We start from the raw sequence: 72,089 nt of genomic DNA, 5'->3' as shown, positions 1-72,089 counted from the left end.
ATCATACGAAATAACTCCTCTCACATCGCTATGACCTTCTCCCTATTAGGGAGGGTGGTAGAAGAGGAAAGTGAGGTATCCAAAACCTGCATAGCACAAGATAATCTCACCACTGTATCTCTAAATAACTGTTGTCTATCATGGGTGGAGGAGGTTGGTCTATGTGCTGTACCAGACTCAGCACTCTGACCCCCACCATGAACACTGGCATCCCCTGAGGATGCAAGAGCACGATCCCCAGAATCGGATGGCATAATGTATATATGAAAATAAATATGAGAATATGAATGTGAAGCTGCAATCTGAGTGATAAATATCTAGAGATCTGCACATGCATATATATACAAATATAAACATACAAGTCTATTTAAATTAAAATAATTAAAAGATAAATCTAATTTGAAACACATGTACATATAAATACACAACATTAAATGTATGCTGCTAAATGAACAATCATGTAACATACATATGTATTTTAAAACAAATTATCTTAAAGACCATATCTAATGTACATTGTAACGTGCTCATGCAAATGTGAAAAATAAATATTTGTACATGGACATGTTTATGCAATAAAAATAAAATAAAATTTCTTGATTAAATGATAGCTAAGTGTACACATGTACATACATGCAATAAAAAAATATAATTCTTGACTAAAATCTAAATTTTGATGTAAATGCTTTGATGATTATGCGGAGTGTAGATGAGAGTTAGGACATAGGGATAGAATTTTTTTTTACTAGATAAGTAAATGAGTTTAGTTAGCAAATGTTAGTTTAAAATTTAGAACTCATGACTTAATTTAGCAGTTTGAATTAGAGTTAAGAATGTTAATAAAGTAAATGGGATATAGTTTTATTAAGGTTGATAGTAAGGTCAGTCCATTATGTGCTAGTAAACATATGAATACCTATTACAACCTATAACAGACGTAATGACCTAGTAGAAGTCCCTAGGTGCCCTTAACATATATATGGATAAAAATACCTAGAAATGTATCATGAGGTCATTATGTGTCATTTGGTAATGTAAGAATCATCATTACCTAATAAGACCTATTATATCCTAATAATACATATTAAGACTTATTAGAACCTATAAAAAATAGTATGACCTATTACGACTCCTATGACCCCTTAAGACACACATGTATGGATAACGTATTGAAAAACACAGTTGGCATAAGTGATCAAGTAATGTGTTGTTTGGTAATGTAAGACTCATTATTACCTCACAATACCTATTATGTGCTAGTAACATATGAATACCTATTACAACCTATAACAGACGTAATGACCTAGTAAGAGTCCCTAGGTCCCCTTAACATATATATGGATAAAAATACCTAGAAATGTATCATGAGGTTGTTATGTGTCATTTGGTAATGTAAGAATCATTATTACCTAACAATAACTAGTTGTTAAAATGAACATCATCAATATCTAAGTGTGGTTCATTCGGTTAGTAGAGGGCCTATGTTATGGTTATAATGTGGTATGGGTTATGATTGTAGTTAATATAAGGTTATGTTAGAAGGTGTATTTAATGTCAAAATTAATTTCACCATAAGATATTATTGTTTCACCTCTAGATCCATCAGGTTATGTTAGAAACTGAATAATGTCCCCTAAAGGTTTGCTACATTTTTTACTAATATTTTTCTACATGTTTACCTCATAACCTAATATTTTTCTATATTTTAACCCAATGTTTTTCCTAATGTTTTTCTAAATTTAAACCTAATGTTTTTCTATATTTTAACCTAATGTTTTTCCTAATGTTTTTCTATATTTTAACCTAATATTTTTCTACACTTTTAACTAATTTTTTTCTATATTTTAACCTAATTTTTTTCCTAATATTTTTCTATATTTTAACTTAATATTTTTCTACACTTTTAATTAATGTTTTTCTAGGTTTTTATCTCATGTTTAACTACATTTTTGCTAACAAATTAATTTAAATACCATTCTAAAATAATTAAAATAATTTAAACAATTTTAAGCATTTCACTCACAAAATACGTCAAAAACAACTATTTTAAGTACGATTAACATCTATTAATCAAAAAATATGTTTAAAAACTATTAAGAAATGGGGAGGAAAAAACCACTAACCAGTTACGGCCAAAACCCTTAACCCGCTCTCCAAACATCCAGGAACCGCAACAGTAACAATGATAGCCACTAGAGGTTTGCGACAGTTTTTATACCGGCTCGGGGTTTCGGCTGGAACCCTTTCAGCCGAACGGGTTTCAGCCAAAATGGTACGTGCCACGTAGGTGCGCAAAACCACCACGTGTGTACAGTCAGAGCTGTTACGGCCGAAACCATTACGGCCAAAAGTGTTTTGGTTGAAACAGTACAAGATATTACAAATGGTGACAGAGCTTTGTGCTTTTACCCACACACACACACACACACACACACATATATATTTATTTATGTATTTATTTATTTTCCTTTTCTAACATTGAGAATGAATACAAAGTCAACACATGTTTTTATAGAAGTTGTCAATAGTAAAAAAGAAATCAATCTACTTTGATTATAGATAACTTCCCACAAAGAAATTAGATTACACCATCGTCAATATGATTTTCATTTAACTTTCCAAATCTAGGAGCCACTCTTGCCCAATGGAATATGATCTATTAGGAATTCCAACCATGTGTTCATTACTCTTTGTTCTATCAAAATTTGCTTCCCACTAGTTAGAAAATGTAGTGAGTAAAGCTTGAATAAAACTCTTTTTCCTTTATTTCATTGTTATATATATTATTAGTCCTTGCCATTAAGGCAAGACACTAAAGTTTTTGGTAGCATTTTTTGCACTAGTTGATTCCTTGGAAAATGTGCATTCTTCCTTTAACCTATGGTCTTTAGAAAATTTTCTATTAAAATGATTTTTTGATTTACAATTTCTTTTTTACAATTGGTTATGGACTTTACTCCCGGTAGTCCTTTTAATTTCTCTGCTAAAAAATTAGGAAATTTTTTGGAAGGTGCTGGAAACATGTGATATTGTATGAAGGTTGCATGAAGTTTAATAGTTGGCAAGTGTTAGAGATGAAAAATGTTAATAATATGTCTTGGTCTCTATTATTATTGATATGCTCCCACCATATCACTGTCTTGTTCTACCCTCCCACCATTTTACTATCCTATCTAGTTTTCTACACAAAATTGCTTAGCCCCATTGTCATACTCAGCTATTCTCATGCCTTATCATTTCTCAATCATTTAATGTGTCACTAATTGAAAAATGGTAGAGAGAAAGGGTTTCAGGAAATCCAAACGACAAATTAGAAGAAATCTTCTATGACTATTATTATATCAGCTCTACATGTCTATCAAAGGTAGATAAGAGTGTGAGGTACTCTTGTTTGTTCTTTGGAAAATTAAATTTCTATTTTAAATGCTAATTTTCTTGGTTTCTTGATTGCTAAATTTCTTTATGGAATTGTTGTGTGAATTTCTTTCTATGGGTTTTTTTTTCCCTCTTTTCTTCTTTGCTACTTATTTCTCGAGGACAACTTTTTTTTGTATCATATTCACTCCCACATTGTGCCTACTCTATTGATATCATTTTGTAACATCTTGGTGAAATTTTAGATTCATAGTGGACAAGGTACAAAATTGAGATTTGATAAAGCATTTTAAGATGCATTTTAGGTATATTATTGTACATCATTTTTGTCAAATAGTAAATAGATCCAAGCTTTTACTATGGAGTTTTTGGTTTCATTTCCTGTGAACTCTAATCTTTTTTTCTAAATATTTTCCTTTAAACTATATGTCATTATTCTTCATTAGCATGGTTGATAATTTTGTTACAAATAATAGTCTCAAAGTCATTGAAAATTTGGAGTAGAGAATGCAAGATGATACTAGGATTTATCTTTATCAACTTAGTACACACTTTCTCAACATACTTACACACAACTTTCTCTGTCACTATCTTTGAATAGAAATATCAATTCTATGCAGCCAAGGGAAAAGAGGAGATATATTTATCAAGGTTGGGCCTATAGTTTACAACTCTTTCCATGAGGTCCTAATATGTATAAATAAAAAGTAAGTATTTACCTTGGTTTAAATGTAGTACTCAAGGCTCTAGTAGTCCTTAGAAACTATGCCTTGTAGATTCCTATTTAAATGGCACACCCAATTATATTCTTTTTCATTGTAACACTTCTACCTTGTACAGTTTTTTTTGCTCAATTTTGTAAAACTTTATTATATTAAGAAAGCTATGATTTGTTCCCTTTAAATTAGATTATAAAATTGCCACATCCCCTGAATTAGAAAAACCTCCCAATTATCAAAGTTTTGGTGGTTTTCTCCCTTCAAGCATTCGTCCACTCACTAATTTTTGAGGATCCTAATATAATTTGATTTTGGCACTTTTCTTGGTGGATTTTGTTTGTATATGTCTTTTAGATTTACTGAAAATGTACTCAATTAGCCTTGGGAATTAGCATGTCTGCAACCTTCTCTTTTAGACTTAAATTAACTTGAATAGTCAAATCTTGCAAGCCCCAAATGAAAAGTCATGTTAATCTCCACAAAAAATGCAATCAAATGCCATAGGAATCAAGGTTGTGAAACAATGTCTTGAATTGTTCCTATCCTACTCAAGATCATCTTCATAAGCTAGGAAGCAATGAAACCTCTAGCTCTCATACACACTCCATCTTTTTCAATTTTAATTTTTAATTTTTTAAATTTCCTTCTAGCATTCTTGTGGTGACTATATCCCTATTTATAAGGATAATTAGATGTATGTGGCAGCTGTTTAGCAAGATTAACAAACTCATATGTGGATGGTGAACTAAGGAAGGACTATTGTTCCCAAAAGAAATGGTGTGTGAGTGTTATAAGGATTGTCACTCTCACTAGTTGGAATACGTCTTTATTGTTTCGGACTTGCTTAGGTGCATGGACTTACTAAACTGCATCCATCTTTGGGAAGCTTTCACGATCTACTCTATGTATTTTTTTAGCCTATAGTACATGGCAATGGCATCTTCCACTTACCATATTACTTACAAGTGACAATTGGATATTCTCCAACTCCTCAAGCCATCTACCAACACATTCTTCTCCTACCCTGCCATAGGCAAGGACTTGAGATGCACAAAGCCCTTGTTAGTTTTCATTTTTTATTTAATAATTACATAATTAATCAAAATTGGTAAGATTTATATTTATTATATATTATTATATTATATTTTCTAATTTAAATTTTTTAATTTTTTAATTTTAATACATTATAATATTAATGTATGATTATTTTTAATATAAATAATGTATTATAAATAAATATTTTAGTAGAATTTCAATTAATACTACTAAGTTAGAAATTAAAATTAAATTTTTTTCTTATCTATATTTAAATATATTTAATTATTTATTTCATTGCAACTATAATACTTAATACTTTTTTCATTACCATTAGGTATATAATATAGACTATCAAAATATAAAAAATATAGAAAATTATACTAATTATTTGTAATAGTGATGGTCATAATTCGTTATCTCACACTTATAAAATTTTTTACAAATGAAGATAATTTGTCATATGAACATATATTTAATAATAGGTTCAAAAATATTTACTTATTTTATACTATCTAATATTTATTATTTTCAATAATAATGATCATTATCCTCCATTACACATAAAAAAGGTGTTAAGAAAAAAGTTAATAAATTTTCACCTTATCTAGTTTGCATTGTAGCTAGTTTTTGTTACCTTTTTAAAGTATGATTATCCTTCTCAATGTTAATTTTATTCATTATCTCATACTTAAATATATTCAATTATTTATTTAATAATCATTTCTACCAATGAAGAAAAAATATAAAAGACATAATTTAGTTATAAAAATACTTTAAAATTTTGCATTTTTAAAAAATTATAATAGACCTAATTTAATTATAAAAATATATTTTTTATTTTTTAATTGTATAAAAATTTAACCCTTTAATTTATCTTGTAAAGAAAATAATTTATATATTTTTACCTTCATTGATTTGTAATGCACTTCTATTCTAATAATAATATAAATTAATATCTAAAATCTTAAAACTAAAAGTCAAAATTTTAGGAAAAAAAATTGTAATTTTGTACCTTCTCTAAATTTGTTATACATTTTTATTCTAATAATATAAAAATTAATATCTAAAATCATAAAGATTAAAATTTAAACTAAAATCAACCATTTACAATATTTTTAGTTTGTCAATCTTTACAACAATAAATTACTAATATTGAAAATAATTATACATTATTAAAAAAAGTAAAAAAATTATAATGTAACAATAAAATAATAAATATGCATCTCATAAACCCATTGATATTTTTGGCTTGTTAGTATTTTTGATAGCGTGTCTTGTCAAGCACGCTTGAAGCACTGAGTAGAAAGTACAGTATGAGGGAAAGAAATGCACCTGTTGTAACCCTTTTTTTAATTTATTAATTAATTTAAAACTTAGAGAATCATTTTTCTGTGATTTTTTAATTAATTAATAAATTTAAAAATAGTCACATTCGATGCATTTATTCTACTAGATAGATGTTGCCTATTATGACATACATGTCATAACGTTCTAATTTAGGATTTAACCAATGTTAATCGTACTATAACTATACAATGAAATGTGAAGGTTGGATGTATTATTCTATATGGTGGCAAGGCACAATATGTTGTGTGCATATGAAAGGTACAAATTGCATGTGGTGTGAGATGGCTACCAACAAAATTTGCCTAGATATTCCAATTCATGGAGAGAACATGTGCAGTGTGTTAACCCTCACAACAAATGTGATAATGAAATGAACTTTTCAATAGAACATACACAAATTATAGAATTAGGTAGTAATTACACATAAATTAGAGCAATCTACCACCTTTGGATGTCACCTACAAATTACAAGTAATAAAAGCTTCATATCCTAGTAATGTATACCAAAAGGCTATTGTCGAAGAAACCCCATCACAATCCTTAATAGACTTTATTATGTAGTAATGATTTTGTATGCAATTATTCATTTTTTGGCATGTTGAAAGCAACCATTTAGTATTAACCCTACTATTCTAAAGGGTATGATTCTCTCCCACCCAACCGTCTATTTATTTTTTATATGCTATCACACCAAGGAAAAAAATTGTATTCTAAAACTTGATTATTATTTGAAATGCATTCTTTTTTAAAAATCCAATTACCCTCTAAAATTTTCTACCTTGCTTTATTCCACCTCAATCAATGCAATGTCTTATTTTATGTTCTATCATATCATCATATATATGCATACACATTTATATTATATTGCACCTTTATTATTATTATTGATGAATATATTACACTTTTATTCTTAATATAAATACTTTGATCTTAAAAAATTTAAATGATTTTGCATATAATTAATAATATTTGAAGATAATAGTATTAAGATATAATAACCCTTGAAATGCTTACAAATTATGATTAAATTTTAAAATCAAAACAAAAAATACTCATTGATTATTCAAAGGTGATATACAATCATATATAATTTTACTATTAATTTACTAATAGATTTACTATCCCGTAAAAAAAAATTCTCCATTTAATATATTTAGGAAATAAAAAATTTAATATCCACCAATTAATATTTTTATTATTAAATATAACAAATAAGATTTATCCAATAATTTGATTTGCTAAAAATAATTTGCTTTTTAACTAGGGGAAGTAAGCACCCTTGAAAAGGTAGCTCAAAGCTTTTAGCTTATCTTGGTACATGTTTCTACAGTTGGTATTTTCACACCAAACAATATTTTAGAATTGGCAACACTTATAGAAGGACTTCGATAGTAAGAAGGAAAGATAACCACAAAAGCAGAGAATGTTAATGCATATATTGAATCAGTATTTCCGTCAAATCACCTAACTATTACTTCGTCTATTGCCTACTACTAAACTATTCAAATTAGATCCCACTACTAAATGTTCTACATAGTTATGATGACCATTTTTCTATCCATATTTGGTATGATGCTTTTGCAAGTGAGATATAGGGTATGTGCAGGTTCATGGTCAACCAAACTATGCTCTTAAGTGGCAATAAAAAATCAGAAAATTAGGGTTATGTCAACTTGGCGTGCAATTTTATACTTGTTATTAAATTTATATCAAAAAGTTGAGAGAAAAGAATCTCTAGCAAATTGATTCAAGTTTTTAAATAGGAATTATCTCAAAATAAATAAAAATTAAATGCAATATTAAAAAAATTTCAGAATAAAAAGAAGAAGTAGATGTATGTCTGACCACCTTAATCAAAATCAAATGATAATAATTTTTAATAATATTCTAGATATAAGTAGTGGACTCATGTCTAGATGTGACACATATTTTTGGGTATTTTTATTCTAAATAAATAATAAATAATTAATTTTTGACTTTAGTATTTTTGGAATAAAAAACTCTTGTGTTTGACCACCTTAACTAATTTGAAACTTTACAAAATTCAATTTTTCATTTATTTTTTTCGTATAGTAGAAGAAACATTTAATATGATGCATCTTTTGGATTTAAATAATCTTGCACCATTTGAAAGTTATAGTTGTTTTTCAAGTAGTGTGTCAGTTAGCACTTTATACGTAACTCCATTAGAAAATAAGTAATAATTACTTACTAAACTCATAATTTGACAAACCTTACATTTATGAAAAGATAAGAACATTCTTAAGAAACCCTTTTCATTTCATCAAATTTTGGTGGAAAAAGAGTCATGAACTACATGTTTGAAGTAAAAATCACATAAAAACAGGCCAAGAGCACATTTTTAAGATGTTTTTGAAGTTGACCATATAGGTTTGGTATCAAAAGATGTAGTAGACCTTATAAATATATTAATTGTTTTCATTTAGTATCAGGGTGGGTGGGAAAAAAGTTGGAATAGATTTTGAAATGGTTTTAGATATTTCAAAACTATAGATTTTTTAGATTACCACTTTTTGGCACACCATGACCCTGTACATACCCTATACATTGAAACCCAGGGTGTATATATGGTCTATGGATTTTGTGAAATGGTGAACTCTGCATCCACCACACTTTTCACCCACCTTATGGAACTATTTTTATTGTATGGTAGCTATACAGGCTATTGGGGGAAAATATTGGAAAAGATGTGGTTTTGGACAGTGTAGACATTACAAAACCTTCTTTGATTTCTATAGCATATGAAGTAGTGGTCTTAGAAGATGCAACTTTGGGGAATTATAAAGTGAAAAATGCTATTATAACTGAAGTGATTCCTCCATTGGAAATTAAATATTAAGTTGTATCTCATATCATTATCTATATTGATAAAGCAAACATCTCTAATTCAATGTAGGAAGGAGAGAAGTAGAGAGATTTTTCAACAATGACCACTCACATATGCCATTATAGACTCCTTCCAAATGTACTATCTATGGGAATACCTCCTCTTATGATATTTTGATTTTTTGATTTTTTTTCCAGCTCAATATCATTTTCTAATAGGACACTTGACAAATAAAAACAAACTAGTGGATAATTCCTTTTTCAGGTGTCTGACACCACTAGAATGCCATAACATTCTGATGGAAATCCTAATAGAAATAAACCTAACAACTTAATCATGAAAAGCATGGATATATCCATATAAAGATGATGAAAATATATAGTGCAAAAAGTAAAATATTTGAATGATATCTCCAACTACAAAATATGATGGCACTGAACTACTAAAATGGCATACACATAATAATTCTTCTACTTCTAAACCTATGCACATGAACTTCCTTAACCTTTAGCCTCCGAAAACAAGACAACAAATCAAATCCATCCATAATCATTGCAATGCAAGGCCATAACCTTATAAAGGCCTCCAAGAAAGATCTAGAGAATTACATGTACAAGTTGATAATATTATTTAATTATTTACTAATTTAGACCCCATATTTATTAATTAGTACATCTAAATTAGAGACATCACAAATTCTCACTACCCAAAGATTGCTCGCCCTTAAGAAATCTACAATTGAAAAAAATTCCATTAGCTCTAGGATCTCAAACTAACTATATAGGACAAATGAGTGAATTGGCATCAATATTTTGCTACAACATATTGTCATCAAAACTTCCATTGTGCCACTCTCATATAATCATTTTCAAGTTCACAATCAATTGGATCACAACAATTAAAACCATAAAATACATCAATGTCATATAGGTCATCAATCTCTTCTAAAACCTAGAATCATAGGCATGCCCTATTTTTCTCACCAAGAAGTCTCTCCCACAAAATGATTCTAGTTATTATTGTTGGAGGATAGACTCTAAAATTATTCAATGGTAGCAATTATTCCTACACATAAGTGTTGGTGACACCTACACTTTTAGGTTTGTAATTCACTTGATGAATCTCAAAATTATTATGCATATGCTCCAAAATATTTATATTCTTTCTCTCCTTCCACACATAGAAATTATTATGAGGGTTTACTTCAACATTACCTTGGTTTTCATCATACTTAAGATCAACAATTTTTTCTTATTCCCTAAACTCAATGATTTCTACATCAACAACCTTGTGGCTGTCTTGAGATTTTATTTTTTTTAATCTAAAGGGGCAATTAGAATTTTTTTCTTGTCTATATCCTCTAATGTATATATGAATTCATTCAAAATTCACTTATCAGTCTCCTACTTATGCCTATTGTTGAAGAGTTTATTGCATCAAAATGATTGATACTTCATTTTTAACTCAATATAATCCTTTAAAGATATGTCCTTCATTTTTTCAATCACCCAATCTTGCTACTTGAGTGAATTAGATAAGGTGGGTGTTTACAATTCCTAACATTGGGCCCTAGCAATGAAAGTCCTCTTCAATCACCTTTCCTACGAAGAGGTTGAGTATTTCCTTTTCCTATTCATGCAACATTTCTTGACTTCTACTTATCTCTCTCCATGCATCAAACCAACCATCACTCGATGCCGTGACTCAATCTCAATCCCTAGTAGGCTAACAAGATCACCAACTCTAATACTACTATTATGTTCTTGATCAAACTATATGAAAATTAGTGAAGTAATAATTTTCTAACTTTCTGTTGAAGGAATGTTTTTATGTGATAGATAGTTGGTCATATGATCCAAGGAAGAGGGAGGCAATGTGGGAGTATGGTATAGATTAGTTGTATAGGGAAATTGATGTTTTGGCTATATAGTATGAGAGGTGCTTTCTATGAGCATTTACTGGTTATGCTAGTATGGTGGAGTGTTGGAGGTTACATATAGTGGACTGTTGGAGGTTCTATGACCATATATAGGATGAGTTGGGGTAGTCATACGATGATGATGATATCCTACTATAATCATATGGTAAAATGTAAAGGCTAGAGATACTATTCCATATGGTAGAAAGGAACAATCTCTTATATGCATACAAAAGGTATTGGTTGGATGTAGTACAAGATGGATATGAAAAGAAGTTTCCCAAATACTCCACTATGTGGAGAGAAGATGTGTAGTGCACTAAACCATCACAAGAAATGTGATAATGAAATGAAGTTACCAATAGAAAATACACAAAGAATAGAAGTAGGTGCTAATCATACATACACCATCAATAGAATAATAATCTTTTTGATCTACTTCCTTTGGATGTTACACACATACAAAAACAAGGAAGAGAAGCTTTATATCTCAGTAATGAACACCAAATGGTTGTTTTCAAAGCCAATGTCATAAAATAGAAATCATGAAAATCATATATCAATCTCCAAATGAAGATGATGAATGAATCTAGTGCACAATGTGAAATATTTGAATGATATGTCCAATTGCAAAATAGGATGGCATTGAACAATCAAAACTATATAGGCATAATAGTGAGGGTTTTCCATGTTTGAAACTGTGCACACAAATTTACTCAATTTTTAACCTCAAGAAACACAATTACAAATCAAATTTCTCCATGATCATTATAATGCCCAACCACCACCTTGTAAATTCCTCGAAGAAGGACCTAGAGAATTAAAAGTCAAAAAAAAAATAAAAAATTATTTTATTAATTTTAAAACCATATAAAATAATTAATTAGTGGTCCTTTATTATTTAATTTAATACTAGGAACTAATTAATTAATTAATTTTACATTAAAATTGGTGACATCACATTTGATCTTTCAAATATTTCTTACTCATCTTCCAAGCAATGGATAGAAATATGCCTATGGTAAAAACATTCATGTGTTCACATATGCTACTAGATAAATATATAACCCACTTTTTACACTTTGATGGTGGTAGATAGTTTATATAGATAGATTACATTAAACACAATAAACTCTAGAACCTACATATCACTATCTTTAAAATGATGTAAATCATAAAGTGCATCTAAATGCATCAAACACTGTCTCACAACACATTATTTTAATGAGCACTCATCAAGACACTATGTCTTTACTAAACAAACAAATATAGAACATATTATATTTCACAGTTCAAAAATGAATATTTTTTCAAACTTATTATTTTATGTAAGCCTTATAATTCCCATTGATGCTATAATAAATTTAGATAAATGCACAATTCAAAAATTGCACTACACTTATCAACTTGTCTTGTTTGGAGATATAAGAAAATGCTTCAAATTGGTTAAAATAGGAAAAATTGGAGCTCTTGATAGTAGCTTAGTAAAATCCTATTTATAAATAAATTTATTATTTTTCAATGTCAGGAGTATTTTACCTTCATACTATTCAAAAATTAGAACCAGAAATTCAAAAATATAGAAAATAACATCACTGGTAATATTAATTGCAATTTTATAGAATCATATGATTTCATCAAAGATCCTATATTCAACAAACTAGATGCGACTAACAAGTAACTAAAACTTATTGACACCTAACTTGAAAACACATCTAGAATCTTATTTGATTCCTTCTTTAATTGATGGCGCATAAAATTCTAACAACTCCTCTTAATGCTAAAACATTAAACTGACATACAATAAGAGATACATTGTACATATTATTTTATTAGAAAAATGGGGTTTATGCTCCCATTTGTTGGTATAGTCATGCAGTTATCATCTAATCTTCCAACACCATTAAGCACCATTTGCGCATGAAACATCTCATAACCCCCCTAAACATATGATGCTAAGATTGTCCATTTTTAAATCTTCCTAAACTATTGGACACCAATTTCACACATGGTTGTCTTATACCCTAATGAGGTTGCTGCCATCCATTAGCACCTTAGACTATTGAGCATCCATCTAGCCTCTACTACATAATATTTTATCTCAAAGAATTGGGTATTCAAAATTGAATAATTGTTTAATCTTCAATGGAATAATAACCACCATCAAGATCTAGTGGCTCTTGTAGATGTCTCATCTCCTTGGTAACTTCTTCTCTAACTTATTCGAGCAACACGAAAAGTCATTTTCAATAGACACAACTTAACAAGAAGATGACTCTAATACTATATTAGAAAATAGAACAACATATTCAAAAATAGAGAAATTAGACTTATAACATACTATTTATCATTAATAATACTAATTACAATTTTATAAAGTTATATGACTTCATCAAGATTTTATATTGACAACAAACTAAATATAGCTTACAAGTAAGTAAAATTTATTGACAGCTAACTCAAATGCACCTACCATCTTATTTTATTCCTTTTCTAACTCTCTAACTAATAAAACATTAAATTCAAAGACAACCCAATTCAAACTAATTCAAATGTATTTGACATAGAAGACAAATATTCAATGATATTCTAAGGATTTAACCCAATCTCATACAAGAAAAAACATGGTATACATTTCTCGGATAAGCTCTAATGAAAGTAGGCGCGACAAAATGAGGAAGAATCAAGAGGACTTGGGGTTTCAATTGATAAACAAATAGAGCACTTGCGCTATTGTCATCCAAAGTAGCGGCACAGCAGCAACTGAACCACACTCCACAGGATCTTGTACTTTCTTCCCGAGTACCTATGCAACCCTCTTCGCACATCATTTATTACTTTGCACCGTGGATAAGGGATCATTCCTATACCCAGAGAGTTGAAGAGGTCTGCCACTTGTTGATTACTTCCGAGGAAGTTGTGAATTACTCCTGCATTTCTTAGCACAGAAACGTCCTCCTCGCTCTTCATAAATAACACATATTGTGTCATTGGTCTCGGATAGTACCTCCCTGCTGTGGTCAGTTCCATTGCAATTATATTGTTAACCCCCAAAAGAAACTGGGAGGTGATGAATGGACCAGACGTGTTTACGATATGCCTGTCTTCACAGTGTACGCCAAAAAACGAGATAACAAAAAAATCGGGGCAAAGAGCCAACGTGAATGGCAAGGAAACACGATTTTCTGGTCAACACGGTGAAAAAAACCAGGTAGCTTCCCACCACTTCTCTTGCAATTTCACTTTTATGCACTCTCTAATCTTACGTCCAACAACGATCTCTTTCATGTATTTAATGGATTGTAACGTTCATTCTAGGTGGGAGACTATGATCGGGACTGCTATTTGGTGGGAGGGGGGCTTAAGAAAAATGTATACAACTTAATCCTGATTGACCTCATGAGTGTAAGATTTTCAACAAATCTGAAATTTAAAGAACAATCTTGTTGAAAGATAAAAGGAAAAATTACAGAAATGGAAGAAAAACAGAGCTGGTTAATAATGAAATTTTATTATTCATTCATTGTATATCAATTACAAAACGCGAGCATTTATGCAAAACCAATCACCCCATAGAATAAGAAATCACAGTGAAATACGCAGCAATAACTAACACATGCAAGTTTTATCTCCAACATAATGCAGCATGGAAATAGTCCAGTTTCACCATCCAAACTAAAAGTTTAGATTTAGAGGAGTATGAGTTGTTAGTTTGAATTAATCACCAACAGAAATGAGCTGTTAGTTTGAATTAATTACAAACACCCCCCCTTAATTCTAAACCTAAGGAGAAAAGAAAAATCTAAAAAGAGGAAAGAGGGAAAACCTAGTAGGAATAAACTCCTCCCTCAAAATAGATGCTAATAAAGCAATAAAACTACCACATGACAATTTCTTTGACCCCAAGAAGATCACAAGAAAGTGAAATAGAAGAGAAGATAGATCCCTCCATGGTGTGTAGTGAATGGTAGATGTTCAACACTGTGTGTAGAAGGTGGTCCATGATCTTCGAACAACATTCTTCCCTTTAGGAAGAAACATAACTGAAGATGTATGACTGAAGTCTCCCCAATCCTGAAAGAAATATGAAGGAAAAAAATCTCAAGATGTATGATGCCTCTGACAACTACTCCATGGTCTTTGTATAGATCTTGAAATGGCTATAATATTTTAGAAACTGTTGTAGAACATAATCAAAAGACACATTTTTCACTTCAAAAGGCAAATAGATCTCCTCAAATTGTTGTGCAAATGTATCCAAACTTATATCAATTTGTGAAGAATGACTATGTAGAGAAGGAACAAGAGGGCCAGAAGGCTCCCTTACAACAACTAATGAAGAGTCACCTTCATCAAAGAGAAAATTAATAAAAGAAATGCTGTCATCTAGATCCAAAATGAGGGATTTTACAAACAAAAATGATATTTTTGGTAGAAATCTATCCCAACGAACTAAATCTGAAAGACACAAATGATCTTGTTGCAAAGAAATATTAGAAGCTTTCGATGAAGGAACTCTAATCTCTGAAGAAACAACAGAAGCACCAAGGTCATCAATAAATTGATCATCCACAAAGGATGTGTTCACACAAGATGAGGCAATTGAAATCTTAGTATCACCCATAAAAGTCTGGTTATCCAAGGAATCATTACTTTTAGATGAAGAATCAACGTCTTCATAAAACTGTCGGATAATGGTCCAAGCAATGAAAAGGCACTCTGCGTGCTCTATATGATATAAAATATCTTTAGAAATAGTAAGACATATTAGTCCATAGACAATATCATTACTATTAAACCATGCGATTTTCTATTCATATTCGCATGGCTTAGAAATGTGTCTAAGGAGATAGGGCATTAGATCTAGCTCAATGCAATAATCCATTATCTCTTTTTTCCAAGATAGATACTTTTTTGAAGTTAGCGTGACAACAGATGGTTGAAAATATATACTAGACATCACTGATCTCCCTCAAAATGGAACTTTATCTCAGTTTGTGATTACAAATAGAAATACATTAACAACCCCCAATGTAATGAAATTTTTTTATTTTAAACAAGCTCTAATCTGCAATACCTATAAGTAATACTTCTTCTTCCAGCTCCCTATGCTCTGATACCATGTAGATTTTCAACAAATCTGAAATTTAAAGAACGATCTTGCTGAAAGATGAAAGCAAAAATTACAGAAATAGAAGAAAAAATAGAGCTGGTTAATAATAAAATTCTATTATTCATTCATTGTGTATCAATTACAAAACGTGAGCATTTATGCAAAACCAATCACCCCATAGAATAGAAAATCACAGTCAAATAACTAACAATAACTGACACATATAAGTTTTATCTCCAACTAACATAATGCAGCATAGAAATAGTTCAGTTTCAACGTCCAAACTAGAGGTTCAGATTTAGAGAAGTATGAACTGTTAGTTTGAATTAATCACCAACAGTAATGAGCTGTTTGTTTGAATTAATTACCAACAATGAGAAAACGGGAAAAATGGAAACGGAAATAGGACTTGTAATAAGCAATGGCAAAGGTCAGCGCGTTGCTCATTAAGCCCAGCCAAAGTGGGTGTGGCTCTATATTTGATTGGGATCTGAGAATGACACTGTAGGCATTGGAAGCACTTTTTGGAACTTAAGGAAATTGATGGAAGTTTTTACAGGTAGCAGAAAACACCTTCACGGCGTGAGTCTTTCCCACTTCCTCTTTCTCTTGCGATGCACACTTTTTGCTCATTCTCAACCAGGTACTCTATTTTTTATGGCATTTAATATTTCAATATTTTTTCAACTGATAATGTTAACTGATGCTACTTTGGTTTTTTCGGGTTGGGGTTTAACGATTTGTACGAGTTTGGCGCACTGTGCGGTGGCAGGATTTTTGGGTATTCTTTGTGGTCAACAAGGAAACGACACTAGTTGTGCAAACAACATTACATGCGTTCCTGACGACGATTTCATACAAACCTCAAAGCGGTCGATAAATACAACAATAGCTTCCGACTGTTTCCCAAGCCTCTTAATAAGTCTTGTTATGTATTGCCCATCACCCCGAAAGTACCCCCCATTCTGAGACTACGGTTTCTTCAGCCTAATTCCACTGGATCTCGAGGCTTCAATTACTCTGCGGAGACCGTAGATATGCCCTACATGGAAAAAGTGGTATTCGACGATAATTACACAGTCAGCAGTGAGAACATTCTGGTGAGCGGAGATAGTTGGGTGCATATCTGCTTGTTCCGAACCTCAGAATGCGATGATCCAATCATCTGCAGCATCGCCTTGAGACGTCTGAAGCGAGTCATGCACGATTGGGCGAAACCGGGAATCATGTTGCATAAAGAAGAGAGATGTGACGTGGGGGGCGAAGGATGGATCATGTTGCTAATCTCCACAAAACATTCACAAATTTTTTGAAAAGTCTAAATGTTCTTTTTTCAAATTCTTGAAAACACATTGATTTTTTCTTAATTGTTTTTCATTATAAAAAAATATATTTTATAGTTCATAAAGAACAAATTCTTATATTTAATTTTTTTCAAAAAAAATTTAGTCAACAATAGATTTTTGTAGACAGTGTCATGATGATGTGTATCAGTGTTTAGATGTGTATGGACAAAATGATGTGGGTTGTGATTGAAATACCAGTATGGGTATTTGATAGAGCAAAATAGAGCATAGCAGATATTTGAGTTGTACATCTTAAGGAATCATTTTGCTAAAGTTTAACCACAGTTCAATGGTTAACTTAGTAATAGCTAGATTTTTACATGTAGCTTATGTAATGACAATTTAGGGAAGAAAAGTCAAATTGTGTGATATTATTAGATTGCAGTTGTTAGATAGAATTGCAAAAGGGAAGAAGACAAAGAGTGTAGTCTTCAGATTTGAGTCCTCATTGACTCATTTGTTCTTTTATGCAACAAGGGAGTTCCCAAGAGTGACAAATTGGGATACAATGAGTGCACAATGAAATTAGTGACTCAATGCTACAGATCAAAGCTTGAGAATGTCAAAGATGATGACATTGATAGAATGATGAAGTGTTTCTAGACTGTAATGAAATTGAGGTATAAAATACTTCCATCCATGGTAGAGAAGTACAAGGATGATATATGCTTCATGGTAGAGATAGACAACACATGCATGGAAGCTGTAGAGCCTTGAGTTAAGTTCATAGAGTATGTGGGATACAAGATGAGCGCAGAGCTTATACAAGGGTATATACATATCATACTTCTACTTGAGAGAGACATAGAATACCCTAGATGGGGAACCTATGATGAGAAGATGAGGATAGATCATTCTTAACTACATAGCAAATAAAGAAAGAAAAATGTGGAGAAAGTAATTGATTCCATCCTTAAGGAATCAAGCATGACTCGAGAGGAATTCAATAAGGTAAAGGGAATTTCTCTCAAGATGAAGACAAGTGGGTAGTCTAAATTGTTAGCAAAAACTCCTTTGTTGTTGTAAGACCTATAGTACGATTAATAGTTGCACAACCATGTGCCCAGGCCCCTATTACGCCATATACAATAGTTACACAAGTGCAACTAACAAAGAAAAGATGTGAACAACCTAGGAGGTAGCCAAAGGTGGAAACACTTGTTGTGTAGAGGAAATCAATGAGATTGGTGAAGGTTAAGCAAGAACCAACACCATCCACCAAGAAAAGGGTCAAGCAAACCACTAGAAGACTAGGAAAGAGAAGGAAGACACTAAAGTCATTGATTATGAAGAATATGAGGATGAAGCTAAAGATAGGCTAGTGGAGCAAGCAACACATAAAAGAAAAACTCCAACATGAAAGAAATCACGGTAGCCAAAGGTAGAAAACCTTAACATGCAAATTATTAATGATGACAATTTTGTACAGTTGAACAAGTATTATAGTTTACACAATAATATGGATAGAAGGTAGTTAGACAATGCTATAGTAAGGAATATGATATTGTGGAATAAGAGGTTTGATAGTATATAGAATAATATTCTAGAATATCTACTTAATAGATTGTTAAATAGAAAGAAGAGAGTGTTGGAAGAGGACATCAACTTGAGAATAACAATGATCAACAAGTTGTGTGAAACCTACTCCAAATAGGACTCTGACAATTTTGAAGGGTATTAAGTCCTTGTTGAGGAACAAAAGAAGAGAAATTCTTTTGATGGGAGGAAATTATGAGGATGTTAGGAAGGAAATAGAGAAGGCAATTATAGAATACATAACTATGGTGCTAGAGGTGAGTGCACAGTCCATACCTATGAGCCCAGTTTATGTTGAGGCAGACACATCTTCTAGTGATGAGGAAGTAGAAGAGACATAACATGCACCCTCATTATTGCACATTGTTATGGGTACTGAATCCATGCAAGTGGATCATACACATATCACTATGGATGCAAAGGAGAATACATTTGTAGCATTTGGCCAATCCATTGTTAGCAATATCACAACATATACCAGCTTTGATGATGAGGATGAGGAAAAGAAGAAAGAGGTGAAGGAAAAGGGATAAGAACAAGAAAAGAGGAAGGAGGAAAAGAAAAAGGCAGAAGAGGAAGAAAACAAAAAAAAACAAGAGGAATAGATAAGGAAGAAGGAAAAAGAAGAAGAGAGAAAGAAGGAAGAGGAAAAGAAGATGAAAGTCAAAGTAGAAACTGAGAAGTTGGAAGAATTAAAGAAGAAAGTTGAGGAAGAAAAGAAGATTGTGTTAGAAAATTTTTTAGAACTTCCCTTATGATTTCTGACAAGGGCTCAACTACCCCCTGTGTACTATAAGTTAAGTTGTTGTATTGGGCATTGATAGATTGATCTTTTGGTGTAATGACAACCCCACTCTAATAAGTGGAATCAAAGATTGGTCACAAGTTTGAATCCCCAGACCCTCGAGCAATGCTTAAGGGGAGATTGTTAGAAATTTGTCAGAACTCCCCTCAAGATTTGTGACAAAGGCTTAATTGTCTCCTTTGGTGCAACAAAAACCCCATCCTAACAAATTGCAATTACTTCCACTCCAATTGTATGTCCTATGATAGTACTGACATTAGCTACAATAGTAGTGGCATTTGATGATGATGATGATTAGAAGGGATTGATAAGCTCATTGAGAAAACTATTTGAAAAGAACAAATCAGTAACTCTTTGGGGAAAACATTGATTGAAGTCTTAGATCAAATGCAGAAGATAATTACCAAAACCATAGCCATTCTAGACTTGTAGTCCAAGGCCAAGGAAATTGTGAAAACCTTTGATGATGAATTCACAACTTTAGCTAAGGTAGCATTAGCACAAGCTTAAGCCAGGCATGATGCAATATTATTTGACATAGTCTACATAAATGTAAGAAATGATTTGAAGGTATTGGATGTAAGCATCAAGGAACTCATGAAACATAGTGATCAAGGTAAAGAATTGTATGGACTATGTGCATTTCCATGCAAGTAACTGACAAGCTTTGAGACTCAGATAAAGGGTAAGATGAGTGAACTTTAAACACTCACTACAAAAGTATAACTCCTAGAGACTAGTATTTAAGAATGTAGAATAGAAGTAGAGAAGATCAACAATATGATTAGCAACATGGAATCAAATAAGGAGAAGGTAGTAAAATGCTTCTCTTGTCTTAGAGAAGCCTTGTCTCCGAAGATCAACATTTTGTAGAGACAATTTGAAAAAATGTCATTTAGAAAAGACTTCCTATGACAAGTTTGCCTATACTAATTTGAGCGCAATTGAAGTGGCTTCCTATGCACTGTGCACACTACTCAGTATCTCTGATACAACGAAGAAGATCTAGAAGATTGAAGTGGATAGGCTAAAGCCGTTTTATACAGATTGATTTTCCTAATTAACAAGTTGATCAGTAGTAGGCCACCCAGTTTTTGGATATAGTTTTTAACACCTTTTCCATTGATGTCAAAGGGAGTAATATGTAAAGGAAAATTGTATGTATGTATTATGTATAAATAAGGGGAGTACACTTATGTATCAATGTAAAGGAGTGGTAAGGAATGTAATGATCCATCAAAACATAAATGAAATTGTTATATTTTGAAGTCAATTTTGTGCAGTTTCTTTTATTTGTTTTTGCTATGGATAACATCATTTTGGGACTTGGAAATTTTTCTCAAATGTATCCATTAATGCAAAAGGGGGAGATTATTGAAAATATGGTTAGATAGATATCTTAAGAGTTGTAATTTAGGGCAACATGTATTCAACATTTCATTTATGCATTTAGAGTTAGAAAATTGTTTAAGAGTTTGATAGTTTGCAATAGCATAATAGTTTGCAATAGCATAGGGACAAATGAGATGTGTATAGATGACTCATTGAGAGTTATCTTATGTGCAGTTGAGGAAAGTTCTATGAAAGTGTCATGATGACATATACTAGTTAGTTATGATTGAAATAACAATACAAGTATTTGATAGAGCAAAATATAGCATAGAAGAGAATAGAGTTGTATGACTTAAGGAATTATTTTGGTAACAAAATAATTACTAAGTCTTGACGAGACAACTTTGTGGATGGTATTCCATAAGTTATTTTATATTATGTCAAGTCTGTGACTACATGAAGGCTTACTCAACAAAGATTTACTAGTTATAAGTAAAGATCTTATCTTGCAAAGATAAGTGTGTGACATTTATGTGATCTATGTGATAATTTTTGATAGATGTGAAGTCAATTAGATAATATGCAAACTATATTTGATGTATGATAAGAGTAAGTGTAAATTACAATAGCTAGAAAGTATTGTATGCATATCTATTCTTGTGATGGACTCTATTGTATAAATGCATGTTAGGGCAGTGTTGTCTTCTTGCATACATTGTATTTGATCTATTGAATCCTAATAGGGATGAAGCAACTCCTAATAGGGTTGAGGTTTCTAGCAAGGTCTAGTCCTCTAATAAGGACTCGATACACCATATGTACTTCATAGGCTCCTAATAGGGTTAATATCATGAACAAGAATTTTTTTTTATTAGATTATCTTGTGGGTATCATTTGAACCATGGTTTCCCCTTGGCTAGGGTTTTCCTAGTTAACAAATAATGGTGTTATGAGTATTTTATGTGGATGGTTATATTTACTATTCAATATTGTTGGTTTACTTTCACATGCAAGTTATAAAGTAATTAACAATATTCAATTGTGGGAAAAAGTTTGTAGAATACTGATTCATCCCCCCACCCCCTCTTAGTATTATCTATATCTAATACCCTCTTCATTAGGAATATGTTAAATACAAGCTTACTCATCTAGCATTGATACGAATTTAGGTCCTCTAGAATTTGGTTTACTATTTTCTTTTAACTATTGGTTTACTAGAATTTGGTTTACTAGGTCCTTATCTATTAACTATTATCTAATGTAAAAATTTAATAACTCCTCTCCTAATTATTAACCTTAAGGCTAATAGTGGAATTATCATGAGTAGGGTATAAATCAGTCTCCAAGAGGCTCCCTCATGAAAAAAGCTAATTTTTGGAATCTTCTCCTCACTATGATTGAAATACTCTGTCACTCCCCTCATAGACTCCCTACCCCCTTGGGTTTATACATTATTGTTGTTTTATCTATTACATGTGTATCAATAAACATTCATAGCAATTTATGCATTATTCTAGTTTCACTCATATCATATCATCTATATGTGTGTGTGTATATGTATTTATATATGTATGTATGTATGTACACATACACATATATAAATACATATACATATACATCATAAACAATTATATCAAATATGCATGTCCCATTCTCCATCATAGAATAGTAGGGGGATTCTAAAAAGCTAGGGATTAATAGAATAAGGGTAGTTTCATACAAGGATGAAATCTCTTGGCAAGATAGCACCATTTATGGGCAAGTCCTGTAGGGTGGAGCTGCCATTATGAAAGAAGAGTGATAAATGCCCCTTCCCCTTTAATAGAAGGAAGATCCTATAGTGGCCAAGGTAGGGAAAATGAATAGGAATCAGGCAATTGGCCTAAAAACCATAGAATAATCTATTTAGAGGTTCCTAGCGCTATCTAGGACCATTAAAATAGGGGAAGCCCCAAACGGTAGGGGATCAATTAGGTGTTTCATGTACCATAGTGCCCTAACTAGGGAGGATGAATGGGGAAGGCCAGAGATATGGTTCCTTGAGATGTAGATTTTATCTTTATAGATTCTAGATAGGGATGGGGACATCTTACTAATCAATTCACAAGAATTCATATGTATCTAGTTGCCCCTCCAATTATAATTTCTAGACTATAGAATTGGATTTACCACTGCAAAATCCTTCTAGGTTCCTTCCTGCTACCTTTTATTCTATTGAGTGTAAGGAAATTTAGGAACATTCAATGTCAAATGATAATGGGTAATAAATGAGCTTAGCTAATCACAACAGTGGACTTAGTTCACCCTAAAATTCTATTGGCCCCAAGGATGGAATAACATGAAATAGGACCAGGCCTAAGTGTGGTTGAGGATAAGTTGGATAAAGCTAGAGATAAGCAATAGCCCTACTAATCTATGGCCTCATAAGGTAAGACCTTGTCAATCACATGGGGCCCTTGACCTAACTGGGCATAGATTTTCTACGAACATCCTCAAGTAGTAAATGACCCCTTAATCAAGAAACATGCTATAAATCTAGGTTGGGTGGCTCCTGGTATATTATATTAGAAAAAGTCGGTGCCCCTACATTGGGAGGAGAAGAGGTATAGTGGGCCAGTTGTCTCCAGCTATCTGAACCAACTTGGCCCCTTATTATTCATAGGTAGCACTAGAAGCCCTACATCTACATGCACCACTAAGCATTGATCTAGCACCTCTTAATAAATATATTCCTAATAACCAAGCACTAATCTACAAGGTGGCCCCACAGTGGCTGACAAGGTTCATAATCCTTCTTAACTTGAGATAGAGGCCTCATATTGACACCCCATTAGTGTTCATTTGTTCATTAATGTGTACTCTAGGATAAAAGGGGATAAGACATATTCATCTGTATCAATATAAACATAACACTATCTTTGATTCTGCATCTAGAGGATGAGTTTGACTAGATTATACAGTCCTCTACCTATAATTTTATGGGCAGATTATTGCCCCCTAAATAGATTATTTTGTGATTTCATTTTGGTGATGTTTGGATGCATATGAAATTTTTTTTGGGCAAAGTTTTACATACACCCTTGCTTATGTTGTTGGTGATTCTCAAAGGAGCTATATTTGATGTATTTGATGCTAGCTCTAAATATCCACTACTAGTTCAGTTTAAGACTAAGAGACAAATCAATACCAAATAGTCATAATAGAGGCCCCTTCCCTTAAAAATATATGGGCTATGGAAATTCAGTAGATGAGATATATTAGTTTCCCTACAACATATTTGTCATGGGGTTGCTAAAATCTAACTAGTTCCCTTTAGAATAGTAGGGCTCACCCTACCTAAAATACTAGGGCATTCTACATGCATGGGAAAGAAATAAGCCTAAATATATATAGGGCCCTCGCTTTGCATTGGTAAGTAGTGAGAACCAAAAGAAGTTCTTGTTGGTTTTTATCATGCTCTAAAGAAAAGGAATGGGTAGCTTTCCTTCCTTCGATTGACTTCTACACTCATGCACTACCACTCACACATTACTAATTAATCCTACAGAACCTTTCAATAAAGAAACATATAGTTCCATGATCAATCACCCAACCATTTTCTAGGGGAAAGATTGAGTTCCTTGGCCCAGTATGGGGAAGCATTAGAATAGTAGGGCAATTCAAGTAACTGTTCACTCATTTGGATGGCAACCATAGAGCTACTCAAGTGATTCTCCCTAATCTTGGTCATTCTTGACTAACTATGAGATTTTTTGGTTTCCATCATCAATTAGACTTGATCAAATTGATTTAGCACTAACTATCCCTCACTCACTTTCTTTACCACCTAGCCCTTTTGGGGGAGAAATTTCATAGCATGGATATGGATTGGGAAAGGAGGTACTAGTGTGCATAATGAATGGGCCCTTATAGATAGTAGGGCATGTGGGAGGAAAATTCTAGTGAGGGTAGAAACATTGGTGGCATGATTTATTTTTGGATTCTCATGATCAAAATAAAATAAATAAAGAAATATCCACCAGATGTTGCTTGATCTAGGTTGCATTTAGTAAGAGATATGGGTGTTCAGTACTAGAGCAATTTTATGCTACTTTTGGATTTGATTGGTGTGACTGGGTTACCCCTACTATTCTATGGCATGAGGAGATAACTATAATGACTTGGGGATGATTTCCAATAAACCACCCGACATAAGCAGAGTGGTATCCATCATTTGCATGCACATGAAGATGTAGACCTAGTTGGATCGATTGGCATGTCCCTTGCTAACCTCCATAATTCCCTATAGGGGTTGTTGATTATGTTATTGATAAAGCTATTGATATAGCAACCAACTATATATTAGGGCATATTAGGAATGGCCACTACTCCTACTATTGGGGAGATAGAAATAGGGCCTATCTATTGCTTCTTGTAAACATAATTTAATACATGCCTACTTCTTGTAATGGGGTTTTATATCCTATAGTCTAAGTCTTCAACTTTATCTTTGCAAGTGATAGTACTAATTACACAAATAGTTTAAAAGAAGGCATCCCATAGGAAGCAAGTGGTCTTTTACATCACCCATACTCATGAGGGACATTCTAAAAAAATTGACATCCTGGTAATGGTACCACATTTTAGACAAGGATTCAATGGCTATGGTAAAGGCTACTAGAGTCTAGATATGGGTATAAAATTATGAGTACTATTGCTTTGTTGATATGAACTGGATGCTACGGGGTCTTGATCTAGAAGGTTTGGATTCAAGAAGAAAACCATGCACAAAATGTGCAAACTACTATTAGAACAAGGAAAGTTGAAAGCCACCAACCCATGAAAGAAGTCCCATTTCTAATGGTGGGAGTTAAGCAATGGAGGAAGGTGCAGATGAATCAATCCATTCATTTCTTGATCTCAACCTCTAGCCATGGTTGAGAGTCTGAATGACCCATATTTGGATTAGAAAGGCATGTGCTTTACCCTTCTTGGAAGGCCCTACCTCAATTGGAGCATTTGTAAAAGCTTTCTAGGTAGTGTCTATATTTTCTTTCAAAAAAATAAAGAACTCAAGTGGCTCACTAGAACACCCCAACAATAGTTGTAAATATGTAGATAATAGTGACCATGCATTTTGTTCAAATGGTTTGGTGCATAGATAGTTTACCAAAAACAAAGCATCCATAGTTTATAATTGTAGGTTCTATAGAATCACCCTCCATGGGGGGTTCCAAGATAGGTGGCCCCTTTAGCCCCCTTATAAAGGGTAGGCTGATGTAGGAGCATCTTGGGTTTTCTCGATGACTTCTTTGAAGTTCATGGGAGGAGGTTTGGTAGTTTCTTTGGAGGGTTCTTGGACTAGTACTCAGTAAAAGAAGGAGTGGTGCTCAGTCACTTTTGGGTTTAGTTTTGGCTGAGTAGCTTAGTCATTGAAGAGAGTTTGACATACACTATGGAGTTTAGCATGGTCTTGGAGATTGGCACGATCTATGGCACTCAATATGGTCTTGGAGATTGGCATGGTCTTAGAGTTTAGCATGCTCTAGCATCTTGGCATTTCTTGTGGTTTTGCTAATGATTGACTTGGTTTCTCTAGCACTTAGCTTTCTCTTGGTACCTATTGGTGCCATGTTGTGTAGGAGCCAAACTTGGCATTTAATTTGTAAAGTGTTATTTAATTTTTATTGTAGATGACTTATAGATTAACACATATTTAATGTAAGGAATTTATTTTAGTTTCTAATTGCTAGGCAAACATGTGGCTTAGTTGGGTATAAGTAAGGGGTCTTGTAGAATCTTTAAGTATTCATTCATTCATTCATAGTGAGTTTGGAGAGTATTTGAAGAGGGATTTTTTTCCCGAGTCTATGGATAGAGTGTTGAATGTGAGGTAATTTACAGAAAAATTATGGTGGAGTTGTGAGTTTGTGAGAAGATCTAGTAGCCAAGATGTGGGAAACTAGGAGATTGATTGGTAGGCTTGTGAGCACAAGTATAGATCATCATTATAAATTTCTACCAGATTTTGGATTTGGACTAGGTAAGATTTGAGTTCGATCTTCAAGGATATTTTAGAATTTATTTTAAATTTCTATTGTATTTGGCCCTAACTTGGAAGACCTTAGAGTTAAGCATAATGTATGCATACAATTATTTTATGAGTAAGTAAGTTGTATTTTGGTATCATATCTTGTAGTATTGTGACTTTGTTGTTTTATTTTTGCTAGGTGGTTATTCGTTGGGGGCTAAGATATATCCTTTGGGATTCTCCTACCTTGGGCATTAGGTGGTATTAGAGAAGAAGGTTGTTCCTGAGTGTGTGAACTGATCACCAAAGTTATGGTTGTTCTTGAGTGTAGGAAATGGTCACCAAAGTTATTATAGTTTGCACTAGGCATGGTCTGTGGAACTCCATATGGTCTTGGAGCTCTGAATGGTCATAGAGCTTGTTAATACCACTTGACAAAGTGCAAGGTAGTTGAATCCCCAAAGGAGATGTTCTAGTCCCCAACAAATAACCACATAGAAGGGGATAAAACTATAAGGCCACAATACAACAAGATTTGATACCAAACAACAACTTCTTTACGCATAACATAACCATTTAGATGTGATATGCTTGGTTATAAGGCCTTTTGGGTTAGGGTCAAATACAATAGCAATTACAAAATAGTTTTGTAAGATCCCTCAAGATCCAACTCAAATCCTAGCTAATTATGGGTGAACCCACAATAATGGGTTAAACCTTTTTTTCCCTAAACTGACACTAAATTGGGAATTTTCAAGAAAACTTTCACTTTTGAATGCAAATTGCCATTTAATGATTAGGAATTTGTAGATGAATTAAATTAGAGTCTTTTAGGAATTTTTTTGTAGAATCCATATATATTTTTAATATTTTTAATTCATTTGATTGAATTATTTTTCCTCTCATGAAAATTGATATCTTGTCAAAAACCTAATTTTTAAAAAGTAACATTATTTTTGACACACATTACAATTTTTTCTACAATAGATATCAATATGATTCTTTCAAATTTAGGTTGTTAACATCCATACCAAAACCATGGAGGTGATCTGATGTTTTATCCTCAGTATTTCATATTTTATCAGATTTTAAATTTAAAAATAAATTTGGACTTACATGGATTTTGACACATGTAACTATTCACATATTTACTCTATTTCATTTTTTTTTAATTGAAAGAGGACTCAAATACGAAAATCATAGTTATTTTTCAATTTTTTTAATCTCTTAGTTACTATTTTCCAATGAGCATCCAATATATGGGTTTATTTTTTATAACAAACCCATGTTTAAATCATGTACAAAAACATATATCTAAAAAGTTCAAAATGTAGCAAATTCATTGTCATTAGAAAGTTCATTCAAAGTACTTCTATCATGTAAAAGGACATGACTTTAGTACTTCTATCATGGTCCACCTAAACCTGGTAATGGAGCTTGGAAGCCATGAAATCAAAATAAACTTTCTGTAATGCCTATTCCTAGTTTAGTTTATCTTTCTTGTGGGCTTCCAAGAGTAAGCCTAATTCTAGAGGGAGTGGATGTAATGCGTACCTCTACTTGACTTTTCTAATTTTTACTTATTGGATTCTTTTAGGCCTATTCTATTATTATGTTGTATGTTTAGCAGTGCTAGATTACCAAAATTGATTAGTTGTATTTGATATTTAGTTTAGTATATATCCACACTCTAGTAGAAACCTTCAAGGAAGACCTAAACTTATGCTCGCAAGCCCACCTTTCAATCTCCTAGTTTCCCAAGCCTCAATTACTAGCTCTTTTAACAAACTTGCAAGTCCACCATAATCGTGCTATAAATTGCTTCACATTTGACACTCTATCCATAGACTCATGAAAAATGCTTGCTCTTTAGCTATTCATATGACTCACTCCTCTAAATTAATGAATGCCAAAAGAATTCACAAGGCCCCTTCATTATACCCAAGTAAGCCACAAGTCAACCTAGCAACTAAAATCTAAAATAAATCCCTTACATTAAATATATGTTAATCCACAAGTAGGCTATAAAAAAAATTAAATTCCAAGGTTGGTTCACAAACAAATTGGCACCAGTAGGAACTAAGACAAAGCTAAGTGCTAGAGAAACCAAGCTGAGCATTAGAAAAATGACAAGAAGTGCCAAGCTACTAGGGAATGTCGAGCTCCCTGACCATGTCAAGCTCCAAGACTATGTCGAGCTCCAAGACCATTTTGAGCTCTACAGACCATGTCTAGTTCCAAATGTATGTTGAGCTCCATAGTGTATGTCGAGCTTCCTTCAAAGACCAAGCTACTTGCCAACAGTAGACCCTAAAGTGACTGAGCACCACTCATTATTCAATTGAATACTAGTCCAAGCACCCTCCAAAGAAACTACCCAGCCTCCTCCCATGAAGTCATAACAAGTTGATGAGAAAATCCAAGATGCTTCTGTATCAGACTTCCTAAGTAAATAGAAATGTGTGTCCCACACTTTGATGCCCAAAGAGAGATCAACAACCATATTCAACTTTACCAAAGGCTTCCACTCCAATAGGGAGACGAAAACCAATCTATACATCATCCACATCTACATCATTATGTCAAACACCAAAATATCAACCATCCAGTCAACATTCTCACTCCCAAGAATAAAATTACCATAATGCTTCATCAAAAAATCCTCATCCACAATAGCAACTACTAAATGTACACTAGGAATAAGAAACTCCACATTAACAGCAACATGTAGATATCCTTTAACAAATGTAAAACTCACAACACCAGCAATCTCATTTCTCATAACAATATTCTCTACAAAACACAATTCACCACCAACAACAACCAAGTCATCCATGACCAAGTACTCTTCTGTCTCCATGTTAGTCTCAACCGGCTGATCATGAAAACCAATCTCCATCCTAGCATCAAAAGGTTTAGTAATATCCTCAGAAATAGCATTAAGTTCCCCCACAAGTTCTCTATCAAACTCCACAAACTGATCAACAAAGCCATCCTCTTCTACCTTGACCTTGTTATGCCATCTCCTCTCTTGAACAAGTCTCTTAACTAACTAGACAACTCTCTTCCAGATCGGTAGACTCTAACTCCACAAACATCTACAGAATACCTTCCTCACCTCATTCTTAATTCAATCAGCCAAGCTAGCTTCAAACTAAATAGACATCTCAGAAAACCTCCTCTTCACCACATCATGAATATTCACAATCATTTCAAGGTCCAATCATCTTAGATCCATCTCCAAACATTTCACAAACCCTCCACAAAAAATCTTTCACATGCTCCTTGTGATAACCCAGATTGTTTGTAAGTTAGATCACAAACTACTACCTCACAAAAATAGTTAGGAACCAAACAAAAAGTCTAGCAACATAGATCTATAATACACAAACTCTCTATGATCATGTCTTAGTAAGATCAATCTTCAATCATTACATCCATCAATCCATCTCCAAGTCCTCTACAATTAAAAGTAAGAACCATGATCTTCCACCTCACAACCAATACATCTAGAAATCCATAAATAAAAATCCACCATGAAATCAAGATCTTCTTAGATCAACTTCTCCAACCCAAGGTCTTGGTGCAAATTTCCATAACTTCAGCAATCAGTTAACACACTCAAGAACAACCTTCTTCTTTGATAACACCTAATGTATTGCAAGGTAGGAGAATCCCCAAAGGATATATCCTAGCCCCAAGGTATTTTAAAGTTCCTAATTGGCTAATTTTAGAATTCTTTGGGTAGTAATTTGACTAATAATTTCAGATTTGATACAACCAAAATCACTAGAGTTTTATAAAATTTAGTTCTAGAATATTTAAAGTCACTCAATAATTTATTTTATTGAAAAATTTAAACTCAAATATTTTCCATGATATTCATTACATGATTAGATTTGAGTCACCTAAATCTAATATATTATTTGAGAAATTAAATTGAACTCACCAATAATTATCACAATTATTAGTTATTTTAGGGATACATCACCAATATTTAGTTTTCACTATTGATTTAAAGTATATGTAACAATCCTCATAATATTATATGAGGTAAAAAAATGTTCAATTTTGATTTGTAATAATCCATGGTGATTAATGAGCTTCCTATTATTATTGAGATTCATCAATATTTTATAGAATAAAATTATGACTCAAAAATAATTCCCAATATTAATCATATTTAGAATAAAAAATTAAGAGATTTGCTAGTAGAAATATTTAAAAAATAATAATAATGAAAGATTTGCCAATATTTAATATCATTTTTTTGAGGCAGCTTTCTTAAAGTTTATGCTTCCTAGCCGCCAATGAATAACCACCTAGTGAAAACAAAACAATAGTCATAATATTGCAAGACTTGATACCAAACAACAAATTATTTACTCATAAAATAACTATTTGCATGCAATATGCCCAATTGTAACATGTTTTGATTTAGGCGTAAATACAACATCAATTACAAAAATAGTTTTTCAAGATCCCTCAAGGTCCAACTCAAATCCTAGTTAGTCTAGATACATAGTCTGGTGGAAACCTCCAAGAAAGATCTAAACTTCTGCTCACAAGCCCACCACGCAATCTCCTAGTTTTTCAAGCCTCAACTATTAGATTTTCTCAAAAACTCACAATTCCACCACAACCCTGATGTAAACTACTTCACATTTAGCACTATGTCCATGGACTCAAGAAAAAAATCTCCCTTCAGCTAGTCTCTAGACTCACTCCTCAGAATGAATAAATTCGTAAAGACTCCACAAGATGCCTTACTTATACCCAATTAAGTCACAACTTGGCCTAACAATTACAAACTAAAATATATCCCTTAAATTAAATATATGATAAGCCACAAGTCAGCTACAACACAAGGGTATGTATAGAATCATGATATGCAAAAATTTGGTGACTCAAAATTTATGTAGTTCTGAAATGCCTCAAAGCATTTCAAAATTTATGCCAATTTTTTTCCCATCCATGCTTATACCAAACCAAAAATCCAATACTTTTATAAGGCCTTTTATATCTCTCAATAGCATCCCTACATGGTGAATTTTATAGATGTCCCAAAAATGTATTTTTGGCCTATTCTTGTGTTATTTTTTTAACTCAAACATGTAGCTAACAATTTTTTTAAACCCAAATGTGATCAAATGAAAATGGTTTTTTAAAAGTATTCTTAGCTTTCGATAAATGTAATGTCTTTCAAATTACAATTTTAGTAAGTATTTATTACTTATTTTCTAATGGAGTTACATATAAAGTTTTGATTGACACACTAATTGAAAAACAACTATAACTTTCAAATGGTACAATATTTTTAAAATTGAGAAAATGAACCACATTCTATGCTTCTTCTACCATAAAGAAAATAAAGTGAAACATTAAATTTTGTAGATTTTTTAATTAGTTAAGGTGGTTAGACATGAGAGTATTTTTATTCCAAAAATACTATAGTAGAAAATTACTAATTAATTATTTATTTAAAATAAAAATACCCAAAAATGTGTGTCATATTTGTGAATGAATCTAGTTATTATATCTAGAATCTTATTGAAAAATATTATTTAATTTTGATTAAGGTGTTCAGACATATGTTTACTTCTAATTTTTTTCTGAAATATTTATACTATTGCATTCAAATTTAAATTTTCACAAATTAAATTTCATTTTTTTAGATAAGGCGTAGTAGTTTAAAAACTAAATTCAATTTCTTAGAGATTCTTTTCTATCAAATTTTTGATTCAAAATTTAATAAAAATTTTAAAATTGCATGTCAAGTTGACATAACCCTAATTTGTTGATTTTTCATTGCCACTTAAGGGTATAGTTTGGTTGACTATGATCTTACACATACCTAAAAATTAAATACCCCTTCAAAAATCAAATACCAAGGTCGACTCAGAGAAAACTTGGCACCTATAGGAACCAAGACCAATTCGAGTGCCAGAGAAACCAAGCCGAGCATCAGCAAAACCACAAGCAATGCTAAGCTCCCAGACCATGTCAAGCTCTAAAATGATGCTGACCTCCTAGACCTTGTTGAGTTCCATAGACCATGTCAGGCTCCAAGATCATGCAAAGCTTCATAGTCTATGCTGAGTTCCATTTAAAGACTGAGTTTCCTGGCCAACACTAAACCCAAAAGAGATTGAGTGCTACTCCTTTGACGGAGTGCTAGTCCAAGAACCATCTAATGAAATTATTGAGCCTCCTCTCATGAACTGCAAAGTAGTCACTTAGAAAACCCAAGATGCTTATGTGTCATAGGCCCTATAGGAGGTTGGCTAATTCAGTTGTGGTGCAAAGTTTAGGGGTTACCTAGGGTAAGGAGGTGGGAACCATAGTGAGAGAAAGGTCTGTAATCTTTGTAAAAATGAAACTTATGATGTAGAGATGCAAAGCAAAGGGCCCTAACAACATTTAGGTGGAAGGAGAATTGTTTGATGAGCTACTTAGATAGTTTTTTGTTTTACTCTTCATAGTCATCTCTAGCAAGAAGGAACGACTATATGGATATATATAAGAGGGAAATCTAGTGAGCTAGGATCTATTTCATTCCCATGCTTCTTCCTCAGCTAAGTGGGGGGCCAATGTTTTTGGGCCATAAAGTATTGATAGCATGATCATATGTAGGCCTCACAACTCTCTGCCCAATATATTGCATTTTGTGGCATTTTATGTAGAGATATGATTCTACCTCTACCAATAATGCATTAGCTAGAAAGGATGGTTCTACCCACTAGAGAATAGATAGGGGTGCCACTTCTTACTCAAATCTTTGTTTTCAAAATTCAATATAAGGGCAAAACTACCCCCCTTATGGTGAGCTTGGGAGAACCATGGGCCCTACAGTAGACCCTAATATTCTATGGCTCCCTTCTTGATCTCCCTAGGCTATATCTTCTAGATTAGGATCTTGTGATGGATATATATCTAGATGAGAAGTCACCTATGGTCCTATTGGCTCTTCAATAGGTGTTGTTCTCTAGTATGGACACACACAAGTGATAGAGAGAAGCACAGATCATCTAGATTAGTAGTTGGGGTGCATAGGAAGCAATATTATACACCTACCTGACTGTCCCCCCATGTGCATGACCCAAAGATGAAAGTACTACTATTGGCAAGAACAGAGGTAGTAGATAGATTTAATGCCCTAGAAGGAAAGAATCCCAATTAAAGCTCTTTCAAAGAAGAACCCCTCAATTGCCCCCCTGCCCCCCCTACCCCACATCCCCCCACCCCCTCAACTCTATATAATTGAGGTAATGATTGACCTGAATACCTTACTATTCAAAGGATGAAGGCCAAGTTAAGTATAATTTACCATCCCAATATGTAGGTAGGCTCCTAACATGCCACCCTTGAACTATTATCCTATCTACATTGTAAATCATTAATCATATGATAGATAGGACGAGGGTCAAATCTATGTGGATGTTGGCACTAGTAGATAATGAAAATGATAGGATGGTACTTGTCCTAATCCATGCCTCTCCTAAAGTTTATAGGGCTATGGACCAAGCCTAAAAATAGGGGAAAGAATTGGGCTTACATAGAATGAGCTATTCTAAGCACCTTGCAGGTAGGGGGTCTGTTTCATATAGAATTTAGTTCATTTTAGATCTTCAAGTAGTTTTAGTAAATAACTTGCTTGTAGAGTAGAATAGAATCCTCAATTTGGAACAAACTACACTTTGAAAAGCCTCTTTGACTATATAACTCAGCGATTGCAACCTTAGTATTCATTTCAACTATTCTTATACTATTGATCACATGCACTCAACCATAATGCATAGGGGTGAGAAACTATAGTTCTAACATATGGATATAGTTGGCTGGGAGGATGTGTATCCATGTAGAGTTGTGAATAGATTGTGAATCATTCTATTCATTTGGGTTCATATAATTATTGTATGATAAAATCATGTAGGGAGCCCCTATTAGGGTTACTCCTATATAGGCAGCCCTATCTATTTATAGGGGCCCTATGCACCATCTAGCAAGGGGAATCTTAGCTCGAACTCTCTATCTAATATATATATATCCATACCCATACATGTAGAGGTCCATGATTTTTTTCTAGCATTCTAGTCAAAGTTGTAGCTTACCTTCTAGTAATAAAGAATCTATGAATCATGAAACTAACATAATGAGAAAGGGGTGGATAGTAAAGATGCACTAGCACCACTAGTTTTAGCAACATACAAGCCAATGCCAATTCCAATTCTAGGGGTGGGGGATATAAGATTGATAGAGAGGGTCACGCTTTAGAGCTATGTCTCCCCTCTGTCAGTGTTCTATACCTTTGTAAAGTTCTTGTTATGGTCAAACCCTTCATTAATTACTAGAGAACTGAGTTGACCTAGAACTTAGAGGTAGGCTTTCTAAGAATACATGACTAGCTACTGGGACCTAACTGAATCAATGATGGCTCATTTCTTGCTAGAGAATGGGGAGATCTTCTCCATCAGTAGCATCCTTCTTTAGTTGTAAGAAAAAAGCCAATTGCTCTGTATGTATGATAGCTTAGAAACGAGGGGTGTGGCAAGGCCTTCCTTGCAATCTAGACTATTATCAAGGTGGAATCTCCCTAGGATTAGAAGGGGGTAATTGAAGGGATTAGTTTTTAAGCCTTACTACCTATATGTATGCTTGCTAATGGAATGGTTGGGTCTCTGCCAACTCAATCAATTAATCAATCAATTTTCTATTGAACATGTCAACTTTGCATGCATACCCATAACCTCTGCTACATCAAAACCATTTAGGTGAGGACCCTTACTATCTATTGGCTCAAGAGATCAACTCATATAGAGCCCAACTAGCTAAAGAAAGAGGGAAAATTCCTCCCCCTACTCCTACCTTGTCTGGTCTAAGCACATGGACTCATGCCCCCCTTCTCCTAAATCCCCCAATAGGTTAGCTTCAAGTCCTATAGTTCCTTATGTGTATTATGCCAAATAGAAATCAATAGTTAGGGTTTGAACTCAAGCTACTTTATATATACACATATATGTATATATGTATGTATATGTATATATATGTATGTATGTATGTATTTGTATACATACATACATACATACATACATACATACATACATACATACATACATACATATATATATATATATATACATACATACATACATACATACATACCTATATATATATATATAAATATATATGTATTTAAATTATATTTATATAAGAAACATTATCTACCTTTCACTTGTGATGGCCTCAATCGAAACATTATATAATTTTTACTATGTACTTGTCCAAATTTACTTCATCAACCATTCTATTCAATTCAATAAACCATAATACTTTTAATGTCACATAGCTCACGTGGATCTTCCCCTACATGATCCTATCTATTGCTTCAATGCACATGGAATTGACTATTTTTATCTCTTACATATGATACATCCCTTTGATGCCAATTATGATGCTTATATGACATTTCTTTAACATTCCTTTTAGTCAATGGTGGGTTCGCTTACTAATGTGGCCTATGAATTAGGTGAGGAGGGATTTTCCTATTTGAGACTATTTTCTTCATACACGAATCCCCAAAATTTCAACCCCGTTACTCTTCTCTCCATAAAAACTTGATTTAACCCTATTATGAATCATTTTATTTGATTTCATTAGTGGTAAAGGGATCATTTTTTAGTAGTAATTCAATTACATGAAATAATCTAATATTGATTATTAACATTTTCTTTTAAAATGATATTGTTAAAGAGCTTGACCTCATATAGTATTGTTGGTAAATAGATTTGTCCTCTCTTGTTTCTTGTGAAGATATGACTCTTAATACCTGAATGATGAACAATATCTATTTACAATAGTTGAAAAGCCATTCTCTAATTACTGGCTTCTCTCTGAATTGGTAGGTAGAGCTCCCTATACAAATGATGTTCAAGGAACTATGTTTTATTCCTAAGACTAATGTGGGGTATGCTCTTAACCTGAGTGTAGAAGAGGCAAACCAAATTAAGCCTAACTAGAACTTAATTCAGGCAAGAAATACTTCTAAATACTAAAACAGATTCACATATCCACACCTCTTATGAATCCATAAATCTGTTCGCATAAGATTAGAATAAGTTGAAATTCAAATCTAAACTACGAATGATGAATCGAGAAAAACCAAAAGAATTCTTTCATCAAATGAATTATGACAATACTTATTACATTCATTTGTATTCTGGAAAACAATGGAAATGAAACTCTATTCTTCCTTAGTTCTCTATAATACAGAAAGGAAATACTAACTAATCACAATACCTACTGGAACAGAAAATGATTGAAACAAAATACAATTCAATTGTCTTTGCAAAAAATAGTACTTCACACCAAAAAAATTTTGACCTTTCATTAATCATTCAACTTCATACATATAGAATTGAGAGATGACCGTTACAATAGGAGTTTTAATTAGTTCATCTTCTAAGGATGACAAATGGCAAGAAGCTAGTTTGTCATATTACAAAATTTGCAAAATTTACATTAGAGAATGAAAAGTGAGTGTCAAATGAATTACTTAGACTTCTTTCCCTTTTCAGTTTTCACCTTATATGTTTTGGTAGCCACTATAATTGGGATCATTTCTTTGTGACTAGGTACATGTACATTAGTGAATCTTAAGAGCCACTTTGAATGCTCCTGAGCCAAATCCTTTACTACATTTAGCTGACTTGTCAATTCTCCAGCCGCCACATGTACATATCCACCGAGCATCTGCAAATCTACCACTCTATTTTGACTACTTGAAGTCATTCTAGATAGATTACTCAAGTATGTGGAGAAGTTATTTTTCATTACTTCTACCCCAATGAGAGCTTTTCCTTGCCCACTGTTTTGTGGGTTAGTGTGTAATCCTTGCATGAGTTCAAATGCTCTATCTTGGATCTTCTTCACCTTTTCCTTTGTTTCTTTGAGTCCTTCTTCAGCCCCTTGAATTATCTCCTGCCTGAATTGCATGTTTTGAAGCCATTCGAACAGAGGCTCAGTCCCCTTCTTCAAAATATTTGCTTCAACTACCTCTTTTGCCTTCATTTGGATGACCATATTTAGGAGAGAAATACATTCGTCACACCTTGCCTTTTTTGTGGCCAAAGTGTTGTGATTAGAAGTGATATTATCCTTCTTAATTTCCAACTAAAGGATAACATTTCCAATTTGATCAATCAGAATAGCTCCATTTGCATCGAGTTTCTCAATCCATTCTTTTTCTATCTAGCCAAAATGCCTATCCTTTTGAAGCTATGAGATGAAGGCTTGCACTTCTTCTATGGTAGGGTTCTCAGTAGTAGGCACACTAGTAATGGTTGCCATTGGAACAACTAATTTCCAGATAAATCTTTTCAGTTCTTCAATCTCAGTTTTCATTCTGATTTTTAACAATTTGAGGTTCTCCAATTGTTATTCTATCACCTCGTTACTTTCTCTCCATATGCCCACCTTTGTATCATGCCTAGCCTCTTTGAGATCAATCGAATGTAGAGTGAAATCTTCAGGTGTCATGTCCTCAATTCTCCCTGCTTTATCTGGCTTTGCTACCACCATTGTTAAGTGTCTTGTTTTTGGATCTTGCCCAAGTATTGATAAAGTCTTCTTCTTCTTAGCTTTCATTATTGTAGATCTAGGGAAAACTTCTTGAGACATAGTATCCTTTGCATGGATACTCTCCTCTTTCCTCTTTCTCTTCCTTTCTAGAGTATCTTCTAGCCAAGATTCTGTGCTGATTACTTTAGAAGCAGCCCCAAGTGATTTTATACTAAACATCTTCTTCCTCAACAGAGTCATTGGCACTGAAGTAGCAAAAAATGGATTCTTAGGATCCTAAAATAGAAGCTTGGAAGAACTTGGGACTTTCTCTTTCTCTTGAGTTTTCCTTGCAGCTTCATCATATTTAGTGGATTCATTCCTACTACTCCGTTCATCCCCAATCTCTACTATCTGAATGGGGGAACTAGTCAGCTTTAAAAGGGGAGCATTTGTAGATGGACCAGGGCTATGATGAGGACATGGAGTAGAAGCTACATGAGGAGGTGAAACTGGAGCAGCCACATGAGGAAATGGAATTGGGGTAACATGAGGAGGTGAAGTTGGTGTGGTTGTTCCCTTCTTTGGCTCTTCTGTCCCTTTTTCTTTAGTACCAACTTGTGCTCCAATCACTAGTAGGGAACCTCCTTGGCAAGTTTAAGCTATCAAAATATTCTTCTCTAGGGTTGATCACCTCCTCCTATAGATTGAGCAGGTCCTGGAGCAGCTGAAGTTGTAGCACTAGGTATGGCACTTTGAGAAGAAGTGGGAGTAGCAGTGGCTGGTGAAGCTTGAGTAGTCTTGCTCCTACTCTGACCCTTTTTTTCTGTCCACTCGACCTATTTCCCAGTTCTTTTGATAATCCGAGCCATCATAGCATCAAGGTCTTCCTCAACATTGACATATGGCTTAGAACTGATTGGAGTATTTCTCAATCTGGTTAAATATGTATTACTATACATATTTTTCCCATCATCCTCTAGCCCTTCCACCTCTAAGTTAATGCTATTTGTCTTTATTTGTTCTATTTTGAGTCTAGAAAAGGCATGGTCTCAGCTCTCTAACTCATCTTTTTAATCAGCCCAAGAATCTTCTATAGTAGTTACATGTTTGATGATGCTTCCAGTTTGAAGCACATCTCTAGCATACCCATTTGGATAAAACATGGGCCTTATCACTTCATACTCCTGTAGTCTATATTTGTTCTTGAATAGTTTGAGTATGTTCTTCACATCTGATCGGGACTCACAACTGTATGCTCCAACTTTTATGGGAAATTCTTACCCCTTTTTCTTCAAACTGGCACTCAGCACATTCAGTCAAATTGCTTGTCTCATGATCTCAATGAGCACGATCATGTCATCTAAATATCTGGGTAGCTTCAGGGGAAATCCATTGAAAGCTGCCAGATGCAAATATGAAAAAGATGAGAATTGGATGAAATAAAAACTTGACTAACTGATGACTACCATTGCTTCTGGGCTAAATCTCCTGTCTAGCCACCCTTGGAGTTCCCTACAAAGCCTCATTGTAAATGCATCATTAACCCAGATATACTTCACATAGCTATCCTATAACTGCAAGCATGGATAAAACTCATAACTTTTTACATTTTTGGGAAAATTCTCTATTCTAGGGAGTCCCGGCCATAGTTGTACGGAAGACAACATCTATATCAAGACAGATGAAATATAAAATGAATTATAAAACTTAGCTGCACAGAGAGCCCTAGAAAGATATTCACTAACTTCATATGCCCAGTCAACATATTGTGTGTCTAAGCAGATAATTTGCACCATAAAGAAGTATTGTTCTATAAAATTGCATGCTTTTAGCTCACCTTTTAGTCGATGTAAGAGGACCAAAATATCCACAATTTTGGGCTTAAGATCCATGCCAAATAGGGTTTTAGGGACCTTACTTTTTTCCCCTCTTCGCTTTTGGAACCAAGAATTCATGATCTCCTTCAACCACACCATCTTCTTCAGGGAGAATTTGGACATAGCTACTCCCATTGTTGATTCAGAGAACTCCTCTCTTTCTGGAATTCATAGGCAATTCACCACCACTTGCCTGTCAATTGAGATTAACAACATTTGATCAGGTAGCAAGATTTTCTTTGTATTTGGGTTATAGTGATTGATACATTCAACAATTAGTTTCGAGGCTTGCACTGCTATAGAAAATCCTGTTGCTTTTACCAGCCCACTTCTTTAGAGTTTCTCCGTTATGGGATGAACTAGTTCTACCCTCAACCTTCTTTGGAGATCTTGCATGTTAAAGAAACAGAGCGAAGTGTTAGTGATATTCTGCCATGTGGACTTGATTCCACCCAATCCATCAAATCCAACAAATCTTCTTACCATTTCGATTGAGATAGAGATAATTGGAAATCTTAAAACTTGAAATAAGATAGAGAGTAGAACTTTGTAACTATGGCAATTTCAATAATCAATTTAACAGCATAATAGTTCAAATGAGTAAGCAGTAGTTTGAAAATCCATTATGTTCATCTCTATATAGAAAATCCAATCCACCCATTAATCTTTAAAATTCATGCCACACAAATGACTTAAATGATAAATTTGTTAGATTAGTAAATGTGGAGGTTGCAACGAATTCTTTCTTGTCTTTTCACTATTTTTATTGGCCCAATAGTTATTTTCCTTTATTACAGCTTACTTTCCCATTTTCCACCAAGCTTCGAAAAAACAAGAATGAAGTACTCCTTGGGAAAAAATACGCTTGCCTGGATTCCGCTCGAAACATCCTTACAAATTTAACTAATTTTCTTCCATTTCTATCCCAAACACATTTAGTGATCAATTCAAACACTTATCATGCTTGCAGTAGCCATTTTTCATTGGATGCGTAAAATTTCTCTCGAGGGTAGAAAACTCGCAATGAAGAAGGCATTTCCCTTTTTTTTGCTTACACTTTTATATTACCCTGCTATTTAGGCCTTTGCAGAAAACTTACTTCTTGGTTCGAAACTTGCCAAAGGAGAAGCCATTTTTGAATTTTTCACTGATGCTCATTCTGATCATCCTGGTGAGTTTTGAGTGATTCCATTATGAAAACATGATAATACTTGAATAATCCATCCATATTATGAATCACCTTTCCTTGTTTTGACCTGACAATAGCATTTACAGATCTTTGCTGAGTTTCACCTTTGGGGTGTGAAAACCTACTAAAGAGAAGAAGAACTTGGTTTTTCTGCCAATGCCCATTGTTTTACCTTCTCTGCCTTAATCACTTTAATTTAAGCCTTCAAAAAATATAAAACCGACTTCGCAAGTGAAAGGCAAGACCCACTGGCTCACTTTATTCTTTTACATACACCTTTTCGAAAAATTGACTTCTTGGTTCGAAACTCGCCAAGGAGAAGTTGCTTCTCAGTTTTCCACCATTGCCCTTTTTAATCATCTTAGTGAGTTTTAAAAGGTTCCCATAGCAAAAACATGGAAAAAATTGAATGATCTATCCATAACATAATTTTCTCCTCTTCATTTAAGCTCAAGAATCACATTTAGGAATCTCAGCTGAGTTTCACCTTCGGGGTGCAAAACCCACCAAGGGAGAAGATGAAACTAGATTTTCTACCAATCCAACTTTCTATAAGTTTGAAACAAAATGACTTGTGAGTAAGTTCATTTGGAGTAAAATAATTCAAGAATCTCCATCAAGCAAGGTCCTAAACTACCCCAAAGACTCATGACAATAAGGAATACCCACCCAGCTATATAATGCGAGAAAGGAAAAATATGGAGATTGGATGGATAAACTTAACACTTTGAGGAAAGAAGGACCAACTAACTTGACCAGCCTAAACACAATACAAGTTAAATCGTCCACTTTGAAAAATTGGAAAATGGTTAAAAATTGGGGTAACAATTATCTTTGTACTATGCCCAATTCTTTCATATGGTTGCTCTTTATTCCTTTGTGTCATACTATAATTTTTTTAAAAAAAATCCAATTCTCAATTTGTGAATTCATTATTTCTAGTAAATAGAAAATGTGGTGTAAGAAGGAATTATAGGAGAGGTATTGTGAAGACAAGATTGAGAAGTAAGACATGGTGAAGGAGGGGGTGACTCATTTAAAAACTCAGAAATATCAGGATAATGAACCATACCTTGAATAATTTGAAAAATAGAGGAAGTTTCATCATTAGGAAGAGTATGGATAGGATTTGGAGGATCACTAACAAAATATCTAATCCCATCTAAATTATATGTTAGAAAATGACATAAAAGTTTAATGATATTCTTGAAACATGCTCTATTAAGAAACCTTGTGTTAGTTAACCATAAAAGAACAAATCCAAGGGGAAACATGTAAAAACATGAATTATATAAAGTGAGAGAAACTTGCATAAACATAATAGATATGATAAAGACATATAAGAAGTGTAGTAACTATGAAAAGAATGATAAACCAAAAGAATTTCATCTGAAAAATCCCAAACATGTAACGAAAATAAGAGAGATGTAGAAAGATCTATCTCCAAGAAAGAGGGTAAATAAATATAACTCAAAAAATAAAGGGGCACATGTCGGGTTCAGCAAAAAAAGGTGAAGTCAAGGCCACATAAGAGAAATTAATGAATTGAACTACAAAATCAAAAGGAGGGAACTTGTCAAGTTGACCAACATGTTTAGTGGTAAAATCCAAGCACTTTAAATAAGATGTAGACTTCCACTTTACAGGATCACTAAGCCATTCAAATATGTGTGAGCGAAAGAGGGGAATTTCCAAATATGATTCCACTTATGATCCAAATTAGATTAGGTAAGACCTAAAGGAAGAAAGGAGCTAATACTAAATCTAGATTATATGGAGGAATGTAATAAAAGGAAATATACTCTTTTTGGCCCTTAATAAGATATCGTGAATGTGAAATTGAAGTAATTACTTAAGCAATGTAAATCTAGATTCTATGTGAGGACAATTAGTCTAATTGAGTTATGGATCTAGGGTAAAGATATGAAAGAAAATTAAATATAAATTTCTTATCTTGAAATGTGTAGAGGAAGATGTATTTTCACTCTAAAACTCACAAGTATGAACTCTATTTGAATATCCCTCCACAAATCTCAAAATCAAATGATGAAAGGAAAAAACAAAAAAACAAAGACTAAAGGACTAGGTCAATGTGGGAAGACATCCTAACACTAGGTTGATGTAGTCTAGTGATCTGCACCAAACAACTACAAAAATCGTTTGAACTATAGGTTCCAAATCTATAATACTTTTCACTCCCAACCTGCAAATCAACATAGAAAAGAAATTTTGGGTTGGGGTTTGATGAGGGCTTTCCTTGGTCAAGCCCTAGATTAAGGAATCAGTCATAATTCAAAAGCATAAATGTAAAGGAAATGCTTGCATGTAGTAGATATGAGTAATATCAAGTGAAAGATATAATTACCTTGAAGATGTAATTATCTTTGATATGTGAATAAGTATGTAGGTGTAATAGCCTTGACTCAATTAAACCATAAGAAAATAAAAGAAACGAAAATCTTGTGTCTAGAAATGCATGTGACATGTTGAGCATGAAAAAGAGATCTTGAGTAGATTGGAGTGAAGAATCTTAAGAAGCTTGATCCTTAGACTCTTGTGAGATAACATGATAATATATGATATGAGATATAAAAATAAAAAGTTGAAGCCTTGTTTTATACCTATTTTTAAGTGGGAAAACAATACAAGCTGACTAGGTAATAGTCACAAAATAATCAAACACCTGATAGCTTTCAGGCCCCAAGCTCTGAAACTACTAGGTACTAGGTCAACATGGGAGCACTAGGTAAACCTAGGTCATGCTAGTTCATATTATCTTAACCTCTATCAACCTGGTCCTAGAGGTCTAGTTATAGGTGCCACAAAAAAGTGTTAGGAGTTGATGTAGGTGAAATTGTAAGATGGTGATCTAAACATTAGTTTTTGTCAAAAGCGTATCAAAAAATCACCTAAAAGACCATTTTGGAAAGTGAGAGATAATGAAGAAGAGTGAGATGGAAGAGGAGATGATAAAATAAGGAGAAAAAGCATACTAAGGAGGTCTAAAAAAGAAGTGTGTCTACTTTAAGATTATATAGTACCAATCAAAGTTTCATCTTTATTAGAGATTATACAAGTCTTCTTTGTAAAATTCAATTGATATCCCTTGTCCACTAGTTTTGTAACACTCAAAATATTCTTCTTCGAACCAACAAAAAAATACACATCATTAGTGTTCTAGTCTTTTCATCAAGTGTAATTGAGGATTTTCCTTTTATATATCAGGCTACATTATTTACAACTCTAAATATTCCTCCATCATAGCTATTTAGTTTTAAAAAAAAAATCATATCTACAATCATGTGATAGAAACAATCACTATAAAATATGCAATTAGATTTCTTCTTTTCAACTTGTCTTACTAGTTTATTTTATTCTCTTACTTCTCCTTTTTCAAGGCATTCTTCATTAATGACAAAAGATCCTATTTCATCATCACTTTCACTCAATATTTATTCTACTCTAGCATTAAATTCAACCTCATTAGCAAAAATAAATTCCCTAGGTTTTCTTGATTTATAGAGATTTCTAGTCTTTCTTACCCTCTTAAGACATTTACAAGAATAATGACCATATTCATTGCAAGTCCAACATTTAAAAATTTTGTTACCATTAGATTCTCTCTTAATAGGTAGGGAAAGTCCTTTCTCAAACTTATTTTCTTCTTCAATTTTTGTTCAGTTTCTATAATCATAACCTCCACTTGTACTTACACTTCTCGTCAACATAAGTTGAACACTCAATGTACTAAAAGTCATCTCAACTCTAGGAAATTCTCCAATCTATCTCACCCAAATTATTGTTGATTATAATTTTCCAAGAAGAGTCTCTCTCCAAAAAATTATTGATAGAGGAATAACTCCTTCAACCATTAGTGTTGTTTATCTATATAGAGGTGTTAATTTTTTAAGTATCTTTCATATAACTTTATCTTCATATTTCTCTCCTTCGCAAGTTTTAATTCCAATGATATTTTCTATCATACTAGAATAACTTCTAATAGATTCATATTCCATAATTTTAGCTTCTTGATATAAGAATATCCAATTATATAATCTAACCTTCTAAGAATATTTATTACCATCAAATGTATTATACAAAGCATTCCAAAATTCATGTGAAATTCTTAATTATTTTAGTTGGGTGAATTCAGTTTTTGGAAGAGGAGGTAATAATGCTTCTTTTATTCTGATTTTTATTACAACCTTCAAGAACCTTTTGTTCAATTATATCCTATTTTTTCTTAGTAATAATCTAATAACCTGAATCCATGCATAGAAAATTTATTTTTATCTTTTCCTTCCATTTTCATAATTAACTCTATTAAACTTTAGACTTTCTTTCCTGAACTGTGCCATAGATATCCTTAAGTTGTTAAGATTTACCTTCAATGACCTGAGGCATTGATACCAACTATTAGAAAGTAAAGTCCACCAAGATGAGTGAAATAGGTTGGGATGGTGAATCAATTATGCAATTAAAAAAAATATCATTACCCTTATTAATTCTAAAACATGTAAATAGTAGATATAAAAGCCATAAACAAGAACACCATATTTATTAACTAGGGAAACCCTTGATCGATGGGAAAACCCCAGTTTGAATGATGCTCACAAGGTGATGTTCTAAAATAAATATGCCTTGTGAAAGGATGGACCTTTTTAGGAGTCAATGAAATACATTCAATACATATGAGTCCCTGTTAGGAGATTTTAAATCCCTATCAAGAAATTCCAACCCTTTTAGGAGTTGTACCAACCTTGTTAGTAGTTTATTGTAAGATAGATGGACCCACTATCCAAAAAGCTTTAGTAATACCATCACTAAATAATACAAGTATACATTAACATATATCCAACAACAATTCTTTAACAAATACAATCCTTTTCAAGATCATTATACCTTAGCTGTACCAATCTACTCTTATCAAAATATATTTGCTAGTAGGTTCACTAGTCACATACATGTCCTCATACTCACATCTAAAAAGACTTAGCACACTAATAAAAAATATTCACATTGGATGCCTAACAACAAGGAAATGGTGTTTCCTTTATACCAATTCCTATTTATATTAAAATTGTTGACTTGATGGTAGATGAAAATCATTTGTCTATGAGTGACTCAACACTTAGTTATTTATATTGCTATTGAGACCCACATGTAGAAAGAAGAGTCTATCGAGCCTCATAGTGTCTACCGAGCATCTAAGACCTAATGTAGTATAAACTGAGCTTATCAATTGCTACCAAGCTCTTTATTGTAACATATGAATATTTAGTGTTAATCAAGCTCTTTGATGTCTACCAAGTATTCTATTGCTACCAAGCTACAATGTGTTAATGAAGTGAATGAAGGTAGTGTTGATCAAGCCATTCAATTTCAAACAAGTTTACCAAGTTCTTCAGTGTTTTCCAAGTCATCTAGTGCTGACTAAGTTCTTGTTACCCAAACTGATCAGTATGGACTGAGCATCAATGTCAATCGAGTGCTAGAGTTTTCCAAGTGTTGACTTGTGTTGCTAAGTGTTAGAACATCACTTGAGTGATCTTTAGAATCCAAGTTACAATAGTGAGTCAACTTTGTGATGATTGTTAAATTTGGTATTGTAGTTGACTCTAGAAGGTAATTTATTATATTGGTATATATGTATATATCAAAGAAGTAGAACTAAGAAAGATACAAGTAGAATAAGGAAAAGAAGAGACTTATCGATCAAATTTAGGTGATCATTGCTAATCAAAGAAATCTCATTCAAAAAACCAAGTTATAGATTAGAGACTAGTCACTGATTCATCCTAATAGATGCATTAGAAAAATCCTCTAAGAAAGTGGGCTTAGCAATCTTTTCCAAATCACCTAGTAGAGTGCATACTTCATTGTATGTTGTAAATCCTTTCACAAGGTGGACCTAATAGTCCTTATTGCTCCTAATAGGGAAGATTATTAGAAGTGATCAATTATAAGCTTTAACAATGTAACTTTATTTTGTCATAATGAAGCTCATGGGTATCATGCTAGATTCAATGTTGATGATACTACATTGGGGGAGTATCTTAAGTATTGGAGGGTAAATTTATATCTTGCATTCATGACTACAATTTTCATTGATGTCAACATAGCATGGTTTCTATAAAGATTAAAAGAACAATAGTAAGAGATCTTACTAGTATAGACAATAGTTTGATTGTCTTGTAATGCACAGTTAAGGGCATGTTCTAGACTATGTTCACATGACATGGTCAAGTGCATAGATTCTAAGTCAACGACATAAGGTATTTTCACCTAATTTACTAAGAGTAGTACAAAAAAAGAGTATTAAAGAACAATGTTCTAATGTTTGATTTATATCTTACATTTGAGATGTAATGAAGAAGTGTGTAGTCACACAATGATAGAGGACATTCATGTGGTAACATCAATGAGTGCGCAAGCCCTTTTATCACATGCATAAATATCACATGTGAATTTCTGTATAGAGTATGAGTTGACATTGCTATTGTAATTGTAATTTAATTATCTTATTATAATTAATTGGAAAATCCTCAAGGATGACTCAAGGAATTATTATGAATATATGGTACAAACAATTTTTTTTTTCCTTATTTGTAATGAGTGTGAATTGTATGAAGTACAATTAAGTGAAGTGCAAAATGCTTCTTGCATGTGTATAAACAATCCAAGGGATTATTAGATGTGACTCGTGAGATTTGGTTACAAGATCTAAAGGAGCAGAAGTTTGATTGACAGGACAAAGATAGAGGAACAAAGTATAATTCAATTCTATTATTTTAAAAGGAATAATGCAAAGATCATTTGGATAGTGGGTTCATTAGTCTTAACCTTGAAGCTATTTGGGTAGTGGGTCCAGCTATCTTCCACAACTCCTAGTGGGGTTGGAATCTCCTAATAGGGACTCATATGTATTGAATTTTCTAACAGACTCCTAATAGGGTTTACCCTATAACAAGGAATATTTTTATTAGTACATCATCTTGTGGGTACCATCCCCACTGTGGTTTTCCATCCGATCAAGGGTTTCTCTAGTTAACACATTTTTTGTTAATTGTGTATGAGTGTCTTGTTATGATTTTAGTTTATATTACTTATAGGGTTAAGTGTTTTTAAGGTTGATGATTATGATAATAGTTAGATAATAGATTCACTCCCCACACTCTCATTTATATCAATGGACAATGTATTCTAACAATTGGTATCAAAGCATTAGGTCGTTGAAAGATAAGCTTAAAATATTTGGGAGATCATGGTGGGAAAGTTTAGTCCTCAATCTAATGGAGAAAACTCTGATGCATAGAAGATAGAGCTTCTTGGCATAAATATCAAAATATTGAGTTTCTTAATCTAGAATCCTTTTATTGCATAAAAAAGTGGGAGAAAAGATAGATCCATATGCAAAGAAGACAAGAAGATAGTGTTAAAAAGAATTGGTCAATTGTATATATTGTCTTTGATGTTACAAAAATAATCATATATTAATCAGTTAGTGTCTGCCAATCTTTCTAGAGAAATAAAGATAGTTTTCTATAGATGTCAAGTATTCTTTTGTTTACCAAGTTCAATCCACAGTATCCACCAAGTTCACTTGGCATAAAAATGAAAGTTGGAAGGTAATGAGTGTTAACTAAGCTCACTTGGTTACCAAAGAGACTTCACAAAAGATAGTGTCTGCCTAGTTCACTTCAGAGAAAAAGAGAGTTGGCATGAAAACTAGTGTTAACCAAGCTGACATGGTTAAAGAAGGAAAATCACTTATGATCTAGTGTCTAACAAGCAACGTCGGCCATTGGAGGATTTTTCTAGTTTTGTCTTCTTAAGTTAAATTAATTGATTTAAAAGTTTTAGTCAACCAAGAAGATAAATAATATTTATTGTAATTTTTATTCAATCTAACTTGACAATGTATAAGATATATATGTAAGGTCAAGCTATGAGAATTTGTGAGAGAGTGTGAAGAAGAAGAATTCTTAGAGGAAGCAAATTAGAAGGATAAGCAAAATATCCTTGTGGAGCTACAAAGATACATTCAATCAAGAAGGATCAAGTGTTGAATCCAAAATTGAGATCTGTAATCAACAATTCAATTGCATCAAAAATTAGGTCATTCTCATTGTTATTCTCTATCCATTGTATCAATGATCTAGATATCCTAACAGAGTTGGCTTAATAGATATTTGTAATTCCTCAACAAGGTAACATTTCCAGACTGAAGTGTCTAGAGACCTCTAACAAGGTCACTCCTAATAGGCTAAATAAATCCTCTAACAGTGTGGTTTGTAATCTTTAACATAGTTGGATCCTAATAGGGCTCACCTCAAAAGAGTCAAAATTAGTAACTAGTTGCAATTGGTGGGTTTTCCCAAATTATGTTTCCATGTTAAATCTTGGTGTCACTTGTGTTCATGCTATTTACTTTCCTACATATGAAACTAAGTTTAATTAAGTTTAATCATGTTTAAAATATTTAATATTAGTTATTGCTTAGTAAAAATTGATTTTCAGTATTTGCTAGGTTACAACATCTGCTCGTGTTAAATGAGTAGCTATGTTTTTCAAGTTACAATAGAATATAGTGTTGAGATGTCATTATGCATGATGCTAAATGGAAAAAATTCTTACAAACTCCTATCTTGAAAAGTCAATCCTATAAATCTAATCTAAGGTTCTAGGTAATCTTGCGACCTACTAGAATCTATTTAGTTGATTTCAGATGAGACATAGAATCTGCACACTGTTCAAAAATAAAACATGAAAAAAAGAACTATGTTTTTCAATGAATGCAATTTAACTATGCAACTATTATGAATTTCTAATCTAACAAGGGGTTAGTAAAGAAACTAACAAGAACTTTAAAGAAAATAAGATGAAATTGAAATTGTAACAGAGATAAGGTAAAAAAAACAACACGTCTATGTGTTAAGCTTTCAAAGAAATTAGTGGTTAACCAATGAAATAAGGAGCAACACTTCCTTGATTCCACTAATGTAATCATCGATGAGAAACTTAATAATCATATGATATTTCACTCTTCATCAAATCAAAAAGCCAAGGAAAGTGCACTCATGTGAGACAAAAAGTTATGTAGGTAAAATTCGATGATTTCTTCACGAGATAGATACATCAATGAAATTCATAAAATGATAGAAAACACATGAATTGATAGATTGCACTTTTGGGTGATGTGACGCGCTCCCCTGCCCACAGGTGGTTAATTATGTGGTGTTCCATGTTCACTAACAGTCATGGCTTTTGGTGCAACGGCAAATGGGCCCTACAATTGGTATCAGAGCCTGGTTTTGGCCTGGTCATGGGTTCAAATCTCCTCAGTGCCTTCCTGACCTTGTAAGGAAACTTGGCAATAAAGAATATAAATGTTTCCACATAACCCATCATAAATTTGAAATAAATTAAAAAATCCACATGCAAGAGAATAGACAACATACCCACAAAATTGGGACACAAGATATACCCTGGGAAACCCTCATTGAGGGAAAAACCCAGCCTCCAAAAGCATCCATCACCATGTATTATTCAACAAAAATACCATTGCCATACAACCATGGAAGCTTTCATGGCCATAGCCACAACCGAGAAAACTATGTGAACAAGCATGAATCCACACATCCCATGCCATGCTTCCAACCTTCACAAATGCTCCCTTGGCTAACCTGTCAAGCCTTGTCCCGCTCGACTCTTGCCTTTATGTCTTTTCCTTGTCACCCTTTTTCACTCTACAAAAACTACCCTTGTGGCTGCTTATATAATAGCAAGTCCCTCAAAACCACCAAGTGGTATTACATAAACCATGTGCTACCTAACCCACTGACCCCACACTTAATATTGGGCATTTAATTCTTTTTTTCCCCAATATTAAATAATTACATGAAATATTTTCACAATGTTACAATACAACTCATCAAGAATATTCCATGGGAATCTTTGCATGTTGCACATCCATCTAGGTACAACATTACATAATAAAATAAAATAATAAAATAACAATATTATGCAATGTGTGCAACACCCATTATCTCAACAATCTCCCACTTGTTGTATACATTGCATAGGGTCAATCCATAGCCACATAAATGAACAAGGGAACAATCCCTCCCAGCACATCCGCCATCATGGATCAAAATAAACCAAGTGCTCCATCTTGGTACCCACAACAAAATCAAAGTATCCAGTATCTCGAACATGAATGATCTCACCTCCTATTATGCCACTCCCACTGGACATACATAGAAGCCATCCAAAGAGAAAACCACCCAACCTGTCACATTAGAAGATCATAAAATCCTGTACCAACTGAAATCCAAGCACAAATAATTTGATCCAAAGGTAATCACATGTATCCATAGTTGTCAAAATATCCATAGCTGAAATAGCACCCACAACAAAGTGCCAAACCCATCCAACTATCCATACCTCAAAGGTATAACAAGTGAATCTCATATCACCGACATATCCAATCTATAACCTGCAATCACAAGCCTCAAGAGCAATACCTGCCACATATATACCAAGAAGCTCCCACTACAAAAGATAATGTCAAATCTATGACCAATCCACTCAACACATCTCAAAAAAGTGAATCCATGTAGTATCAAGGACATCCACAATACATAAACTAATATCCTGCAAGAACAACTCTCATAACAAGTCTCCAATGCTCTCCCAAGTTCACCACAACCAACAGAGGAAAGAGATAAAGGAATAACCATGTCATCTCTCACATGACATACATGAGCACAAACCAGTGATCACAATCTCTAACCAATCTCAAATCCAATGTAGGAAAAAACTAAACATCCAGGAAGATAACCAAGACTAGCGAAACCATGCAAATCATAACCTGTATCATGTCCTTCTACACACACCTCTAGATGTAAACTGTGCAAGTATGATCTCATCCATTAAACTCCAACAAGAAGCCTCAACAACACCCAAACCATACCATATAACTAATTATAGATGTAAGCCTCTCACAAGAAGATCAAACTCAATAAACCCATTCCTAAACCAAGGAATAACCATTCCTAATTCAAGGAAAATGCCCAATATAAAACCATCTCCCAAACTCAACTAGCATAACAACATATGCACATGGATATAACCAATGCTAAACCATCTCTCAAATGAACCCTCTAGAACTAACTTATGTACCATAGCTCAAGATCCATATCCATGAAAGACAAGCATAAATATAATGCAACTGAGAGAAACAATAGGCTATACCTCTCAAGCAGCAAGCCGCCGAGTAGACCAAGAGTGGGGAATGAGAATGCTCATGAAGATACCCAAGTCTCCAACCAAGACTCATCTAAGAACAATCTCCTCTCAAGTCTATATCAGGTGACTGCCCCTCGGACTTCCTGCTGAAACCATCAACCGTCCCAACAAATACTTCTCTAATCCAAGAGAAATCAGCATCACCACCATCTCTAAGTATCCATGAGCACCTGTAACCAATCAATCCATGCCAACTCCAAATGCAACATAGCAATATCATGAAGTATCCACCTTATGATCAGTGTAGTCAATACTAAGAAACTAAACCAAGATCAATGTCAAAGTTCCAACCATGGCCTCAAGAACATAAACATGACAACATGATCTTACCATCTCAACCAAAGAGATAACATGCTCCATATGAACATACTATAACATGTCAAAACTCTAAATGCGTATCAAGAGTATACCATGACATAATAATGAAACCATCCTCACACCAAGGATAACATGACAAATAGAAGCATAAACCACACCTTTTCCAAGAACTCTGTGAGTCCTCAAGATGCAACCATCTCCACACACCATGAAGAAAACCATCTCCACATACTAGGAAGAACCATCTCCACATACCATGAAGATAACCAAGAACTCCATGAGTCCTCAAGATCTAACCATCTTCAAACACCGTGAAGATAACAAGTGCACCATGCAAATGTCAAAGACGCTTCTACAGCAATAGGATCTAAGACAAACCTCCAACATTTACAAACACTCAATAAATATATCAATGCCAACAACTCCCATTGAACTGTGGTACCAAGTCACCAATGGCATCATAAAATCCATCTTCTCCAAACCAAGAAGATATAAACCAAACCAGGAACTAATCCTGCATTGTCACCCCATCACTGTCATAAGCTCCCACTAAACCGTGTATCCAAGCTATCCATGACATCATGATGAAAACCCATCCTCTAACCATGAGAATCAACCAAAACATCAAACCATCAAAGAAATCAAAGTGCACATCATGAGCTCCTCAAAAGAAACCAAATAACCATGATCCTCAACCAAGAAGATATACCACCATAACCAAATCAGAAAATCCAAGCTAATGAACATCAAGGATGTACCTGTATATCCAATCATGTCATGCCAAAATATATGGCACCATGATCACATCCATGAATCGAGCATCTGGCTCTCAAAGTGTCCAACCTATCAGCATAAAATAGTCAACCACAATCCTCCACCATGACTGTACCTAGTAACAACATCTTATCCCTTCTACATGAAGAAAATAGTAAATCATGTGACTTAAGGCATAGACAACCCAAATCTAAGCCACCAATCTGAATATGCATCAATAATGAAAGATCAATGGGCAAAGACAATCCATAACCAAGCTATAAATGCAACCTGTAAGTATAGACCACTTACAACACTGCACAACTTGTAGATCCAACAAGTCATCATGCATATCCAAACCAAACACTGATAATCATATCATCATGAGACCAATCTGAATATGAACTGAGTATACAATGACATCAAAACTTAAATCTCCAATTTCATAAACTCACAATGTTACCATAGTCAAAATATATCTATAAATTGTTTAGATTAATATATCAACAAATAAATCATGTCAAACCTGCACCAAATTTGAACCAATTTGTAGAGCTCTCCAAGAGCTTTCCGTTGACTACTTGAAGTCCAAAATCCGACTCCGTATGCCCAAGTTATGCCCCAATTCATGCTCAAAATAAATAACATCTGACTTTAGGGCTCTTAAAACCTAAAAAAATTTCAAAATCATAGAACCAAATCTACACCATCTTATAGTGCTCTGAATTAGCTTTTCAACACCTATAAGAACTCTGAAATCTGATATTCTGAGAGAAAGTTATGGCCATTTTATTAAGACAGTCTTTTTACAATTTTCAATACGATTTTTCATTTTTTATTTTTCCAGTGACGAAAATTCCGACGAGATTAAATTTGACGGCCATCATGGGCTGAAACTAAAAAACTCTTTCATTTCCTCTGAACATGGCCAAACTAGGGCATATTATATATCAAAATTTATGGAAATGTCAACCCGGATCAGATGGTGAGGTTTGTTTTTACCCAGGAGGTCATTTCTGGAAGCTACCCCCCAAAACCCTCATTTAAATGAAACATCCGAAAAATCCTTTTTGTCCAACAATTTCACATGCCCAAATCTTTTAACATCTCATCATAATAGCAAACCCAAAAGCCTCAGATCTGCAATAAATCATTCATATATCTTGCCCTTTTTTTATCCTCTCATGCATTCTCATGGATTCAATCTAGGGTTACAAACAATAAAACCATAGCTCTGATACCACTTGTAAGGAAACTTGGCAATAAAGAATATAACCATTTGCACATAACCCATCATAAATTTGAAATAAATTAAAAAATCCACATGCAAGAGAATAGACAACATACCCACAAAATTGTGACACAAGATATACCCTGGGAAACCCTCGTTGAGCGAAAAACCCAGCCTCCAAAAGCATCCATCACCATGTATTATTCAGCAAAAATACCATTGCCATACAACCATGGAAGCCTTCATGGCCATAGCCACAAATGAGCAAACTATATGAACAAGCATGAATCCACACATCCCATGCCATGCTTCCAACCTTCACAAATGCTCCCTTGGCTAACCTGTCAAGCCTTGTCCCGCTCAACTCTTGCCTTTTTGTCTTCTCCTTGTCACCCTTTTTCACTCTACAAAAACTACCCTTGTGACTGCTTATATAATAGCCAGTCCCTCAAAACCACCAAGTGGTATTACATAAACCATGGGCTACCTAACCCACTGACCCCACATTTAATATTGGGCATTTAATTCTTTTTTTTCCCAATATTAAATAATTACATGAAATATTTTCACAATGTTACAATACAACTCATCAAGAATATTCCATGAGAATCTTTACATGTTGCACGTCCATCTAGGTACAACATTACATAATAAAATAACAATATTATGCAATGTGTGCAACACCCATTATCTCAACATGCACAACCAAAAATAACACAATAAATTTTTGGCTCAATCACAATTCCATGAAAATAAATCCACAAAAAATATGACGCAGAATCACTACACTCTAAATGTGAGCACCAAAAGCATAATATTATTGAAAAATAATGGCAACACCAATTGCATATTATAATGGAGTATTTATAAGAAATCATCTCTGCAAAATGTGTTGAGAGTGAGAGATATCTTCATGCAATGATAAGCTTTTAATTTAATAAAAAAATTAATTTTATACAAACTAACAATCCAACTGGTGCTTAGTAGGAATCCATCCATTTGTTATTTATTAATTGGATGCATGATCCTTTACATGACATAGGATAAAGAATTTACAAGAGAAACAGAATAAGAAAACCTATAATGAAAGTAGAAGTGTCTCGAAGTGCCAAACATAGAAGGTGATCCTTCACTGGGCATCTATTAGAGTTAAACTATCATTAGAATGTGTTTCTGATGCATGGAAAGCTTTATTTTTGGAACTGGTAGTTCACTATTGATTCACCTCTAGAAAAGCACACTTGGAGACCTGCCGACCTCAAAAGGGTGCAAAATCTCAAAATTTTACTGAGTGTCAAAATTGAAATTATGGCTAGTTTGTTTTGTACTCCTTCATCCCAAAGTTATGTTAGGATGTTTTCCCTTGAATTTGTCTACAATCTCAGTGATCTTGGCCACATATGGTAAATCTAAACCCTCATACTTTTCTTTGACCTTCTATCTATATTTGTCTACCTCAATTTGAGTCTTAGCAAAATCCTTGAGTTTGGTATCCAACTCTAATAAGGATTCCTCTATCCTAAAGGCCTGCAAGATGTCCTCATCCTTAGAAGATTCTTCAAAAATCTTCCTAAATTTCTCCACTACTACCTCTAAGAACATTAACTTCCCCCATTCATCATCCTCAAAAATCTCCAAACATGCATCACTATAATGTCTCTCTACCTCAAAAAACTTCTCTTGGGCTTAGTCCTTGAGTTGATGGATCTTCACATGGAATGTTTTCATTACTTTATTGCTATCTACAATCTTCTTAATCCAGTCATCAACTAGATCCAATTCTTCTATTGTATATACATCTATCAAAATCCTATACCTCTGCCCTTTTATAGCTTGCAAAACCTATAAATCTTTGCTCTAGGCATAGACTTCATCCATTATACTAAAATCTTGCTACAAAATTGCTACCATCTTATTTACATGTTGCTGCTAGCACATGGTAACTTTAGATTCCCTTGGATGAACAAGACACCCTTTTCTTCAAAACTATCCTGCCACTGCTGACAGGCTTTCAAAAATGGATCTAGATGTACCCTTCCCCCTTCTCTAAGTATAGCATTTCAGAGTCTCCTTGGTGCATTTAGGATCCAAGGGACCAACAACTTTGGCTAAATATCCTCTCTGGAATTCATTTTTCCTTTGAAGTGTTCTAAGTTTTTCCCCTTCCTACTACATGCTTTTAAAAACTTCCTTTATACCCATGGTAACCATGAACCTAGTTGTGTCCAATGTGGGCTTCCCAAGCATGACCTCTTTGATCTGATAATCTTGTGGGCCTAGGCCTTCTATATTTGCGTCAGGGGGAGGGATAGCTAGTTGAGTGAACAAATCTTGAACTCGAGTGCTATTTATGAATGCCAACGCTCTCACTTCTTGTGATTGGGACTCAGGTTTATTTAGGACCTCAACCAATTCAATGATATCCTCCTCATCAACACAAAATTTTGGTTTACTATTTCTCATCATTTCTTTCCTCGGCAACCTTGGAACCCATTCAACTTAAGGCCCACCTCTCGAGGATGAAGGAATGTGCTCAACTACCTCCATTCCCTTATCACTCCTTTCTGGAGTTCTTTCTCTTCATGAAGGCTCTCCTTCTATGGTCTCCATTTTTGTGGAACCTATTATTTGAAACTCAATGTCTTGGGAGGCTTGCTGAGAATGTCCCTATTTTAACACTTCATTAGTTGCCTTTTTTTCTAGCTCCTCCTCTTGTGAAGGTTCCTTTTGAACCTATTCTTCTTCAAAACTTGGAGGTAGAGAAGTAATAGAGCCTTTATTCACCAACATGAATTGTAGTGGGGATGTAGGAGTAAGATTAGGACCCTATGATTCTGGGTGCATTTACATCTAGTCCTCCTATTGAGGTTCACCTATAGGGGTATCCCTAATCTTATCCCCAACCAACTCCATTCCTATAAGCATGAAGTAAAAATCTAACATTTTAAATACATCATCACCCTCCACATCTTACTCATCCATCCATTGTTGTACTTCATCCTTTGAAGAAGTTACTTCCATAGGTTCCTCTTGGGTTCATGGTGATGTCACCATAGAACTTCTTCTCTTTTCTTGTTCGGTGGCTCTACCTAGTTGGGTTCTTCTTTGTAGGGGCACATCTTCCTCCACATCTTCCTCTTCTTCACCTTCTCCCTTGGGAATAGATTCTAGGACAGATGGGAAAGGAACCATTTTTTTAATCACCCTTTTCCTTTTTGTTCATGTGGATCTTGATCTTTCTCTACTTCTTAGTGATAGAAGAGGATGCTAGTTCTATCTATGGAGGAGGAGAGACCTTTTTGATTTCACCTTGTGTCTAGCTAGGTGCAACTAGAGGCAATTGAGGATCTTCTTGGACTTGAATAGCTCTAGTATTTTTTGACCCTTGCACATTTTCTTTATATTGCTAAGGAGGTTCATGTACTTCACCCTCTTCTGTTTTGACCCTTTGAAGAGAAATTCTCTTTCTTTTTCCTTTTCCTTTCCTCTCCAGAGGGTGATAATATCCAACTAGGTAGTCAAGTTGATATATTGTTTTTTGCCTTATCGATGACTAGGCTACAAAGGTAGGGTTGGTAACATTCTCTCCTTTACCTTTGTCTAGGTGGGCTTGTGCATGAAAAACCACTATGTTAGGTATTGGATCAAGTCGAAATAGTTTCTTGACCCAATGCTACATCATCTTAATGACGTGCCTCACCCTATGATTTATATCATCACTCTCCTCCTTGTCCACCTCAACATTCATTACATGCCTTTCCCCAATTTTATTTTTGTTGAACAAAAGGTCAACAAGCTTCCTTAAGTCCTCCTCAGGAATCTAAACCTTTAAAGCCTTTTTAGCCAATTTCAAAGTCATCCTACAATAGTCCCTGATACAGACATCATAGTCATTTTCTACATTCATCCAATGATCCTCAATAACTTCTTCACACTAAAATTCCCTACCTACCAAATTCTAAACATTCCCAATATTGTCAAAACATGGCTTGGGAGAATTGTACTCCTCAAGGGGATATTGCTCCCACTCCCATTCAAAAGACATAATATCCTATTTTAGCTTAACTTGATATGGTCCTATGACCAAGGGCCATGTCCAACACGGTCTTCACTGTCTCCTAACCCTGTCATATGCATATTTAATTTATCATGCAATATCCACTAGAACAAGTCTATCAATATGATATCTAGGGAGCTTCTTTGGATTGACAGTGGCACCAACTACCCTTAGATATGTGAATGTTTTAAACTGAATAAAATAGTCCCCAAGTGCTATTATCTAAGCTACTACATCATTAGATAATATTTTTGCATAGTTTCCCTCTATGAATCCGATGAAAATAAATATGAATGCATCATTCATGATTCTATATTATTTTCTCTATCTTAAGAGCTTCTTCTTCACTAATTGAGGGTAGAAAATGTACAGCCAAGCATTGGGATCTTGCATGCTACCCTTCCTATACAACCTTGGATAGTTTTTTGCCCTTACAGCTAGAAGATACACCAAATATAACATCATATAGAACTTTCTCTTTTCTTAAACTACCTCCAATTGTTCACATAAGCTTTTTCCCAATGTGGTGGCCTAGTCAAGTGGCATCCTTGCCATCTTGATAGTATCAATAAAATTTACCATGAAAACATTCAAGTTTTTAGCCACTAGAAAATCCATCACTCTACTCAAAGGAATTTTTGAGTATCCGATATCATCCTTCATATATCCTCTCATCATATCCACATTCCCTATTACCTTCACTAAAGGAGTCTTCTCAATGAGATGAGAGGATTGAATTATATCTATAGCCTCTTTTAGGTGTTCCCTATACCACCTTTCCACTGCCTCATAGTTGAGTCTCATAAACTAATCTGCCTTGGGGAGATGAAATACCCCCTCAATGTTGTTAGGCCAAAGGTCAAGGATAACTTCTCTAGTCATGCTCTTTACCACCCTTTCCTCATAAACAAAGTGTTGTGCAAATATCATTATGAGTTCTAAGGATTGCACAAATGTTAGGTGTGAAGCTACATTAACCAACCTTGATCAGATTAAAGTAGAAATCATAGCTGATCTCTTACTAGGCTTGTTACATATCTTGAAGAACTCTCCTAAATCAATGTGTCATAAATCTGTATCCTTAATCTTAGAATAATCATCTTGAAATCTAACACACCATAGAACTTGAATACAATGGTCTTTGGTGTCATTTTCTCACCGCATGAAGATGCCATTGTACTTGCATGACAAAAGGAAGACATCCATTAATCCCTCATGAACCAAAATTTAGTGGAACAAAATCCATTTTGAACTCTTAAACAAAAATAGGTGCACACTAGCACACCAAATGAGGTGCACTAATGCACACCCTATTTTGGTTGTGCCTTTTTTGGTTTTTGTGTTTGGGTGCATAGTAGCGGACCAAGTTAGGTGCCCTACTACATACCTAGTTTGGAGTTTTCATCTCTTTTTATACTACATACCCAGTTTACTCTTATTATTATAATTTTTTTGTGTGCATTTTAGCAGTGCATAGTAGTGCATCAAATAGGGTGCAAAATTGTGCACCCTCATAGATGTTATGCAAAAGTTTATGTAGGCAAAGGGTGTGCAATAGCACACCAAATTAGGTGTGCAACTGCACACCCTCATGGGTTTTGATGTATTGGGCATGTGGGTCTCTTGATCCAACATAGTGCATTCAAAGGAGAAGAAAGCACACCCAAGTTAATGTGTAGTAGTAGAGACTAAATCTTGGCACACTTGGTTTAGATGTAGAAGTGCGCAATCTGTGAAGCTAGAGATGTGATAGAAGTAAAATGTTCATTGTGGGTACGATGTGAATGCAAGAGAAAATGAAAATTAAGTGAAGGGATAAGAGGGGTGGGGGGGTTTATGTAACCCCATTCAACTTTGGTGGTGTGCCAATGTAAAGATGCACAACTACACATCACGAAAATGTGATGCACACTTGCGTAGTAGGGTAGATGCGCTGGTGTGCAATTTTTATTTTCTTGACTTTCGACTTTTCCAAACAACATATCCTTTGAAAATTTGATTCCTTGGTGAGTACTTGGGATGTGAGTAGGGGTACTAGGTAAGACCCAAATAATTTTCATAGATCCCAATTTAGGAGCCTAAGATCCAACATAATATAGTAGGGGGGTCCCCATTCCTACTAAGGAATGGGGCATGCATTGTGGAACCACAACAAATAGCCTTGATGAAAGTAAGAAATGACAAAGGAATTTCTTCATTAGCAAGCATTCTTTCAATGTGTGTTAAACACCAACTAAAACCAAAACATTTCAGGCAAATTTCAAGTGACTTCACAGTTAAAAATTTAGGATCCAAAACTTTTGAGCTTAGTGTGTGATTCATGTATTCATTCCTTTTGAAATCTCAAGATGCAGTCTATCAAAGTTTTCCAAGTCATGGAAACAATCTTCCACCCCTCGTGGCTCATTTATTAAGAATCTTCACAAAGGTTATTTGATTGCTTGCTTGACAAAATGAGGGAATTAGTTCAAGGGCTCTTTGTAGGCTATCACTTTCTTTTAATTTTTTAGAAATATTTTTAGTAATCGCTCAATGTAGTTCATAGTGTCACTATTTGATGGAGCAATGTTTTAGCTCAAGATTTTGAAAAGGTATCTTTTTCCATCTCAAATCTTTTAGAATCCTTTAGTCTTAACACCATTCTTTTCTTTTATTTTCTTTTTCTCTTTTCTTAAATTATTTTTCTTCTATATCCTAACTATGCTTAGATTGTGTAGCTAGGACATTAGTTTCATTTCTTGGATTTGATCTTTTTGAGAACATCCCTTGTGTTCCTCTTCTAAGATCTTTTAGAAAACTCTCACAGAAAACAATGATCTTAAAATCCTTTTAGAATACTATTTATATTTGAACCAATTGGGATTTGAAGCATCCCTTGTTGTATTCAACATCAATTTGACAACACCTAAGACAATCATTTTTTAAGTTCACAAAGTGTTGAGAGCTCATTGGTTTAGAATCTTGAGTTTAAGACTAACCTACCTACCTAAAATTGTAGGGCTAGGGCTAGGGACCTATCCATACCATACCTACCTACCTAAAATGATAGCCCATACCCATAAAAGGGGTCTCGCCATAAAAATAATGGGCACACAATTGTCCAAATATTTTGACAAAGAAATACCTCTTCCTGAAATCAAAACCAAAATAATAGTTAGTAAAATATTTCATTATAAAATCTCAAGTGCACCTTACCCCCTAGGATTGGGACAAATTTGAAAGAAAACATGTGTTTGAAAGAAAACACACAATTGAAAGCAAACACACAGCTAAAAGAAAACACAAAACTGAAAGCAAACACACTTGTAGAAATAAGATCTAACTAATTGTAGAAATAACATCTAATGATTTTTTTTTTGGGTTTCTTTTAGGCCTCAAAATAATGTTTCAAAAATTTCTCATTTGCTAGCAAGGGAAGAAATTCCCCCTATAAGGAACTAAGTCTAAAAGTCTTTTCTCTAAGAATTTCAACAATGTGATAAGGACCAATCCACAAGTACTGAAACTTGGTGTGGTTGCCTAGCTTTTCTTTCACCTTATTCCACAATAGAACAAGGTCAAAAATTTTGAATGATTTTATCATGGCCCTCTTATCGAACCATCTCTTTATGATAGCTTGATTTTTAGCCATGCACTCCAATGTAGCTATCTATTTTTCATCTATCTCTAAAAGATTCATCAATCTAAGTTGTACTTTGTTAGCATCTTCAACATATCCACTCATGAATTTCAAAACAAGAGTCCTAAGGTTAAGCAAGAATAATTTTTCTTGTCTATAGACAACTAAATATGGAGAAGTCCCCAAAGTATTCTTGACCCTTACTCAATTTGTCCACAGAGCATATTTGAGTTTTGTATGCCAATCTTTAGGATTCTCCTTCATTAAGCATCTTATTGCTATGATCAAGTTCTTGTTAGTAGATTCTACTACCCCATTTCCTTGTAGGTAATAATTTGAAGTGAACTTGATAATGACCTAATTCTCAAATTCCATTTGAGTCAAGAATACTGATGAAAAAGTTGATCCATTATCGCACACTAGAGTGTATGGAATCTAAAATCTAGTAACAATGTGTTCCTCCAAGAAATCCATCACCACCTTAGTAGTGCAATTTCTAAATTTTTTTGCTTCTATCTATCTCATACAATAATTAGTGGCTATAAGAATGTAGGTGTGTCTGGTTGACATTGGTGGATTAATTGGACCAATGAAATCCATCCCCCACTTTTTGAAAGGGTGTACCTCTTATACCGGTTGTAGTGGCGTTGTCAGGTATCTTTCTATGCTAGCACTAGTTTGGCAAATGTGACAAGAGCACACATGTTCAAAAGTGTCCTTAATATTGTGGGCCAAAAATAACCTAATCTTAAAATCATATGAGACATCGCTTTTGCTAAACCATGCCCTGTACCATACTTTTCATGAAATTGTTCTATGACTTCCTTCACTTCTTCACATCCTAAGCATTTTAAGTAGATCCCTTCATAGTTCCTTTTGTACAACTTATTCTCTTGTAGTATATAGGACTCACACTTCATTTTAAGTCCTTTGCATTGTGAACTACTCATCCAACTGGGGCACCAATTTTGCATGAGATTGTAAACAATATCTAGGTACCATACATCCATTACTACACCTTGGCCAATGTCAACTTGGAATACTATCATTTTCTTTTGATCTCTAGTATCTATTTCTTTCTCAAACTTCAATTTCTTTTCATCGCCAATCTAGTTATTGACTATCATTCTTGACAATCCTTGACCTCTAACTAATTTCATAGGTTGGATCTCTAGGTTAAACTCTTGAAGTATCACCATCCATTTACCTTGCCTTTCACCAAGCTCATTTTGCATCAACAATGTTTTTACTGCCAAGTCAGGTATGATACCATACACCTTACTCCTTCATATGTAATGGCAGAATTTCTTTACCACTTTAACCAAGGAAAAAGACTATTTTTTGAGGTTAGAATAATTCAACTCAACATTTCTTAGTGGGAAACTCATAAAACCAATAGGTCTTTGATCTTCCTTCTCCTTTTTTTAGGTTAAGATCCATGTGCATGAATTCTCTAAAGAAAAGGAATATATCTTAAAGGGAATGTTGTAATTAGGGATTACTAATACTAGATTTATTGAAATGGCTACCTTAATATCCTCGAATGATTTATTTACCTCAAGAATCCATTCCATTTTAGCTCCCTTCTTGAGTAAATCAATAAGAGGATGCACAATCTCAACAAATCTACTTATGAATTTTTGCACAAAATTTATCTTCCCAAAGAAAGACTTGAGTTCTATCTGACTGTTGGTGGGTGATAACTTCAAAATGGCTTTAACTCTATTAGGATCAATGGAGATGCTAGCTTTCAAAATGACATGATGAAGGATTTTTCCCTTAGTAACCCCAAATGAACACTTCTTGGGATTGAGAGATATGCCATATTTATGACATCTATTGAACACCTATCTTAGATTGAAAATGTGAGTAGTTTGATTCTTTGAAATGATAGTCAAGTCAACCATATAGATAGCTATGCATCTATTAATGAATCCTTTAAAAGCTTCACCCATGGCTTGCTGAAATATAGTCCCTACATTAATCAATCCAAATGGCATTCTCCCTTAAGTGAAGGCTCCCCATTTGGTCGTAAAGGCAGTCTTTAGTCAGTCTTCTTCTTCTACCATTAGTTGATTATAGGCTGAATATCCATCCAAGAAAGACATCATTTTTGAACCATTCATAATTTGTAAGACTTTATCTAGTGAGGGCAATGGGTAATTGTCCTTCTAAGATGCCAAGTTCAAATTGCAATAATCTACACAAAGTCGAATCTCTCTATAATTCTTTTTTATAGGAACTAAATTAGCCACCCATGTAGAGTGAGACATAGGGAAAATAATTTTTGCATCCAACAATTTCTTAACTTCCTTCATTATCAGAGGCTCGAGGATGGGATTGATGGGTCTTTTCCTTTGTTAGAAAGGTTTGGCATCAGGTTTAAGTGGAACATCATGCATAATAATTCAAGGATCATACATCTTTAGTTATTTATAGCTCCAGGCAATGACATCCTTATATTCTATGAGCAATTTGAGCATGTCTTCCCTTTCCTATAAACTGCATGCTTTCCCAATACTTACCACCTTGGAATTTTCCTCTATTCCTAAATTGTATGGATCACATTCCTTGGTACCCTTTTCTTTAGTGGTTATTTTATTAAATGTAGATTCATCACAATCAAAAACATGCTCTAACTCAATCATCCCCTAGGGAATAGTATTACTTTTCAAGTTCAATATTTCATCTTCATCTTGAGTTGTAATATCCTTAGGCATGTCATCTAGGATATCATCTATTTCTTGTCCCTTAAAGTGGCCAGGACACATGATAAATCCTAGAATATGTCGATCACCCTGAAAAACTTGGAAGTTTGTGATATTGTCAGGGATAGATGGGGCAGTAACCAATTCAATTGAAAATTGTTTCAACTGTGTTCCTTCAACTGGCTGCAATGTGCTTGCTGAAATAGCAAGGGCATCTCCTACCATGTTTTTCCTTCTTGAATAGACTTTATGTTTAGAGCTTCAAAATTATCTAATAGATCCCATACCCTTTTCCTATAGTAAACCAACGTCTTATCATTACAGGAATATAGTGATTTCACTTGTCATATAACCAGTTAAGACTCTCCTTCGATGATGATAGTTGTAACTCCTTTCTCTAGTGCAAAAAGAAGTCCTCTAATCAATGCTTCATATTCTACATTATTAGTACATCTAAATTGCAATCAATATGCTACATAGAAAGTGTTACGTTTTGGACCAATTAACTCAATACCTACACCGACTCCTAATTTGCATTTGGAACCATTGAAGTGAGGCATCCAAATTGGGCTTTCCTTGGGTTTTCTAACCTTATGCTTATTTGTCCTCATTTTTTTTTTTTTACCTAACCCTTAAAGGATTGTTTCTTAGGAAGCCATTGTATTTTTCCATGAGGCAGACTTGATGATTCTTCACTATGAATTCCTTATAGAGGGGGTATGTGTCTTTCTTGTTTGTCTTGAATTTCCCCTATTAGTTCTTTAATTTCTTGAACTTTAGGTAGAGGATGAACAAACACTAAAGTCCATCCATAGCCTTTTATGTACCATATTCTTATTTGTACTTTGATCATTCCTGGTGGAGGAGAAGACAATCCTCCACCATTTGAAGAGGTATCACTATATTATGCATTTTGATCTTCAATTTACCCTTCAATCTCTTCAATTCTATTCGATGTGTTTGTAGGGCTTTGGTTTTCTATAGGTTCATTTCATAGGTCATTGAATTTCTTTACTCCCACCAATTGTGTTAACACCTTAGCAACTACTTCTTGACATGATGAGCATTCAAATTCTAAATGGCTAACTTTATGTAATAGACAAAATCTTGGAAGGAAGAGGATATTGGGATAAGCTTCTTCTCATATAAATTGTCAATTAGCCATCATATGGTCTACGAATTGTGTTATGACCACATCTTTTAGGGTTGAAATCATAGAATCCATATCTTGATCATCTAGTTTCTGGTCAAAGTTGTACCAAAAACCATCACCTTGTAGGAGCCTAAATCTAGTTGTAAGAAAGCTACCTCATTAGGAGAATTGCAATTTGTGATCATCCTTTTTAAACTTTGGCTCCATATCTATTTTGATTTTATTGTTAAGACCTTTCCATGGTAACCAAAGCTAAGTGAAATTCATGGAAAACCATCCCCTTAGACACTTTGTCCATTCTATACTTAGGAGTAATCCATACGTATCTGGGATATCAACCACATGTATATCAATGATGTATTAAATTTGTGGGTCGACTGTTAACTATATCCACACATCCTTCAATACACCTATGACTTTCACCTCTATTTTATCCAATTGTATCACTATCTAGTGGGTAGGTTGACAACTGACCCCTAACTTTTGTGCTATGGATAACATCATGATATTGCATGAAGCTCCTAAATCAATAAGGAAATTATGAAGATTCTTCCCATATATTCTGATACTAAACAAAAATAGGGGCACCTCTACCTTGTCTTTAAACATAGTGGGCAATGCCTCTGCAACATTAACTTGTTGTGACACTGTATTTTCAGGAGTAGTATTCACATTGTAAGGAGTCTTTGTATGATCTAGGGTCTTGTGGATAGTTTTGAAATATGTCAAACATGGACATATTGGCCTTTTTTTATTTCAATTCCTGTACCACACTGTATTTTTTAGTAGACCAAGTAAGATTTTTTAATATTTTTGGTACGTTCACTTGGTTCTAATTTTATTGTCCTCTAGATGGTGTTTTAACCAGTGTTAGATTATTGCTCGCTCTCAGATCAAGTGGAGTTGGCTATAGTGCTAGGAAAATTCCATCTCTCATAGGTTCCTTTCTACTTCTCAAGTTGTACATATTATAATTATCATTGCAAAAGGTGAACATCTCTTCATTTTGAAGGTTAGGTTCTTGACTAAATGGAAATGATAACTCTTCATCAATTCACTCTTCTACCTGTGCCTTCTACGTGGAGTCATATGATTCTAACAACATAGCCTTAAATTGCATAGGAGGATTATTGTCATTTACTTGTGAGCTTTGAGCCATCTCTTGATTTCCATTATAGTACAAACCATTTTTGTTAAGTGCATTCTAATCGTCGTCATACTAATTGATATCTACATACTGAATTTTGTTATTGTTATTATCTATAGGAATACTTCTATTATTTGAATGAGTGTTCCATTGTCATTTCTATTTCTAGAATCCATTATTTCAATTAGGAGGATTGAAGTTGTTTCCTCCATTATTGTTTCCTCTGCTATTGTTGTTTCCATTGAAGCTCCTATTGTAATTTTGGCCATAATAATTGTTGTAAGGACCAACATTGTTTCTTTGGAAGTTTTTATTCTATCCTTGTGACAATCTAAGACATGTCAATTCATTGTTCATTTGTGACATAGTCTTTTTCATCTGACCAAATTTTGAAATAAAGCTATTTTTTGCCTCAATGGGTACTACTACCTTTTGCTTAAAGAAGGTAGCTTTCAGAGGCTCATACCCTAGATATGTTAGAGTGGGGTTCTGTGGAGTAGGTGCCTATTGTAATGGAATTGGATTCATAGGTATGAATTGACTAGGTGCGGGGGGTACTTTGACAAGGTATATTGGGGTTGCTATGATAGCTTGGGTTGGAAGCATCAATCCTCCTTTGTTAGGATTAGCTTTCTTAGTGAAATTTATTTCTTTTGCAAAGACCATTTCTACTGTATCAATGTTTTCTATAGGAAGCCTTCTTAGAAATATAGTAGTAAGAGGGTCCAAAGCATTTAGATAAATCTGAATAGCTACATCAACTGGTATAGTGTATGGTGTTTCCAACCTATGATACGCCATATGGAAGTGATGATTGAAGTGTGAAACTATCTCAGCTCGATCCCTTTTGATTGATATGAATGGTTGATGTATCACTACTGGGTTGACAAAAGTTTTAAATTTTTCTAGGAACAATTTCTCAAAGGTATCCCAATCTTGAATACATCCCAATGGAAAATTGACATGCCAATTGTAGGCAACTTCCACCAAAGAGTAGGGGAATAAATGAAGGACCACATCCTCATTCACAATTTTTTTTGGTTGCAAATTTATTTCAATACTTTAATATTGTCTTTGGAAATTTGTGTCTCTTCATAAATGAACCTTGGGAAAAACTTCTTGGGACTTTTGGTGAGGTCATTAAGTGCACCTCTCAAATTTATTGGTGAGTCTACAATGTTTGTGAAGAATACCATCAGAGGATTTGGCAGACCTAAAGGTGATTGTTGAGATGGAACTATTGAAATATGTGGTGGTCCACTAGGTGGTTGGAGTAGAGGCAGAGTTTAAGAAGATGATGAAAGTTTGAACATAAGTGGTTGAATCCAACATATATCCTGTCACTATGTGATTTGCGAAAGTGTGTAAGCTCAAGAAACTCGTATGCACTTGGTGAAGATCTTAATGCTCACTAAAATGGGGATTCTAGATCAAAACCCTCTAGTTTCCATCAACTATAGAAAAGTGCACCTCAACAAAAGTACACTTTCTCACAAATTAGGTGCACCACAAAATTTTGTGCACCTATGCACCTGTGTACCTACGCACCTGCACACCTGAATTTCTCATAAACTTTAAAAAAAATTAGAATTTGTGGAAACCAAAATTTTTTGCAAAAGAGTAGCATTTTGAAACATTGGTAAATTTTCCTCTTTTCTAAGAATCAAAAGTGTGGCACTCTTTCTAGCACCACTTTTATTGAGTTGTTGTAATGCACGATGCTCAATGATAGGAATTCTTATGAATTCCTCTCTTGAAAAGTCAATCTTGTGAATCAACTCGAAGGCTCTAGGTAATCTCATGACCTACTAGAATATGTTTAGTTGATGATAAATGTGATAATTCACAAGGAGGCCTTTTCTGGTTCATTTGATTTTAGATGAGACATAGAATCTGCACATTGCTCAAAAATAAAACATGAAAAAAGAACTACGTTTTTTAAAATTTTTTATGCCTTTTAATGAGTGCAATCTAACTATAACACTAATATGAATTCCTAATCTAACAAGGGGTTAGTAAACCAAATAGCAAGAACTTTAAAGAAAACAACATGAAATGAAAATCCTAATGGACATAATCTACAGAAAACAACATGTTTGCAAGTTAAGCTTTCAAAGAAATTGGTGGGTAACCAATTAAAGGAGTAGAACTTCCTTGATTCCACTAATGCACTTATTGGTTAGAAACTTAGTAATCATATAATATTTCACTCTTCATCAAATTAGAAAGCCAAGAAAAGTGCACTCATGCAAGATGAAAAGTTATGTAGGTATAATTAGATGATTTCTTCTCGAGCTAGGTACATCAGTAGAATTCATAAAACTTAGCAAACACTAGAATTAATAGGTTGCACAACCTAAAATAATAGAATAAGATTTTGACTTAATCACAATTCTGTAAACATACATCAATAAAAAAATATGACACATTTAGGAAAGAATCACTATACTCCAAATGTGAGCACCAAAAGCATATTATTATTGAAAAATAATGGTAGCCTCAATTACATGTTACAATGGATTATTTATAAGAAATCAACTCCTTAATTTGTGTTTAGAGTGAGAAATATCTTCATGCAATAATATGCTTTTAATTTAATAAATTAAGCTAGTTATATACAAACTAAAAATCTAACTAGTGCTTAGTAGGACTCCATCCATTTCTTATTCACTAATTGGATGCATGAGCCTTTACATGTCATAGGACAAGGAATTTATGAGAGAAAAGGAATAAGAAAGCCTCTAGTCAAAGTAGAAGTGTCTAGAAGTACCAAAAATAGAAGTTGATCCTTCACTAGGCATTTGTCAAAGTTAGACTATCATTAGAATGCATTTCCAATGCATGGAAAGCTCTATTTTTGGAACTGGTAGTCAACAATCGACACACCTCTAGAAAAGCACACCTACAAACCTATGGACTTGTGAACCTATGCACCTACACACCTACAGACATTAAAAGGGTCCAAAATCTAAAATTTTTACTAAGTGTCCAAACTAAAATTCTAACTTCTAGGTTTTGTTCTCCTTCATCCCAACACTATGTCAAGATGTTTGCCCTTGAATTTCTCTATAATCTTAGTGATCTTGGCTGCATTCAATAAATCTAAAGCCTCATAGTTATCTTTGACCTTCTTTCTATAGTTGTCTACCTCAATTTGAGTCTCAACAAAATCCTCGAGTTTGGTATCCAACTCTAAAAAGGCTTCCTCTATCCTAAAGGCCTTCCAAATGTCCTCATCATTATAAGATTCTTCAAAAATCTTCCTAAATTTATCCACTACTACCTCTATGGGCATTAACTTCTCCAATTCATCATTTTCAAAACTCTCTAGACATGCATCACTATAATTTCTCTATGCCTCCAAACTCACTCTCAAGCTTGGTCCTTGAGCTGATGGATCTCCACATGTAATGTTTCCATTACTTAATTGCTATCTATAATATTCTCAATCTAATAATCAATTAAATATAATTCTTCTACTGTATATACATCTATCAAAATCCTATACCTTTTCCCTTTTATAGCTTGCAAAACCTATAAATATTTTCTCCAAGCATGTACTTCATCCATTATACTAAAATACTACTTCAAAATTGCTACGATCTCATTTACATTTTCCTGCATAAATTTTAGTAACTTCAAATTCCCTTGGATGATCAAGACACCCTTTTTATCAAAAATTTCCTATCACTGCTATCAAGATTTCAAAAATGGATCTAGATGTACCCATCCCGCTTCTCTGAGTATAACATTTCGAGTCTCCTCCGGGTGTTCAGGATCC

Source organism: Cupressus sempervirens, chromosome 7 (assembly GCF_028749045.1).
Source record: "Cupressus sempervirens isolate cs-2001-9-10 chromosome 7, ASM2874904v1, whole genome shotgun sequence".
NCBI classification, from domain to species: domain Eukaryota; kingdom Viridiplantae; phylum Streptophyta; class Pinopsida; order Cupressales; family Cupressaceae; genus Cupressus; species Cupressus sempervirens.
This window is presented reverse-complemented; position numbering follows the sequence as displayed.